Raw genomic sequence first — 70,724 nt, forward strand, 5'->3', positions numbered from 1 at the left:
ATTTCCCAGGAGGGCGCCCCCCCGCATGTAATAGATGCTCAATAAACCTACAATCAACTCCTCACTTCTTCCCACTGCTGTCTCATGCACTGAAGGTATCCCACCTATGGGAAAAGACAGTGGTGACCAGAAGAAAATGGTTATTTCGTAGACTTGCTGGCCGTGTCGGGATGAGTGCCGGAAACACTCAGAGCTGGCTCTTGGGGTGCCTGGTGGCTGGTGTCATCCGTGCCCTCCTTGTCTGGCACTGTCTCCTGTGTGCTCAGAATTAAGTGGCCCTTTGGAAACTGGAGCTTCCAAACTCCGCAAAGCATACAGGTGAGCTTCTCCCAACACCACTCTACTCACCCTGGGTCTTGCCAGGCCATTTGGCCCAGAGGAAGGGCATTATTGTCTCTGACCAGACGTGCTGAGTATCCTGTTAGGTTTTGAAGAAATCCAGCAGTGAGGCAACGGGATGGGGGAAAACCAGCGGGGAAAGCCTAAGTCAGATTCTGAACCTGGCCAGCTCTCTGCTTCTGCTTTTGCTGGTGCCTTCTCAGGGCCTGGGTCTCATCTGCTTTGCAGCAGCCGGGGCAGAAAGGGAGTGGGAGGGAGCTAAGAGGCAAGGACCCTCCAGCAGGATCAGGACAGCAGCCACACAACCCGATCTGTTGCTCCCTGGCTGAACCGCTGTCACCGGGATCCCCGGGATCCCCAGGGGCCTGGACCTCCCTCGAGCAGCTGGGGTGGGACCTCAGCGGCTCTCCAGGGGCAACAGAGGCCAGTGAGCACTCCCAGCCCATTCTCCTTGCTGCTACTTACCTCTCCCTGCCCAGACTGTGCTCCAAGACCAGACCCAGGGGCAAAACATGGGAGGGGGACCAAATCCCCTTCTATTGAGTTACTGCTTCTCTCGCACTTCAAATAGGGGGAAGGGGAGAGAAAGGGAGAGAGGGACATCTAGTCTTCCCTGGGGCAAGTCCACCCCTCCCTTCCTTGGTCTATTTACAAGAACCAGTAAATTCCCCCACCTTGGCCTGAGTTAATTCATTTGGGTTTTAGTCACTTGTGACTCTAAAAATGACTAATACAAAAACCCTTGCAGAAGGTTTGGCATTCTGCTCTAACGAGCTGGTGGAATTTTTACATCCCTGCTGTTTTCTTTTCTTTCTTTCTTTCTTTCTTTCTTTCTTTCTTTCTTTTCTTTTCTTTTCTTTTTTTAAAGTAGGCTTCATGCTTAGCGCAGAGCCCAGCGCAGGGCTTGAACTCAGGACCCTGAGATCAAGACCTGAGCTGAGATCAAGAGTCAGATGCTTAACCTACTGAGCCACCGAATTCCCCCCCTGCTGTTTTCATTATAAAAGTTTCAACTTACATTTCATTGTAAACCCCACCAAACCAATAGCCTGAAAGGTGTCCCATAAAACTCCACTGGTACCCTGAGGTTTCACCGAGGACCTATCTCCCTGGCTGGTCCTAGGTGGCTGCCACCCCCAGGAGCCACCTGTGGGCCTGGATGGATTCCTCCCCCAGCCCCTATCCAGTGACTTAACTGGCTAGGTTCCTCTTCTAACACAAAACTCTTCCTAGACGTGGCTTGGCGAGGCGAAGGGACGGACTATAATAAATGCCGTGATGGGACAGCAGGTCTCCCTTTGGACCTGAAGGACTTGTTTCTCTCAGGTGCTGGGAGTGCCACTGGCTGATGGCCACCTGTCAGCCACCCCATCAGAAGCTGCCCTCTGCTGGAGAAAAGCAGCCTTGCCCAGGGTTCTGCCTCTTCCCATAAGGAGCACTCGCTGCAATGCTGAGTGCCTCTCATCCCCCCTTGGCCGTGATCTGAGCTGAACTTACCATCTGTTAAGTAGTTCCCTTGGTCCTGCAGTGGTCCTCGTAGGGCCAGGCCAGGCCGGAGACGTGGAGGGGACCAACATGGGAGGTCAAGGTTCTTTCCTGGGGCACACTCCATGTTGCTACCCACTGGTGGCGCTCTCCTCTGCGGAGCCCGGGGTGGAGAGCAGGCACCGGGAGGTGTGACTGGTGGACGGCCATCGACTCCAGCTCCTTCTTTTTGCTTATCTGCAAACTAAACACATCTACCATCTGTCAACCTGGGGAGGTGGAGGTCAAACGTTGCACACATGAAGCATTTCAGCCTGAATAAACAAGTTCCTTTTGTGTGTTGGTCCCCTGTCATTCCCAGAATCAATCCGGCTGTTGACAGCCGGGGCTACCTCCCGGCCCCAGGTGTACTCTGGGGCAAGGGCAGGCACACACCTGGGCTGGGTGAGTGAGGCCTTAGAGGGAGGTCCCTGCACTTGCTGGGGGATGGAGGGCAGAACAGGTGGCCGGCCGGCCTCCCCCAGCCTGGCCCTGCCCTCACTGCTCTCCCTGGGATGCTGGGATTGGAAGGAAGATTGTTCCCGGGAGGCTGACTGATGGACACACACACAGGCACCCTCTTCCTCCTACTGTGATGAGGTTCCCAGAAAACGCACTCCCTCCCTGGACCTCAGCGGGGGCTCCATGCCCCTAAGCTTCCTTCTGTCCCCACTACTTCCCCTCCCCCTTCCCTAATGCTCCTGGATAGAGACAATGTACCTTCATTTCCATCTCCCATCACATCCTGGGTGGGCAGACAGGCGGGTTCTCACTAAAACCGCATTTGCCCAAATCCCAGGGGTTGACGCTTACGGGAAAATAAGCTCCCATTGAAAAGCCTGTTAAGGGGCCAAGCTGAGAACAGCAAAGGGTGGAAGTGAGCAGTGTGGGCTCAGAATCTGTTTTCCTTGACATCAGACCTGGGGACGGGGTGTATGCAGTCACCTGTGTAGGGGCGCCTGGGCAGCTCAGTCGGTTAAGCGTCTGACTTCGGCCCAGGTCATGATCTCCCAGGTCGTGAGTTCGAGCCCCACGTCGGGCTCTGCGCTGACAGCTCGGAGCCTGGAGCCTGCTTCGGATTCTGTGTCTCCCTCTCTCTCTGCCCCTCCCCGGCTCATGCTCTCTGTCTCTCTCTCTCAAAAATAAATACACATTAAAAATATTTTTTTTAAAAAAAGCTGCCTGTGTTAAGAGTGACGCGGTAGGCAGTGACTGTTGGGGGTGAATTGTTTTTCCAGTGTCTTGTTAAGGACAAATCTACTGGGGGACCCAGCAAGTGCACCTTCACCTTTGAATGAGCTGCTGTTCCTGACAACACCCCTAGCCCTTTAGAGGTCATGCAGACGACAGAACGACAGCACCCAGGACACCTGAGCAATGTCCCTTGAGTCTTCGTGTCCTGGACTCCTCCATAAAATGAGGAGGAGAGCCCCTGCCTGGCCACAGTTCAGTGGGAGAGACAAATGCACCTGAGCGCTGCTTCGTAAACCAACAAGAGCTATAAACTGGGAACGACGTAAAATAATAATACTAGTAAAGTATTATTAGTGCAGTGCTTTTGAATTATTCTGTTCTAAGAACCTGGCATCTGGGTTCGTGACCTCAGTCATGAGGATTCCAGGTCTGCTAAGGCACGGTCAAGGGAGCCCGTCTTCAGGAGCCCAGAAAGCCATGCCTGGAGCCGCCGGGGAAGGTGCTGGTAAGCATGGAACAGTGGGAGCCTTCCAGGATGCCTGGCCTATGAACCCCACTGTAGCTCCCAGCCAGTCTGAACCTCTGATGCTCTGCAGACCCCAGAGCAGACCGTGGACATAGTTCCAAGGGACCCAGTCCTCATTCTGGTCTTTATAGTCCGCTGTTCTATAGATTGATTAAACTGCCTCCTCTTGGCTCTCCAGAGAGCCAAAGAGAGACTTTACAGACCACTATTGCACACCAGCAGATGCACCCCGCAGAGGGCTAGGGGGTCGGGAGGGAGCAGGCCTTTCTGCATCCAAAGCGAGCAAAGGCCAAGCACTTCCACATCTAGATCGGGGGCGGGGGGGAAGAAGGGGAACATGCAGAAGGGGGAACATGCAGGCCATGTCTTGAGCTCTGGCAAGTCCCTTCACTCTCCAGTTTGGTGCTTCGTCCCTGGGAAAGGATGCCTGTTCTCCTAAATGAGAGCTCTGATTTCCCTTCAGACTTTGAGATCTTTGCCAGGGCTCACGGACTCCATCTACCGAAGTTGCATGAGACAGTCATCCAGCCAAGCCTACCATCACCGCATAGGGGTATATCAAACAGGATGGGTGTCTCGAGAGCTCTGGGAAAAATACAGCTGACAACTGCACAAACCGGTGGCTTTGTTGGACCAGGTACAAACGGAGGCCATCAGTCTCTGCAGACAGTGGCCTGGGTGTGTGGAGACCCTCACCCCATCCGGCCAAGACGGTACAATATGCTTTTCTTGGCGTGCACGGGGCAGGGGTGCCTGACTCCTCCTGAGTTATGAGCGCTCAGGGTTTGGACTTCCTGCTCAAAAGCTCAACTCCAGTCAACTGGTAGACAGAATTATACCCACACTGACCTGCTGAAGAAGCCGCAGAAGTAAATATTGCCTCGGGTCAGAGCCGCTCCTGGAATCTCAGAAGTTTGGTGAAAGCTGCAGAGGCAGGGGTAATACATCACCACCGCCCGCCTCTGTTTACAACCGGGTAATGCCTTTTATGACTGCCTCTCTCTAGCCTGAATATTTGTTTTATTGCCCCTGTAGGGAGATTTTTCCATTTGGCAAAAATCTTCAGATGGTTTTAGTCATGTTAACAACCGCTCATTAAATGCAGAGGAGTAAACAGAGAAGTAAAGGTTCATTTCTTTGCTATTTTGTCTTTCTTTTCCTTTTCTTTCTTTCTTTCATTTTTTTTTTTTTGCAACCTTATGGAAGAAAATTATGAAATGAACGATAGGAGGTAAAGAGTGTTCACATGTTGCTCTCGGCTCCTTCCTGGGTGGGCATTCCCCAGGAAGCCCGCCCTGCCTTTCCGAGAGGTCATGCCTTCAGCGAGGGGAAAGCAAAGGTTTCAATCTGTTTCAAGGTGAGGGCTTGCTGGGTGATCTCTCGATTTGGGGCCCTCGATGCTTGATTATTCTTCCCCTGTGGCCCAGGAAGCAGGAGGCGCATCTGCTTCTGGCAGAAAAGGCATCTCAGGGCTAGAACACCTGGAAAGGATCGGTGGGGAGTGGTTGAAGGGGAGAGCCAGGTGGATGGGGGGGTGGACATTTGGCTGGCTGGCTGGCTGACTGGCTGGCTGGAGAGATGGATGGATGGATTGGTGGGTGGATGGGTGAATGGATGGGTGGGTGGATGTTGGACAGAGGAAGGGATAGATGAGTAGGTGGTGAAAGGGTAGATGATGGATGGATGGATGGATGGATGGATGGATGGAAGGAAAGTTGGATTACAGATTTATGAAGGAAGTATAGTACCCCTTGGTGGCACAGCCTAGGGCTCTGAGGCAAAATTTGGGTACTCTCCAGAGAAAAAGGGAGCATAAGTGATCAGACAACCTGGCTGCAAACATAGAAACTTCAGTCTGGGACCCTAAGAAGAAAAAGATTTCTAGAAGCGGGAAGCCAGTGAGACTTCATGGATGAAGCCAGAGCTCCCAGCGGACATCCTGCATTTGCACTGCCAAAGAAAAAAAGAAACGAATTTACAAATTCTTTGTTGGATAAACTGTCCCCAACAAAACTACCTTTTAACCTCCCCAGTGGGCTTCTGAGCAGTGGGTCTGAAGGACGGGCACCTCTAAGGTGCCGGGCCATTCTCCCCAGCTGAGTCCAGCCCCCACTTGCAACCCCTGGGCCTGGCTGCCAGCGGGGCCTGCCTTCGCACTTGGCCTTGAAAGCCACTCTGAGCAGCCTCCGTGTGCGGTCTTGTCCGGTTCATCTGTGCTGCGAGACTACAGCCTCCCAGCCACGGGGAGGTAAGGTGGAGAAAAAAGTACAAGTCCTTCCAATGGACAGGAGGGCCAGCGAGACTGGAATCCTGGCTTCTCCGACCAGGGGACCAGCTGTGCAGGCAGCAGGCCCAGAGCCTCCTCCATGACCCACAGCGGGGCTCGACCTCTTTCCCCATCTGCATATCCCCCCAGAGCAGGATACTGCTCATGTGATGCTCGCTCCTGAGATGACGGCTCCTCACAGTCCCCCACCCTCTCCCCATGCCACCGAAAACAGAAGGAGCTGGGCTTCACATACCTGTGCCTGGGCCAGTGGAAGAGGAGGGCTGGTGATGCTGGGGAGAAAGCTTGTCTCTTTTCGCCTCAGGCATGACCAGACCGTTTCTGGAAAGTCAGGGTTGGGGCTAATGTGGTATTAAAATACTCATGGCAGGGGCGCCTGGGTGGCTCAGTCAGTTAAAGCGTCCGACTCCTGATTTCCGCTCAGGTCACGATCTCATGTTTGTGAGATCGACCCCCTGCTCGGGATTGTCTCTCTCCCTCTCTCTCTGCCCCGCCCCGCCATTGTGCACACAGAGTACGCTCGCACTCTCTCTCTCAAAATAAATAAAAACAAACTTTAAAAAAATAAAATAAAATTCTCATGGCAGAAAGGAGAGAGATATGGAAAAGAAAGATCATCCCCATACTGCTTTAATGTACCATTTCACACCATAATAAGATTCTGTAGTAATAAAACTCAAGAAATCCCCTCACTGAGAAAGTGGGTGATTCCAGAACTTGCCTTCCCAATACCCACCCCCCTCTGCCCACATGTCTGAAGGCCCAGGGAGAGAGCTCACAAAGAGGGGCTCCATTGTGTCCTGAACAGTATAGACTCTGGAGTAGGGTTACCAGGCTCAGCAAATAAAAATCCTGGACACCTAGTTAAACTTGAACTTCAGATGAACACTGAATGATTCTTTTCGGTATAAGTATGTCCTATGCAATATTTGGAACATATATACCAAAAAAAAAAAAAAAAAAAAAAGGAAAAGACTCGTTGCTTATCTGAAATTTAAAGTGAACTGGGCTTTCTTCCACTCTTCTTCAAACCTACTGTTCTATCCTTCACCAAGAACAGTCCCACTCCAGAGCCAGGCTAAGTGGATTTAAATCCCAGCTCTGCCAAAGACTGGCTGTGATCTTAGCTCCCAAATCTGGGGAATGGGGTTAACACTGAACCCACCTCAAAGGTAGGTGTGAGCATACAGGGAGCGAAAGATGTATAGCACTAACTCACATGTAAGTGTCATTTATCCCAAAGGGCTCACACCTCCCATCACCCAGCGGTTTGTGGCAGAAGCTGGTGCACATTCCCAATTCTAGCCACTGCTGGAGCTCCAGATGCTGGGAGCAGTCTGCCTAGAGGCAAGGGTAACAGGAGAGAGGGGTGGGGCTGGAAACAGCAGGATTAATCTAGACGTGATTAGATTATCCAGTGATTTTTGGTGATGGGTGCAGGCAGAATTGGGTGGGTATATGAGAGCTAGTGTGGCTGCTGAGAGCACAGACATGAACCCTCAGAGCCCTTGGGTCTGGCTTTTTCTAGAACACTAGCTCCACTCGTCCAGTGCTCCTGGAGGATGTCCCAGAAAATATTACCCCTATTTTAGGAGTGTCCATGAGACAGAGTCTTTGGCTTCTGGATGGGCACATCCACTATGGTAAGCCCTGCCTGCGTATGTGGCCCCAAACCAGCCAGGACCCTGCTACAGAGCCCTTCATCCACGAGCCCTGGCTCAGCCTCCCTGGGGTCCTTCCCTCTAGGAGGAAATGAGACTCTGGGAAGAGCCTTTGGGATCCAGCTGAGGAAAACATGGCCAGCCTGACAGAGGCTAAGCCCTGGCCCTGGGTGCAGGACTCCAAGAGGATCCTTAGATGTCTGCCGTGAAAGAGACTCACATCCCTGTGCAGACTCCCATGGCCTTGCTGTTGTTCCAGAATCCAGAAATGCTGGTCCAGAGAGTTGTGCCTTTGCCCCTGACCAGCTGTTTCGTGTTGGTCAAGGCCTTCAACCACTCTGAGCTTTGGGCTTCTTGTCTTCGAAGCTGAGATCAGTAAGGCTTATTCCCCGAGTTCCGTCTTTGTGAGAACAAAATGTAACAAATTCAGAGAAAGTAAGCTGAAGTCCTATCTTCCTGAGGGCCTTCTCACACTTGGTAAATTCCAATCCCAACCTTGAGAATTAGCGTACCTATTCCACAGACGCCAGCACCAGGCTCTGAGAATTTGTCCTTCTCCCTGGGCCTCTTGGTTCCCAGGGTAGGGCACCTACTTGTGAACCCCAATGTGAGGTGTCAAAGGTGGGATAGCCGAGGTGGGGGCGGGGTGTAGCACATGCAGCTGTCTTCTGGTTGTGGCCCTCCAGGTCTACACTAGAAGTTGGGAGAAAGAAGACTCATTGGTTGGGATGGGAAAGCCATGGGTGCCCAGAGCAAGCAGGGGCAGGATCTCAAACATCCCCACACCCTGCCTAGGACCTGAGCACTCCTGGTTGAGCATTCTCTAGCCTCTCCTGGATGGCAAAGGTGAGAGAGATGTCATACCCTCCTTGTGTGGTTTTGTTTTACCACTTTGGGGCCAAATGGTTTGTTTTAAGGGAGAGGGGGGTAGTATTAAATAATACCCCCAAAATGCTCTGTATTTAGGCAGCGTTTTCAAACTTCAGGTCCTTTTGTATCACTGTCTGGATTTGTGCTGTGTCTCCAACCCCCCATACTATTGCATACTACGTTGGTTTAAATTTACTTGCTTTTTTAAAATGAAACCATATCTTTTAAAAAAATGAAATCCATCTTGAACAATATCTGAAATGTCTGCTTTAATGTGCTAGCTATAACTTTTGTCTTGCTACTTTTAAAAGCAAATATATAAATCCGTATGTTTTTACAAATAATGCTTTCAGAGTACCGCCTAAAGTCATCTGATCGTTTACACGCTGGAAACCAATGATTTGGTGCAAACCCTCCACCTTGTACTGAGGTCCTTCCCTGAAAGGCCAACCGTTGAACTCTGAAGGAATGAACAATCCAGGCCTAGGGGCGGAGGGCCGTGGGCAGGCACCTGGACTGGTCACTGGGGTCTAGGGATCGTCACGGCATAATTAGGCCAGGGAGTTGCACCTCAACAGCCGGACCCCTGCCTGCCTCCCACCTTGAACTCCACATGACTGTGGTGTTTCTGAAGAGCAGCGACTCCGAGTGTTGAGTGGGGAGAGATCTGGAAGATCTCACAGGGAGGGGGAGCTGGCTCTGGGCCCTGCTGGAAAATGGAGTTCCCTGGCAGAGAAAGAAAAGTGGAGCCTTATAACTGGAGGCAGTGGCATAAGCAGAGGACACAAGAGAAAAAGTGGTGGGCCCTGCTGTCTTGAATTTGGGAGACGCCCCCCCCCCCCCCCCACCCCACCATGGCTGAACACGGAACTCAGGGGAAAAGGCACAGTCTAGTAGCCCCTGGCCTCCAACAGCATTGGCAGGGAACATTTGAAAATTCAAATAGCTTGCCAACTGAAAACCTGGAGATTTTACCTAAAATGCAGATTCTTGGTGTCTCTATTTAAAATCCTAACTCGCTTCCCTTCCCTCTGCTCCATTTTCCCATAGCATCTAAGTAAGAACCTTCTATAGAATATGTGGTTAATTACTTACGTTTTGTGCAGTTTTCCTCTCCCCTCCATCCCCTCTCCTCCTGGGGATGTACCCGGACTGGAGGTTGGGGTTTTTGTTTTTATTTTGTTTTGCTTCCTTTACTAAAGTACTTCAAACACTTATCCAGTGTCTGGCACATAGTAGGCATTCAAGAAGTATTTTAATAAATCGATAAAGAAAGTGGCCGGTTCTAATGTGTCCCACACTAATGTCTATCCTGGGGTCCGGGGACGGGGGCAGGGCCAGGCAGGAGGCCTCAGTTTTCCTTTGTCCCAGCCCACGGGAGCCCCTCCGGTGACTGGCTTGGCTGCGGGGACAAAACCAGATTTGAGGCAAAAAAAAGAAGCAAACGAGAAACTGGAATTTGCTTTAGCAGGTAGGCTCCACGCGGCTCCCGGCAGGCTCTGAGTTCCAGGCTCCAAGTCATGCCAACTCCCGCCTTCTCGATTTTCCACGCAACACTTTAGTTTCACCTCCCTGCGCAGGGATCAGGGGAGAGCCTGAGCTTTGGTCAACCCGGACCTGGGGGCGGGGTAGGCGTGGGGGTGGGAGGTGCCAGGGTGAAGCGGGGGTGGGATGGAGAGGATGTTGGAGACTTCTCCACCAGAGGGCGCCGGAGCTCAGCCGGCGCGCTCTTTCTCCTCCCGCAGCCAGCCAAGGCTCACCAGTTCCGCGATTACCCGCCCGGCTCTCCTGAAAAGAAGTGGGGTCCCAGGAATGCCTGAGGACTGGCTTGCCCCCTGGAATGTTAGTTCCTTAAGGGCAGGGACCAAGCCACTGCGTTTCCCGGCTCTACGCCCAGTGCCCAGCAGTGGGCTCGGCTTGGAGTGAATGAATGAATAAATGTTAAGTTCACAGTGCATCTAATCGGGCGTGAAAGTAGTTTCGGAAAGACACTCATCCTCACCACCGGAGTCCAGGAGTTCTTGCAACTTCCTGCTGACTGCGGCCCTTGGCTGGAGCTGCTGAGCCCAGGCCCCGCCGGCCCCTGCCCATGCCCCCGTGGCCCTGACTACCTTACTGCCGAGGGAGACAGACCTGTCCCCGCCACAGCTCCTTGGATGCGTGCGAGGATAGAATCCACTCCAAGGTCTAGCCATGCCAGTAAGCGGGAGGTGGCTGGAGCGTCCTGTGGTCACTAATGAAGTCCCAAATCGTGCTCCTCTCGCCCCTGCGCCGCCTGCCTGCACCCCTCCCTGCTAGGCTAGGGCGGTTTCAAGGTTGGGGCGCGGCCTGCCAGGAGTTCAGACACCAACCAGGGGACGACTCTGTGGGTGTCGTTTTCTGGACCAGAAAGGCCCACGCCAGGAGGACTGCCCTGGGGTAGAAGGGAGAGGGGGAAAGGGGGAGTTCTCACAACACTTTGGGTCAACACTTTGGGTCGCGCGCGCAGGGCATTCATTGGGAGAGGGAGAAAATGCAGAAGCTTAAACAATTATTCTAGCTTCCATTTATTGAGTACTATGTGCCAGACTCAAGGGTGAGCACTTCACACCTGAGTGAGGAGTGCCAATCGTTTCCCCCAGTTACACTGTGATCAGCCCATTTCACAGTTGAGAGAACAGAGGACAGAGAGCTAAGTCAATTCACGTTTGCTTAGAATTCACGTTGAATTCACGCAGCCGGCAGAGCAGACTATTTTGCTGCCGCGGCGCATCATTCTATTTTAGAGTCGCAATTTTACAAGTGAGGAAACTGAGGCTTGGCTACCAATGATGGCGTTGGCTTGAGATGGCAGTCGCGCGGACTGCCCGGACGGGTCTCCTTCCCTTAGGCCTAGTTTGCGGGGGACCCAGCGCAACGCGAGCCTGGCCCGGTGGTCACCTCGAGCTTCTAGACTCCGAAAACGGGACGCTCTTGGCTACCTCGGGCCTCGGCACACATCGACTCGTTTGGTTCTCTTTGGTCCCCCTTCAGTTGCCGCCTCTGGGACTCCATCTCTCCACCTGCTCAGTGGGCACAATAACCAACGTTTAGCCGAGCCTCCCTGCGCGGCTGCGTTCCTCGCTGCAGGTCGAGCCCTACGGAGCAGGGCCCAGCGGAGAGAAGGTCAGAGGCCCAGGCACACCGCAGCCCCTGGAGCATCCCGGGCGCGGAGAGGGCGGGAGGGGACGGGACGGGCGGCGGTGTGGGAGGGGGACGCGCGCCGGAGCCCCCCGCGGCCTCCCGGCGGCAGCTCCAGGCCCGCCCCTCGCCGCGCGCCCCGCCCCGCCCCGCCCCTCTCTCGCCTCTAAAGTGCCCGGCGCGCGCCTCCCGCCGCCGCACTTTCACTCTCCGCTGCCGCGTTTGCTCCGAGTCCCGCCTGCGTCCGCCCGCCGTCCGCCGGTGCCATGGATGCCAAGGTCGTCGCCGTGCTGGCCCTCGTGCTGGCTGCGCTCTGCCTCAGCGACGGTGAGTGCGCTCGGCTCCTCTGCCCACGCCCGCCCCGCCCCGCCCCGCGCTAACCTAGCTCGCGCCGCCTGGCACCGGGGAGGTCGAGGCAGGCCCCCTTCGCGGGGCGCGCCGCTCGAAGCCCCGAGCGGAGCAGCCACCACCCGCCCTGAAGCTTCGCACTCCGCATCTGGGCTCGGGGTCCCGAACGGTGGGCGGCCGCCAGACCCGAGCGGCTGCCCGGGGTCGGACCGGACAGGATAACTGGCTGGGAACGCGCCGGGGGGTTGGGGAGTGGAGCGGGGTCGGGAGCCTTCGGCGCCGGGCTCTGTCCCCCCTCATCCCACCCCTCACCCCCACCCAGCCAGTGTCGTCCAGCGCGCGACTCGGTGTCTCCAAGCAGAGGGACTCCGAGGCCCCGCTGCGCCGGGTGCTGGAGAGGCGTGTGCGAGAGAGCGCGTCGCGAAGCGGGTCTCGCATCGCGACGCGCTCGTGGTGGTGGTGCGGTCGGGTGCTGCTGCGCGGCGTCCCCTTTAGGCGAGGCTGGCCCTCTCTCTCTGCACCCACCCTAGCTCGGTTTCGCGGGCGAGCCAAACAGAGCAGCTGTCGGGTTTGCGCCACCCGCGCGGTCGCGCTTCTGCACAGCTCCGCGGTCCGCAACGACGCGGCTAACCCGGGCGCGCGTCCAGCCGCTGCTTCCTTGGCCTCTTCCCGGGGTCACCGAAGAGAGGCCCAGGGGCCGCCGGGGTCGCTCGTGCCCCTCCCCTGTCCCCCAAACACACCTGCAGACAGGCGCCTTTGTCACCGGCCAAGCCATCGCTCTTCCCTCAGAATGAGCGCTGCAACAAAGTTCAATCGCCAAGGCCTTAGGCCACTGGGAAAGGTGGTGTCCTGTTTCACTGGGAGAGGGAGAGAGCTTTTCTTTTTTTTTTTTTTTTCTTCTGAAGCTTAAGAGAAACCTCGCTGTCCTGTCACAGGACACCACTGCTGCAAAACAAAATAAACTGTTGGCTTGAAACACACGAAACAAGCCGTGTTAGTCAGGCCACGCTGTCCTTTCTTGGCTGCGAAGTTGCCAACAAAGCCTGCACAGGCTTGAAGGACACTTGGTGTGTTCCGTGGGGCAGCTGCGGGGCCTGAGCGCCTGCAGCCCTAGGCTGGGCTCCAGCCGCTGACCCTTTGCATCCTCCCAGGCAGTGGCCTGGGAGCCAGCGTGGGTAAGGTGGGCATGACTGCAGCCTCCAGGCAAGAGGGCCGGGGCTAACAGGAGTTCATAGCTGACTGCCTGGAAAGTGTTCTTTAAACGTGTGGCAAGTTGCTGGACAGAGCTGCAGAGGGACTGGATGGAAGGCAATTTAGATTTTACCTCCTAAGCCGAAAGAAAAAGTATGTGAGGCTGAGTCTCCTTGCCGAAGCCCTGGGTCATGGGGGACACTCTGGCTTGAGCATTAACAGTTTGAGTGTCTGGTGAGAGTGGAGGTGTCATTCTGTGCCTCTCAGGGAAATGGTGCTTCCCCAAGCTGTCCCACTCCCCTGGGGAGCTGCAGAAAGGACAGGAATGCAGGGACCCAGGTGTAGCTGGCCTGGAAGGAGCACAGAGGGAGCAGGGGCCCCCACTGACAGACTCATCTTGGCCCTGGGAAGCGTTGGTTGTTTGTCCCTCTGAGTTGCCCTCTTAGCAGCCAAGTGGCCAGATCAGGGTCTCGGGCTCTAGGTCTGTCTGGTTCTCCTTGCATGTATAGGCTTGAATGTACCTCTTGACCTCCTGGAGCCTGTGGACCTATACCGACTTCAGAACTGCACTTGGAGATACCCTTGTTCAGGGTCAGGCTCACTCTCCTGCCCTCCCTCCACCTGACTTCAGCCATGCAGCTGGGCCCCTAGATGCCCTGGACTTCCAGGGGTTATATGCATCCAGGCCAGGCTCCATTGTGAGGCCCGGTTGGAGAGGCTGGCCAGGGCTCCTGTCTCTGCATTGGAGTGGAAGATTCTCTTGGAACTGCTCCTGAACAGAGCCAAGTTCACCGGGTCCCAAACCGTAACATCTAGGCCAATCAGGTGTCAGGCCTATACGCAGAGTCACAGCCAAACCAGTTGGAAAAGTTAGTAATGTTGACAAAAAGCTGGAGGAGAGGACCCCAGGTGAGTTCTCTAGTAAGAGCCCTGGGCGCTCTGTCCCTTTAAAAAACCTATTGAAATTCCCCACTTGATAGACAGGCAACTGGGTCCTGGGAGCAGGAATAAGAATTGCCTTTGAAGGAAATGGATAATCCCAGGGGGTAAAAGAGGGGGAAAGGAGAGAAGAGAAAGCCTGTGTTTTGAGCTCTGATTCAGCTCTGATTTCTGGCCTGATCTCCACTACTTGGTCAGTGGAGCCAGAAAAGCTTCCCAGACATGGGAGAGCAGCAGCCCCCACCAGCAGCCCCCCACCGGCTAAAGCACTCACACTGTGTCCCTTTCAGCCTGCTGCGCTGGGGTTGGGACCCTTCCTGTGTCACCACCCAGCCCCAGTTCCCCAGTCCCTAGCCAGCTCAGGGGGACACATGAGCATTCCAGGGAGACTGGGGACACGACACTCCGAGGGGGAGACTTTGGCTTCTCCTTTACCCAGACCACCTAGCCCCCAGCCCCGGGATGGCTTTCCCAGGCGATCTGGTTACAGGGCAGCATGCGCGGTATGGTAACATGTGCTACACCCGGCATCTACCACAGGGATTGGGTGTAGTTGCTGAAAGCCAGGCCCCAGCAGTGACTTTCTGGAGTCAGTTCGGGTATACATTTGAAGGCTGCTCCGGGGACCCTTCCAGGGCCCTGAGTCACTGAGCACCCTGAAGTCAGGCTTTCTCCTTACTGGAGTTTAAGGATTCGACTTTGATCCTAGGGGGCCGGGTGGTCTGCTTTTCCCCTGACTGGGCTAAATGGGCTGCTGTTTGCAGGCCATGCCATCTCCCAACTGAACACAGCTTCTGGAAAAATTAAGTCCCTTACAAGGTGTCCTGCAGCTTCCCCAGGTCTCTTGCCCCAAAATGCAGAACTTCAGAACCACCGGGAGGCCTCTAGGAGCTCTGTAAACAGGGAAACTTTTTTTTTTTTTTTTAATCTCTGGACTGAATATTCTCAGACATACATTTAATCCCTGATGAAAGGATCCACAAATTCAAATAATTTGGGGTATTAAGTAGGGCTTGGATAAAATCTGCAGAAAAGAAAAAAAAAAACCCACAAAGATCCCAGCCCCCCAGGGCTTGCAATTCTAGACTTAGAGGGTGAGTGGTGGGTTCTGCAGGAGCCCTTTGCTTATTTAAACTAATGAGTGTCAATTATGGCATTTTGCAAATTGGTGAATTGGCAAACAAAGAGGTAATACAACCCAGGAGGCTGGAGCATCCCTGCACAATGAAAGCCACTTTTGACTCCAGTCCTGATAATCTCCCTGCCTTCAGGGGAGTGCCTAGGAGAAGGTGGACCCTTGGCCTGCCCTCTGGGGACTCCCAGGTAGGAAGCCTGCCAGGATTCTTTTGTGGTTGCCTGGGTTTAAGGTGAATGTGAGGAGAGAAGATTGCAGGTGGGGGAGGGCAGCATTCCCAGGGGAACTGCTGCTTCTGGAGCCTTCTGCTTCCCCCTCTTCCTTCTCTGAGGGAGAGGAGGGGGAGGGGGGTGGGGGTGGGGGGAGGCTTTTCTAGTTGGCCCTGAAAGAGTTTATTTTGCAAAGAATAACTGGGAACCCCAGTACCTTGGACTGAAACAGTTGTCTCCTGGGATTAATATATTTTAAGACACCGAGCAGCGGGCTTCTTTTAATTCCCCTGCCCCCTAGGATCCAGCTCTCTGAAGGTCCATTTGCCCTCTGGCCCTATGGAGGCTCTGGCCTTCGCCCACCCAGAGCTCACTGTGCTGCCCAAGAGGTCTTAGCAAGGATGCACCCGTGACCCGTCCCATTGCTCTGGATCCTGACATCATTCCGCCACCTTAACCCTTGGCCTCAGACACATCCACACATATATCCCCAAGGTCTGGCAGGATCATAACAAACTGCGTTGCTTCCATCACCTCTTCTAGGGAAACCGGTCAGCCTGAGCTACAGATGTCCTTGCCGATTCTTCGAGAGCCACGTTGCCAGAGCCAACGTCAAGCATCTCAAAATCCTCAACACTCCCAACTGTGCCCTTCAGATCGTGTAAGTCTCAACATCATCTTCCAGGAGTGTTGCCTCTAATGGGCATAGTAGCACCTAGCTCAAAACTTGTAAACGCTGGAGAGCCGACACCTGCTGAGCCACCAGCCTTGAACTTGGCATAATTAGAGGCAGCTGTGGTCACCACCAGGCCTGTGAGTAAGCTACCAGGCAGGAGTTTCAAAGGCCACTCTTACCCTTGGCACCCCGCTGTGCCCCTTGTTTCTTTTTTTCCAAGTTTCCTCCTTTAGCACAGGAAATGGCAGTACAGTTGGGTGCCTCCAGACTAGAGAAACACGGGCTTCACCAGAGTTTCCTCTGAAGTCCAGTAAATTAGCCAGCCCTTTGCTAGGAACAGCTGTCTGTCCTGCCAGTCTCCAGGCTTTGGTGATCTAAATCCATCCTTTATCACACAGCAAAATCTCACGAGACCCAAATTCAGGCCAAGCCTCTAACCATTGGGTGAAACTCAACATTTTCAGCTCACTTAAATGCGTTTTCTCCCACACAACCCACGAGTTTTTGCTTTGCTGGCGTTGAGGGCAGCTGTTGATATTTGATTTCATTCATGTGCGGAACGAGGCAGACTGAAGTGACACCTATACAACACACAAAAATCGCTCGCCTGGGCTGCAGGAGGCGGGGCGAGGTTCGGGAAGAGAGCCGCCCGCGCCATTCATTGCTCGGCCCTCGGGTGCTCAGACGCACCCATGCTTGCACACAGCGCCTTGTGGTCATGTGGCTAGACGCCGAGGTGCTGAGGCTCAGGGTCTCTCATGGGGAGCTCACCTCCCGGAAAGCCCCAGTGCTGAGAACGAGGCGGGGGCACAGCAGTTGGAATGAAGGCTGCAACTACCAGAAACCTTTTCCACCCGATACCAACGGTTTTTAAGTTTGGTTTTGTTTTTTTTTTTTGCTAGCCTTTGCTGCCTCGGACGTGTTTGTCATTTACAGGATGTTTTAGACCCACTAGAAGATGGATGTTTTTTTCACTTACTTTCTTAAAATCAATACTGCCTCCCCTTTGAGAAGTGTTGTATCAGACATTGAATTTAGCGCCATAGACCTGCTTTGCGGTTCAGATTACACAGGTCCACCTGCTAGGAATGCACCTTGAAGTTGAAGAAGCCAGACATGATTCGCTGGTCTGGGCAAACACAGGATTAATTCATAAGCAGTGGCAGCCAAATTCAAACTCCTTGCTCTGAACCGCACTCTTCCTCCGCGTATGTCTGTCACTTGACAGGCAGGCTGCGTGACGCCCGGCGGTGTCCCCAAGCCACTGTGCTGGCCTTAGTTGTCCACACAGAGCCGTGTGTGGCTGGGCAGGGAGTCCTCAGGCTGCTTGAGATTGCCTGGTACCCAGAGCTTTAGGGAGGGGGACCTGGAGAGGGAAGTGTGAGTGGGGCAGAGACTTGGAAGGAAGATGCCCTTTGAATTTGTAAAAAAACAAATGTGACCATGGAACATTGAGGGAACTTGTAAACCCTCCCTGGAAACCATTTTCTGGCAAACTACCTGCACCGTCCCTCCCTCACTGCCCTGTCACCTCTCTTCCCCAGACTACCGCAATACCTCTTTGCAGGCCTCCTACCTCCAGGCTTACTCTTAAGTCTGTCCACCACGTACTTTCAAGATGATCCATCCAAATAAGAATCTGCCTTTATCACTTTCCAACGTAAGCCCCCACGATCTTACAGAGAAAGTCCCACTCTTTTGCCCTTTACACCTGGCCGCCCGCTTCTTCCTCCACATCCTCTAAGCAGGTGCCCCTTTGGTGCCTTTGCTCTTGCTTTTCTCTCCCCCTTGATTTCACTTGCCCAGCTCCCTCTCCTCCTTCAAAGGGCAACTCAGATGTTCCCTGTGGTGCGTTCTCCCTGGACTCCCCTGGAAAGCCTCTTCTCACCTTCCCCTAGCTCTGCGGCAGGACTTGCCACAATGCTAGGAACATGTGTCCCCGGCACACCCTGAGTTCCTCCCGAACCCGAGCCCGCCGAGTGGGACACGTGGCACCGGGGAGGGCCCTGACGCGGGTGTCAGAGGAGCGGGTGCCCAGATCCCAGCGGCGCCTTCTCCGTTCAGCCACACACTGTCGCCTCTTCTGTTTTGGCAGGGCGAGGCTGAAGAACAACAATAGACAAGTGTGCATTGACCCGAAATTGAAGTGGATTCAGGAATACCTGGAGAAAGCTTTAAACAAGTAAGCACAACAGCCAAAAAGGACTTTCCGGTAGACCCACTTGAGGAAAGCTAAGACCCGTGTGGCAGATGGAAGGGCAAGGTTGGGGGAGGAAGGCCTGCATGGGGGGGACCAGGCGTGCCTTGGGGGTAGCGCACTGACCTGGGAACAGGCTTGAGGTCGGCCCGGCACGTAGACACCCGCATTTATAGCCTATGGTACGATACCGCAGCTTATGTCCACCCGAGCCCCATACCCTTGCGCACTGGCTGTTCTATAACTGGGGTTTTTCTAAGAAATTCTATTGTACCAGCAGCATTTCCCGCTGTCGGTTCTCTCGTAATCCTCATAATCACATCATTCCCATTATCTTTTTTTTAATCAATGATGACTTCACGATCTGTATTTGGTTTGTTGTGGAGCTTTTCTTCCTTTGCCCCTGGGGCATCTGGGCACAGTCAGGTGACAGGCCAAGCATGGAGCTCAGAAAAGCGTCCTTCCTCCAGACTCAGAGGAAGACCGTGGGCGGCTCCCGCAGTGGGTGCCCGCCCTAGCATGACAGCCCAAGGTGACCCTCTGATACTGACCGGTGCTAGGCCACGGCCACCACCTCCACCCTCTCCTTCCAGCTCAGTGATCGGATCTGTAGGCTCCATGTAGAGGCTACTGTCGCTGGGGACTGTGCTCAGAAACCCTGTCCCGGTCATTCCCAGGCCTCTCCCTGCCTCCAGCAGCATGCTTTTATCTTGCTCTGCTTCCCATTTCTGTACATGCTCAGTGGGAGGAGAGGGATTGCTGGGGCCCCTGCCCTGCAGCCCTCTCCTCTCTTCACCCTCCCCTCCTGCTCAGGCCCTCTGTGAGAATCTTCTTTGGCCTCTGCCTCCAGAACGGGGCTGGCCCTCTCCGGGGGTGGGTGGGAGATCCTGTCTCCACCTTCCCTGAAAGGCAGGTCTTTGCAGAGTCCGATGCAATTTTCAATCTGAACTTGTTTCGAGGAATTTGGTTCTGTGATTGCCTCCGAAGCTTATATATGCCACGGAGGCTCTGTACACCCTGAGGTGTCTGAAATCCGAAGTGGAAAAACAAATGAATAAATGAGCCTCTTGCCGCTAACCCCTCCTCCTGAAACCACAGCATGGTTTCAGGCTCCAATCAGAAATGTTGGCAAGGTGACATTTCCATGGTAAATGTGATCCACAGATGGGCCTAGTGGTATTTGTAACTTTCTGCAAGGCATTTTTTATATATTTTTTGTGCACATTTTTTTATGTTTCTTTAGAAAACAATTGTATTTCAGAATATATTTATAGTCGAACAATTCATATATTTGAAAGTGGAGCCATATGAACGTCAGTAGGTTACCTTTCTCTATTATCTTAAACTACTGGCAATTTGTAAAGAAATATATATGATCTATAAATGTGATTGCAGCTTTTTAATGTTTAGCCACAGTGTATTTTTTCACTTGTACTAAAATTGTATCCAATGTGACATTATATGCACTAGCAATAAAAATGCTAATTGTTTCATGGCATCAGCCTCCTACTGGATGTGGGAATTTCTTTACCTGAAATAAAATCCATTAGCGGTTAGACACGGGGCTCTGATACCTTTCTGGAGTTTATGAAGATAAGGTGGCCTGCTGGTCAGGTGCCTTGAATCCCTCTTGCCGAGTTCACATGTGAGCACGGGCCTGGCTCAGGAGCAAATGAGAGCTGCAACTTAAGTTTTTGAGCCTTTTGGTTTTTTTCTTTCTTTCTTTCTTTCTTTTTTTTTAAACCCAATGGAAACAACAGTGCTAGTTTTCTGAAGAATAATATTTGACTCACTAATTCCTCTTCCCCTTCCTCCTCTTCCTCGGTTCTCCTAACACCCCCACGTAATCTCCAGAGACTCAACTCTCATAATATCCAGCTTTCACATTCTCCCATGTAAAAATCCCATAATTCCAGGCCATGGTTAATAGAAAGCCTGCCCAGGAGCAGGTGGCCTTACCCCATAAATCATTAAATACCATTCAGCTTGAATCATTTTAATGTGACAGTCATGAGCCAGTTGTTCTAATCAAATTCTGCTAACCAGCTCTCTCCCTTGCTCTCCAGAACAATCCCAGTCATTCCCTGGGGGGAGTCCCCCAAGCATCCAGAAAGGAGAAAGTGGCACCAGGCTGCCTTCTTTCTCCTCTCCTGGATGGCCATCTGAATGTTGGGTCTCTAACCTCCAAAGCATGATTCAGTTTGAAGCGCAGGGTTTTTTTAGCTCGAGCAGAGAGTTCAGCTCTGCACTGAGAAGGAAGGAAGACTGAGTAGATGGGATTGAGGTGAGTTAGAAGGCCAAGTCCAGCCTGGCCCTGGACTTCACACCCTTCACAACCTATCAGATGGGAGTGCCTTTCCGGGTTGGAAACCTCAGGCCATAGCTGGAACCAGGGCCAGGTTGGCAGGTTGGCCATGGCGATAGCCAGGTCACAGATGTTCTGGAAGGCTGGCCAATATTTCTCTTGGAGTCAGGGGGAAAATGTCTGCTTTATTTTAAGGAAGTACTGGTGGGCCGTGCTTTGCCCGGGGGCCTCCAGGCCTAAGACAGAAGACAGGGTTGAGACTGATCCCCAGGCCAGCGTGAAATAGTGTGCAGACTGAGACAGACCCCAGTCCCTTTCAACGTCATTAATGGTTCTACTGATTTTATCTAAGGGGGCGCAGAGAAGAAAAAATGGGGAAAAGAGAAAAGATAGGAAAAAAGAAGCGACAGAAGAAGAGAAAGGCTGCCCAGAAAAGGAAAAACTAGTTCTCTGCCACTTCGAGATGGACCGCAGTGCGCGCTGCTCTTGTCTCTCCGGCGCTTTGTAAATTTGCTCTAACCCTCCTCCAGGGCACACGCCTTGCCTTCCGTGCAGGTGCTCAGACCTTCCTCGGGGGAGCGGCGCTCCTCTGGCCACACTGGCTCCCGTGTTTAGGCGCTTTTTAAGGCCCTTCCTGGTCTGCTAAGTTATGAAGAAAGTAGTTGTGCCGAGACTGGGGTTGTGGTCTGGGATGAGGACACTATGCTCAGGACTGTCTCGAGCGGCCCGGGGTCTCCGGCCTTGCCCTGGGCTGCTGAACCCCCACCCGGCCCTCCACTCCCTCTCCCAGAAGGGCCGGCTCACCGGCACACCGGCTCACACACTCACAGCGTGACTTCCTGCTGAGGCCAGAGTGCGGGCCTGGCCCGCACAGGGCCATCTGCTAGCACAGCAGCGGTGCCTCGGCCGGCGAGGGCCTTCTGCCCTCCCCTTGACCACAGCGGGTGCTGCCCAGCACAGCCTTCGTGGGGCCCAGCTAGCTATGGCCGTGCCTTTTACAGGCGGTAACTGACTCTTTCCCAAGGGGCCCTCCACCCCTCTGCCACCTGGGGTGGGACTTCTCCAGCACCCCCATCCTAGCCCTGGGGCTGTGAGAGCGGCTTTACCTCCGAGCAGAGCTGGTTTCCGGACACCGAGGGGGTAGCAGCTCCGCATTCCCGGGGAACAGCTGTGGAAAATACTTCTCAGGGAGCCTCTTGTCCGGGCAGTTCACTTTATAGATTCTTTAAACGGGTCCCCGATGTGGAGGAACTGTGTGAAGGGCCTGTCCCCACCCACCTGCTGGGACAGTCTCTGTGACCTTGTGCGATTAGGTTCCGGGACACAGCTGCCTCAGTCCTCACTCATGGGAAATATGTGCTTAAAGTGAACATGGTGCTCTAGAAAGCTCTAGAACCTTCCTCATACCACCCACAGATTTATGTCTAAGATTTTTTGCCAAGTCTCTCTAATCTGGACTGGAAGGAGGGGGATCACATGGGAGAGCAAAACCCAGATTTCAGTAGTACTTCGAAAAAGGACACCTCGAATGTCTGGGCTGTGCTCCCCATCCTCCTGTCCCACATAAACACTCCCCCTGCACCCCAGGCCCCTGGTCATGATTCAGTCTGTGGATCCAGAAAGATGAAGTGGTTGGAGCACTGGACAGATGGAATCAGGAGAAGAAAACCCAAGGCGCCCGCCTGTTAGACTCACCTGGAACACTGTGTCCCCTCAGGCTTTAGCGTCCTCCTCTGGGATGGCAGCACAGAACCTTGTGGCCATTCCTTTTCCCCATCAGGGAAGTGTCCTGCTAGGGCGCTGCGGCCCAAGTCCTTTCATTCCCCATCCCTCTCCCTTTTATGTGGCTGACTCTCCAGCCTGCACCCCTCTTGCCAGCCCTGGGGATGGCAGGCCTGCTCCGGGGTGTACAGGATGCCCTCCCGCTCCCCACCTGCCCTGCCTCCTAAGGCATCAGGATGTTTGCTGGTCTGCCCAGGGCAGCACAGGCCTGGGCTGGGGCACCTGTGCTGGGGCAGTCCTACCTTTCCTAATCCGCTCAGGAGCCGGTCAGGCCCGTGCCCCATGCTCTCTGTTCCTCATACAGCGGGAAGGGCACGTCTCTGTGCCTCGAGAGGGGCAGTGGGTCCCTTCTGAAGACCACAGGGGGCTGTTTGCCATCTAGCAATGGTGGGTTAAGCTGTTGCTGCCCTGAGGCGACAGACTGCTCTCTGCAGTGCTCAGCGAGACAGCGCCTTCCACTCCTGCTGGGGGAGCTGGGACCGTGGGGACTAAGACGGTTGGCCCCACATTCCGAAAAGCAAACACGCTCCGTTTCTGTCCTCCTATGACCTCACTGGCCCTGGGCCCTCGCTGTATCTGACAAGCTGATGTAGCGCCAGCCCCACTGAAGACGGGCGGCGGGCGGGGGGGGGGGGGGATGCTGTGGAAGAGTAGAGCTGGACTCCGTTCTGTTTTGGGTTGAAGCAAGTGAACGGTGCCAGCACCGTCCCGGGGCCAGTCGGGGTGGGGTGGGGGTGAAGGGGTAGATGGAGGTGATCGGTGGTACCCCAGACGGCCAGGCAGCCTGCTCCAGGCCTGGTGCAGGACCGGGCCACACTGAGGTAAGGGGTTGCCAGCCCTCCATCCGCACTGGGGCTAAGGCAGTGCGCCCTGTCCTGTCGCGTGACCACTGTGCCTCGCCGTCCGTCTGCGTGCCCTTGTTCGTCCGCCGTACCCCGTGCTGGCTGCGCCCGACTTTCCTCTCTGCTTCCCATCTTCCATCCATCCCTCCGCTTCAGCCCTGGCTGCCTCTCTCGCCACCCTCCCCCTTCCCAGGACCTCGGAAAGGAGGCACACGGCCGCGATTTGGAAGTCAGGAGTGGGGGCCCTGCTGCAGCAGGGCTCGGCGTCTTAGGCTTGCGGCCTGGCCTCCGCCTTAACGGTGTCTCCCTCTGTTCTTGTTAACAGGAGGTTCAAGATGTGAGAGGCGCAGGTTGGGTCAGACGCCTGAGGAAACCTTACAGTAGGAGCCCAGGTCTGAAACCAGTGTTAGGAAGAGCCCGCGGCGGCTCCGCTGCACCCAGGCAGGGCCCGGTACATTTCCGAGGGCTTTGTTTTGCACAGTTTGCCTTTACTATCACCATTTGATTATGTAACAAAATATATGGTGTTTATTCTTCATTTAGTTTGATTATCCAGTGTCGCTGGTGACAGATAGGAACTTAGACTGAGGCCATTATTTTACTTGCTTTGTTATAATATCTTTCCCGTGGAGCCCCTCACCCAGCTGGAGGTTCCTGAGTTTTGTATCTCTCTGAGCTGTGCAGGCTGAGACCCCAGATCATCCTGTTGTGGGACGGAGAGCCCCTGGGACGTATCAGAACCAGGGCAGACCCTAGTGAAGGCTGCCCCATGCATGGGGGGAGGGGGGGCTGCAGGGTCAAGTTTAGAGAGTCAGACGGGAGCTTCACCCTTCCTCAGAGTGAGAGCTGGGGCCTTCCCCATTGGTGAGCATCACAGGGCTTCCCCAAGTTGAGGCAGGCAGGGAGAGACGCACCCCTCATCCTGAGCTCTTCCCTACATCCCATCATGCTGTTGTCATTCTCTCTCTCATCCATCATCATGTATCTCCAAGACTGTCTCCATCGCCCTGGAAAAAGACTGTCTCAAGACCAAAGCTTTCATTTAAACTGGGCACCAAGAAGCAAATCAAAATGTCTCTCGTGTCACCCGGTGCTGCAAACACTGTGCACATCTGTGTCTCGTTTGGAATATTGTCCGTTGTCCAATCCTGTGTCCTTGTTCAAAGCCAACGTCCTCGGGGCACGCACTGTCCACCCCTTGGATGCAAAGGCTCAGGGTAAGGAGAGGTCTTTTGACCAGGTTTCTGATTAGGGGTGTGATCCTCTTGGGTGGACAGCCTGGGTTTTTCCACTGATCACAAACCCAAGATGGATCCACAGAGCCCAAGGGAATTCGGTGCGCAGCAGAGTTGACCCATGAGGAGGCCAGGCCTTTATGCTCCTACAGTTGGTATCTGAGAGCCACGGGGAGTTTTTGCTCCATTGCATCAAGCGCGTGATTGTTTTGGCGAGAACGTGAAAAGAATCCTCAACCCTTTTTTTTGGTTTTTGAAAAGCTGATCCATGAAATAATGAGTCCTGGACGTGAAGATTCCTTCCCAACTAAAATCTAACCTCCCCTTTTTCCCCACCTGGCAAGCCCATCATCCACCACCTTGTACAGTGGCGTCTGGACTTCTCCACTGCTGTTACCTTGTGCTTCCAGAACGTCCATCTTGGCTTTCACTCTTAGAAAAGGGGATATTTGGGAAAGTAGGCTAAAACCTTGACGTGTAGGGTGTTTTCCTTTACCGAGACCAGTTTGTAGAGTTGCATTAAACAGTTTAAGTGCAGCAGGTGGGCACTTGAGGGGCTTTTTGCTTGTTGTGTCGTTTCACATTTCATCTTACTAATACTTTGCTTTTGGTTCAGTGTCCCAGCAAACATTTTAAATTAAGAAAATGGAAGAAAAGCAGGGCAAAACAAGGAAATGTATCAGTTGAGAGGACACTGTAAACAACATGCAGAAAGTATATTCTAACAAAATAATCTGGAATTGTAGGTGTTTTTAGATTTAATAATCTTTGTGTTATCGGTAACATGTTAATATTTGCGTAAATATTCCTTTATATTGGGTCTTCGTGGTAGAAAGCCAACCCCTCTGCCAAACGAAAATTGGTATCTTCAAATCAGCAATATTATATTGAATAAAATAGAGCACAGGGACCTTTATTAGTTAGAAGGAGTACCGAACTGGTTTCAAAACTGTCTTTTGAAATTAACCTGACACTACAGGGCTCCTGAATTACATGTGAAATGATTGCTTTTCAGTGGGATAGGCTTTTTCTAAGTCATCCAAGATATTTAAAACTCTCATGGAAAATGTGGAGCCATCTTCTCCTGGAATCCCTGAACCAGAGCCATTAAATCTCTTACTCCAAGAAAATAAACGTGGCCCTGAATCTTGACTACAGTTAAAGAATTGTTTGTTTCTCCCCAACAGGGGGGAAAATAGGTAAGAGTAGAAACTTCTAGGAAAATTATCTGCCTAACAATTACTCTACTTGCAATCTGCTTCTAAGTGGAGGCTGCCCAACTAAAGCAAATGTGCATTTAAATAGTCTATTTGCAAAGGAAAAGGCTCGCCCATCCCCTTTTGCTTTAAAAACAAGTCTAGAGCATCAGTTGATTAGGGGTCACCCAGCTGTTCCTCCTCGTCCAATGCTGCTCTACCTGACCTTCCCTTGGGCTCTGTGTAACCTCTAAGGCCGTGCTCCCTTGCCAGCCTTTGCATCAGGACCTGGGCAGCTGTGGGGCCGGGGTGGGGACCGGGACCCCTAGAAGTGCTGTGTGTTTATATCTGAATCTGCGCCCTGTGTTGTTTGCACTGTTCTTTGTCCAGCCCCGCCAGGTGCTGAGACCCCAGCGAGGTGGCTCAGGAGTAGGGGAGCGGTGGGGGGGAGCCCTCTGCCGGTGGGCCTGTCCTCCAGAGAAAGGAGGTTCAGCTTTGAGCAGAGGGCCTGAATAGCCAAAAGTTGCAGTTCCCCTCTGTGTGAAGACCAGAGAACTTCTAAGCTTTTTCACTGGATCCGATTTGACCTTCCTTTTCTGACTGCTGCCTGATGTTATGGCATGGGCTCCCCACTGGGAGCTCATCACCACCCCCGCCCCCCGACCCCCGGGCAGGCAGTGTACCCTTCTGCAACTGGATGGGAATTGTGGGGTCCCTGTACACATCTTCCCTGTACCTATCTTCCCTGACCCATTCCCAGGGAGCCCTGTCCCCGGGAAATGCTCCCTGGAAACCTTCAAATCCCCTCAGCAGACCATTGACATTGATTGCCAAGTTGAAAAAAATATCACCCGGAAAACTTGTTAGTCTGCAACCTCGCTGGATTCTCAGTCTCTGAGCAGTGATGGGTTCAGTGTTAAATGTGATAAATACTGTATTTTGTGTTGTTTAAATTACATCTCCCAGATAATGTGAAAATGGTCCAGGAGAAGGCAGCTTCCTGTATGCAGTGTGCTTTTTTTTTTTTTTTTTAATAACAAATAACAACTCCTTCTGAGAAACAACAATTTCTACTTTGAAGTCATATCAATGAAAAGATGTATATGCACTTACAATTTTTCTAATAAAGACATGTATTCAAACGTAGCGGCCAACAGTTTGGAATTAGTGTTGCCATTTGGAGTTTTCCAGACTTGGTTTTCGTCCTCAAACCCAACACAGAGGGGTTGTGTAATCCTAGCTGCACTGGTTAGTGGAAAACAGGCCATCGTAATCACGCTAATCATAAGTAAGAATTCTGCGGGCATGCCGGCCTCCGCTGGTCAACTGATCCTTAGTGGGGGGATGGGGAAAGACACTCCGTTTTCTCTGAATGCCCTTGGTTTTGCTGGAATCCCTTCCCACAGGCAAACCAGTCCTCTACTCCAGAAGAGATGGTTTCCTGCAAGGGCCCTCATATTTGCCTGTCAGCTGGGGGAAGGAAGCCTCCACTTTGTACTTCCCGCGTCTAGTGGAAGACAAGAGCAGCCCATCCCTAAAGGCGCTGCCAAGGACCCAGAATATAACCTGCGTTATTTTCTGTCCTGCCCTGGGGCCCTTCCTGGAAGCTTACTGAATCTCTCCATGGCTGCCTGCCAGCACTGTCCACGATACTGTGACTAGACGGTGAGCCGGATAGGGTTCTGTCCCCACAGAGGTCAGCCTTGCACACTTTCTCTTATGTTCTTTCTCGTCTACGGCCAACCACACTGGCGAAGAAGAGCCAGCGCAAAAGCCCCAAATGTCCTCTAGGTCCTCTTGCCCATCGGCCCAGACGTGACCACGTTATCTCTGTGCTCGGAACCGCCCGGTTATTTATAGGGTGAACGTGATACGGTTGCTCAGTTGCAGATGGACTGGAGGAAGAAAGAAGGATTCGAGGAGCCCACGGCAAGAGGCAGCATGGCGTCCTGGGCCGAGCGTGGGTTTGCAGATTTGCAGAGCAGCGCTGGAACCCTGGGCTCTCTGCTCACTCTGTGACTTGAGACACATCACATGTCCCTGAGTCCCAGCCCCGCAGCTGTAACCCCAGAAGCTTAGTATCCCCAGGAGCTGTGCAGGGGTAGTGTATGTTTCCTTCCCTCTCTCCATGTGCTGTTTCCTGGGGGCCACCTGCCTCTACTTAGACCTCCCCAAAGCTCAGATACTGGAAGCGATCTTGAAAGGGGAGCTTCTTCCTCTTAGCTGACAGATGGGGAGAAGCCTCTTGGTTGGGTCTTGTAGGTTCCCTGAATGCCTGTGAGTGCTGCTTCCAGCACACTCCACGACTCTTCTCCACTGGGAACTAACACCCTCTGGGGTTAAGTATTAAGTATTCGGAATGATGGAGTGTAAAAAAAGGAAAAAGTCCACTGTCTACCGTGTTTCACAGGGCTGACGGCCCCCCGACGGCACCTGCCCTAAGCCCCGTATTAGGTGGTGTGGATGCCGTGCTCCCTGACTTCATGGAACCTGCATTTTGAGGGATTGACTCGCAATTACATGAGCATCTTCAGAATACACGGTAAACGTGTATTACGGGACACGTATACCAAGGGCAGGTAACATGGGACAAGGTGCGTCTGTGCTTCAAGGAAGCTCAGAGCACCATCAAAGTCTCTGAACAGAAGTGCTGGTGAAGCCAAGACCTCGAAGATTCTTTTGGGGTGATCTACTGGCCCCTGAGGACTGCCGCTGAGAGCCCATGCGGTGGATGGGAGCTTATTCTCCCACAGGTGCAGCTCCCCTAGGGGAACCGGCATGCATGCAGGGGGAGCTGGATTTCAGCCCCCTCACTCCCTTCGCTGCATCCTTGCGTGGAGCACAAGCCACTCAGTGCAGCTGAGAAGAGCTGGGCCCCCCACAGAGGTTGGGACCCGGCAGCTGGGAAGCCTCCTGAGTGGGGACCTCGCCACAACTGATGGATGACCGATCCAATGTTCTGTCCCAGGGGTGCAGAGCTGTGACTCAGAGCTCATCGGGTTCTCGGGGTTTCTCTGTGCCTGGGACTGAGAGCCTTGCACTTGGGAGGGAGAGTGTGGCTAGCCGGGAGTTAGTGAAGCAGAGGGAAGCCACGATGGGTGAAACAGACTCAGAGACAGAAGTGGGGATGAGAACCAGGTAGTCGTACACGGAGGTGAGATGCGGCCATCCACAGAGGGGCGGAAGTGGCTGTGAAGTTCCCTCGTGAGGTCCAGCCACACACCCTGCCCCCCTTGGGTTCCATCACCCAAATCCCCCTGGAGACCTAGAAAGGATTTCTGCTAATTACGCCCATCACTGGGGGCAGTTAGGCTGGCATAGTGGGCAAGGCAGGCTGGGAACAAGGAGGATCGGGACATGGACGGGTGCTTGCACAGGAGCTACGTTGGAGATCGCCTCGCCAGGTGTCTTCCCTGAACCCTCTCCCTGGCCTCAGCTGGCACTCCAAGGAAGGACCATTTAAGCTTGTGCGTGCTGCCATATTGGGATTGGTAAATGACCCAGAGGCATCCCCTAAGCCCCACCCCCATCCAAAAGGTGCACAGATTCTGTTTAGAGCCTATACTCTTCCACCCAGAAGGCACCCACCAGCGCCAATCCAACTAACCAGGAGCGGGTCCTCTGTGCTGCCGGGACCCTACCTCACTTCCCGGTCCCATCAGCCCCCCCTCTTCTTGGGTGTTCATTCCACACTTTCTTCTCTCCCTTTAACTATTCATCCTCTCCCACCCTCCGCACTCGGCTGATGGTCTGGCTTCTAGATCAGAGGGAAAGACAACAATGAGGGAATCCATGAGCTCCGCCTCTCGTCCACCGCCTGCCCAATCTGTTTCCACAGCCACCGCTCTCACCTCGCAGGAAGCCCCCTGCTCCCCGGCCACCACGCACCTGGCCGTGGAGCCCAGCGCTTCTCACCTGGCCAAGGACACCGATCCCAACCCCCCCAACACACACGCTCCTACACCATGAATCTTTCATTCTACGTCGGCACACCAACATGCTGTAAGATCTCCCATCGAGGCAAAACAAAACAAAAATAAAACCAACCCTTACGTGGTATTTTTTCGACCCCTTAGTCTCTTACAGCTTCTGTAATAATTCTCTGCTTCTCCTCCCACGGAAGTTCTCAGAAAAGTCGTCTATATTTCCTGGGTCCGCTTTCTCTCCTCTCTTTCTTACCTTTCTTGGACTCACTCCCAACTAGAATTCGGACGCCGCCATTCATTCCACTACAACTGCTCTTTGTCAAGGTTGTCACCGGGCTTCTGGGAAACCCACAGGTCAGTTATCGGTTCTCAGCTTCCACGGTCTCGGCAACCTTGACGGCACTGATCACCCTCCCTGAAACACACTTTCTGGTTGGCTCTCAGGAGACCATTCCTGACTATTTCTTCAGCTTCATACCTTCTCTCTCTCTTTTTTTTTTTTTCTGTTTCTTCCTCATCCTTTGGCCACCTAAACACAAGAACACCCCTCGGCTCAGTCCTCAGATGCTCTGTTTTCACACCAGATGACCTCATTCACTCTCCTGGCCTTGAACTCCATGCAACAGCTAAGGAATTCAGACGGATCTCTCTCCAGGTTTGTACACCTGCTCCTCCTCTGAAAATAATCATATGAGAAGTGAAACTCCTGATATCCACGTTTACCCCAACCGGCTCACCTCCATTTCTGCAAAGGACCATTCTATTCCTTCCAGTTGCTCAGGCCAAAACCCTAGAGCCATCTTTGATTCATTCTATTCTCTTACAACCCTGAACTAAACCATCAACAAACCCAGTTAGTGACCCTTCAAAACACATCCAACATCCGGTCACTTCTCACTGCTACCATCTTGGTCCAAGGCCCCGCTGCCCCACCCTTGTGGCCTGCAGTGTCCCCTCGAAGCAGCAAGAAGGGCCTGCCATGTTGCCTGTCCATGGTGCCCCTAGACCAACCCTCCAGTATTTTTGTGTTTTCTTTCAAGTTTGTTTATTTTGAAAGAGAGAGAGAGAGAGCATGAGCATGGGGAGGGGCAGAGAAAGAGACAGAAAGAGAATCCCAACCAGGCTCCACACTATCAGCACAGAGCCTAAGGCAGGGCCCACAAACAGTGAGATCGTGACCTGAGCCGAAATCAAGAGTCAGACGCTTAACCGACTGAGCCACCCAGGTGCCCCCCAAACCTCCAGTTTTTAACCAACAGAGGTTTACACCCACTGGCCCCTGTCACCTCTCTGACCACACCCCCTCTCTGCTCCAGCCACACTGGGTCCCTCTCCCTTGAACAGGCCAGGACTGCCCCCCCGGCAGGAGACTTTTGTGCTAGATGGCCCCTGCCCAGGTACCCCATGGCTTACCCTTCCCTTCATTCAGTCTCTGTTCACCATCCCCTTGTCAAAAAGCCTTCCCAGACTGCCCCAGCCTGCACAGCGGCCTCTCCCTGAGCGAGGCCCCTGTATCCTGCTCAGCCTCCTCGCAGCCCGGTACCTTCCGCCATGGTTACCTGGGCACTGCCTGCCTCTCCACACGAGAAGGTTAATACCACGCGGGAAGAGAGGCACTTGGTCTGTTTTGCTTTGTGGCTGGCACACGGAAGATGCTAAAGACATAGTTTGGGGATGACTGCCTGATAAATCAACAGGATGTTAACACATTGGAGTCTTTCTTTGTGTGTCTCTGAAATGAAGATAGCCGTACTCACCTTACAAGGTTGTGCGTTCGTTCGCACACTCAAGGGCACACGGTGAAGGCATTCTTTAGACCCAAATTCACCTCACTCCAATGTGCGTATATCAGTGATCACACACACACGTTACCTGTGCCTGTCCCTTCCACCTGGAGTCGTGAAAAACTATAATGGTTCATTTCCTGTGACCCAGGTTAAAGAATCATCCCTGTCCCCAGGGGCACCTCCTTCTGGGTGCTCCTCCCTCCTGTGGCGACCTGCACACACTTCCTGTGGAGACTGTAGGGATGTCAGTGCTGCCTGGGGTCCACTGAGCCTGCACTTTGCAGCCAGGGGCCCAGGAGGAGGACAGCTACAGCTGGTGTGGTTCCCGGGAACAGAATCTCTCTGTTAGTGCTTTATCCCAGGCCTGGCTTGGGGCAACGGATGGATGGCCAGACCTCGGGACACAGCCAGGGCCCTAGAGGAGCTTGAATCCAGAGACACCACCAAGTGGGAAAGAACAATCAATAGGCCTCAACTACCGGAAGCCGAGGCTGTGTCTTTCCACAAAACGACCCAGCTTGGAAATGACAGAATGGGGATTCTGACCTAGGTCTGTTCAGTTCCAGGAGTGAGCCCTTAGCCATTGGGGTTCCATGCTTCTCTTCTAGGCTTCTCCATGCCTTTCCCACTGGTCTGCCCAAGGGGAGGCTTCAGTCCAACCTGGGCATGGCTGGTTTGGCCTAAAGGCAGATGCTCACAGAAGAATGGCCGGCCCTCTGGGGAGGAGGTCAGGGGAGAACTCAGGAAAGGCTGGGGCAGCAGAGGCAGTGTTCCTCTTTCCCAAGCACCATCCAGGCTCTGCCACGCAGCTGGGGAAGTTGCTCCGGAGGAGAAATGACCGGTCTTGGTCAGTCTGGAAGGCCCCAGAGGCAGCCACAGACTCACCTTGTCCTGGCCTCTTCCCAGGCATTTCCTTGAGCATCAGCCCAGGTCACATGGGCTTGTAGGCCGTGAGGAAACAATCATTTGGGGCATTCCTGAGCTCCGGGGGAGGCGGCTCTCCTTCCGGCCGCTCTGGGAACGCTCGCACGCCATGTCCAAACGTTGGCTCTTGGGAATGAGGCCTGCCAGGGACCAGCTCTTTCCAGTTCTTCCTCCCTGTGGGCCTGGCCCCCGTGCCCAGGCGGCCAAGGGGAACTGGAGGCTAATGCATTCACGGCGCTCCTCCTCAAGTAGGTAGGACAGAGTTCCCAGTGAAGACAAACAAACACCTTGGTCAGGTGCTTTCCATCCAGCTGACATTTCTGGAGCCCACAGAGGTGCTTTTCAGATACCTTCTTCTTCAGTGCTCCCCACGATCACAAGACAACAGCCCTCTCCCGTGTGATGGACACAGAGACAGAAGTCCAAAGCAGCCATGGAGTCACCACATCTCAAAGCTGGGACATGACAGGCTGGATCCGATCCTCGGCTGTTTGGCTCCAGGGTCCCTGACAACCCCTTCTTACAGTTTGCAGAGCCCCCCCAGGGAGAAGTGGTGGGCAGGGGTTGCTGGGCTCAGGTTGGGGTCTGCTCTGTAAGGCCCAAGGGTACGTCTGGGGTTTAAATGACAGGAAAAGCTTGGTCATCTCAGGCTGCGAAATCGGCATAGACTGTCAGACGCAGCGATTTTTTAAAGAGTGGAATAGCATCAAATAGCAAAAAAAAAAAAAAAAAAGAAGAGAATAGTATGGAAAACATCAGCATAGGTCATACCTACTAGAAAAATTTGCACACATGTATGTGTGTACATGTGTGTGTTTTATAACGTCAAATCCAATTTTTCTGTGGGTTATGCTCAAAGAAGCGCACTGCCCTTGTGCACATAAAACTCAATAAAGAATGTGGCCTTGCCTCCCTGAGTGGTAGGAAAGAAGTTGGAAGAGGACACCAGATTTCTTTGATTCAATAAACATTTTTTGAAAGCGTGAATGTTTCTAAAATCAGCGTATATTTTACAACCACCGTGTATACACCTAACGGCATTTTTTTCTTCCTTAGCTTTAGGCTTTCCAGGTAAATGATGGTATTTCAGAACCAAAGCCCCATGACCATAATTGCTACCCTGTACTGAGCCTCCCGCTCTGTGCTTCTAAGTGGATACGGAAGGTAGTCCTTCACAAGTAAAGCACCTGACTGATACGCGTTACAAAGATGTCGCCGTTCCCAGACGCGGACAAGGGCAGGGAGGCCCCCACGGGGCAGGGGAGCACCTGCCGTCTACGTGCACGTGCTGGGCTGCAGCCCTGGAGTCCAGGAACAGGTGTGCCTGACCCCAAAGCTCATTCTGTGTGCCCTCTGGAAATGGCTGGGTATGACCCATCCCAGGAAAGGCATCCTCGCTCTGTGCTTTTCTAGAACAATAAAGCAAGATTTCACCCACAATGCACTTTCCCTGTAGCTGCCAAGGCCCATGTTCTCAAGTGGCCTCATGAGAGAGCCCGGTTCCAGTGTGGCGGGGCTCACAAGGCCCCTGCTGACCTCCTCAGGCCTGGCCCCTGTGGACCTGCGTGCTGGGTCTGCACCCGGGCCACAAGGAGCAAGGGCCGGGAGCCTGGAGTCCTACGAATGAAGGACTTGAACCCCAAAATTCTCAGACAGGAGCCTGAGCGGGTCATTCCTTGGACAATCAGGATACTGATTGTCTGATACAGATACTGATCTGATACTCTTCAGATGCCCTTTCAAAATCCTTAAAGAGTGGAGTGACCATGCAGCCGGATGTGCCTGGACAGCCCCAGAGGGTGCCTGTCATCCCAGCAAAATGACCAACAGTGCCTTTTCCCTCTCCGAATGAACTAGTTTGAAGGATAAATTCTATAGCCACCCGTATCTAATAAAGAATCAGCGTGTGGAGTCCGCTTGCTAGGCTCGTGCCAGAATGGGAATGTGTCCTGCTCCTCCCAGCCCTCTTCCTCCTCTGTCTCCTCCTGTCCCTCCAGGAAAGCCTGCACCAGCCTTGGGTCCATGTCGCCACCAACCGCCCAGCCGTCCCCTCTTCGCCTGAACCTGAAGCTGCTTTCTGGGGCATGCGAATCCCCAGCCTGGCCCGGTGGGGGGGGGGGGCCTCATCCTCTCTGGAGGCCAAGCATGAGACAGAGAGGCCAGCCCAGGAGAAGAAGGATCACTGGGCCAACAGTCCGTGCCCCCGCCCCCATCGCAGACCACGCAGGAGATGGGGGGACGTCACCGCGCAGGGAGAAGGGACAGCTCTGGACTCTCCCGGAGGTGGGCGGGGCTGCTGCCTGAGGGCAGGGAAGGGTGGCATCACCAGCCTGGCATCCCTTGCATCCCTCCGTGTGCCAGGCATGCACACACTGAATGGGGTGAGGTACGTATATAAAAGCAGACGACACTTGAGTCTCTACATTTTTGACTGAACCCTCCCTCCTACTGCTTCTCCTTCCTTCCTGTGGGTCTCAGACTTACCACAGAAGGGTAGACAGGAGGTGTCAGGGGAGGGAGTCACCTCCCCAGGGGAGGGGCCGGGGGCTGCCCCGGGGCCCCCGGGTGACGTGACCCAGCCTGGGGTCCGGCACACAAGGCATGCAGAAGTGACCCTTGGCTGTGACAGTGCTGGCTGACAGGCCTCCGTCAGGAGCAGCCGGGGAGGGTGTAAAAACAGCATTCCTGAGCTGCGGAAAGAGAGTTAGACTCGGCCCTGACCAGCCGGCCTCAAGGAGAGTGCCAGAGGCTGATAGAAAGTGATGGGAATAACAACCACGAAGATGGTGCCAGGTAATGCTCCCCAAGTGCCAGACTCAGGGCTGGCCGCTCCAGATCCATGACATCATTCAACCCGACCTACTCGGGAGAAAGCGAGTGACTTCTTAAGGCCCCCCAGGACCAATATCACAGGGGTACAGACCCCGTCCTCTCCATCTGTCTGGCTTCTTGGGTTTGAAGGCTGGCAACCGGGACTTTGCGGCTAGGTCAGCTGGGTGGCCAGGGAGGACAGCACTGACTTGGGCTTTGCGGTCAAAGCACGCAAGCGCGCAGGACTTCCCCTCCTTTCTCAGGGCTGCCGCCCAAGCTCTCCATTTGCAATCAGACCCGTGTCTTGGTGAGGTGGCTGTTGCTCCCGGGGATGTCCGTCCCTTCAGCTGTCTGTGCGGAGGATGCTTCTTTGCTGGAGGCCAGGCTGGGATCGAGGATCTCCTCTCCATTCCTGGCTTCAGCTTTCCCCCAGGCCCATCTCCCATGGCGCTCCTGCCCCATGTGGCCGGAATTGCTTGAAGCGCCCAAACGTAGGACATTGTCATGAAGTCAGAGCTCAGGAGTCATTCCGAGTTCAGGTGCTTAGGGACAGTCTATGCCCAGACTGTGGGCATAGTCTGTCATACCTGTGAACTGAAAACCTTACGTCTGGATCTCACCATGTCCTGATTTTGCTGATGGCTCACAAACCACAGACCTCCACAGCCCTGAACGTATGTGTCCTTGGGAGTTCAGATCCCCAGTCGTCCTCCCTTCCCAATTTCTCCAGCTTCAGCAAATCCGTTCCACCAGCTGTCCTGCCAGGGGGGCCCCGGCACCGGCAATGCCAGCGCGGCGAAGAGGGACCCCTTCTCAGAGCAGCCAGATGGCCTCCTATCCAAAAATAAATTAATAAATAAATAAGGTTTCCAAGTAAAATAAGGCGGACAAGCGCCCATCCGCTAGGGTCCCTGCACACCCACCCCTCAACCTGGTCCCCCCGCCGGAGGGTGTTTAGAAGGATGTCCAGAAATGTCCAGCGTGGCTTGGAAATGATTTCCATTTCCTCTTCTCCCCCCACACACCGTGGGCTGTTTTACAGAAATCAGATCAAGGTGGAACAAATTTGTGAGGTTCCCAGCACTACTACAAGGCACCTTCCTCATAGGTTTTGTTCACATGTTCACGCCCTTCAGCATCAAAGTAAAGCAAAACAAGACCGAAAAAGGCATCTTCGGCGGGTTTGGGTGTGGAATTATGGCGGGAACGAAAGACATTGATGAGAAATCTCACCTTAGGGACTTGGCCCAACCCAAACACTCGATTAGCCAGGAGGCCGTTGCCAGCCATTGGGAACGGCGTCAGCCTCGATTTGTGACTCTTTGGGTGTGCCCCCCATGCTTAGTGCAGTGGGGGCAGGTTCACGGACCCTTGCATTTCCCAGAACCCAGAAATGGAAACACAGAGACTGACCCTCTGGACACAGCGAGTGGAGGTCATCCATGGGGAGAAAAGCAACGCAGTTTTCATGAGAGTCTGGAAGTAACAAACAAACAAGCAAACAAAAGAAATGAATGGGAAACAGAATGCGTAAAATAATATCACACAAGTAAATGTAAACCGTGTGCGAAGGGCCTTGATAATGGCCTTCCATTATTTAGGATTTTAGAGTCAACCCACTGTTTTCCTCACAGAAGATTGGAAAGTACCTCAAAGAGAGCAACGTGTTAGATTCTGGAGCAAAACATCAGTCTCACCTTGCTTTGGGGGTTCCGCTCCTGTGCCCGGTAAACAGTGAGGTTTCTGTAGGCACTAAATAAAAATGTTCTGCACGCATCGCACCCCTCTTTTATTTGAAGCCTTCCAAGAACTTCCCAGGGCACCCCTCTCCGCCCCTGAGTCCCCTCCCCACCCTCCATCACATGGGCTCCTTCCTGCCTCCCCCAGGGGCCTGGGGCCTCTTTCCTTTGTCCAAGACCTCTTCCCAGACCTTCTTTCCACCCCACGATGCCACCTAGCCTTCAGCTGGAACCTCCCCCCCCCACCAGGATGCCTCCCTCATAACTACTTTTTTCCACCCAGTTTCCTTCACAACCCACAGACTTCTGCGCCCCCCGTGAGGCTCCCGCTTCCCTCTCAGCCGTCCCTGCTAGGACACCCCCTGAGAGCAGCTGGCCATTCGACAGTCTCTGAAAGCCTTTGCCCATCGTGCAGCCCGTTTTAAGTTTGTTTACCTTCTCTTTGGCCAAAACCTAACTCGCTATACCAAGAGGGAAGACAGCAAAACTGTCACATGTTAGCTGTTTATGTTAGCGCCCTGTTTCGGTTACTGTTACCCACATGCCCTGAGGAGTTTTCACTGGTCCAATTAGCATGAATAGGGTGGCAAGCTCATATTTCTCTAAACACTTTCATGTGGGTTACATTTGCAGTATATGTTAATATATGACATAAGGCATAGCACTCATTGTATTAAAAAATGAAACCGTTTAGTGTAGCAAGTTTAATAGAGAACACTGTAACTCCCCAGGACTACAGACTGAAGCGTGAGGAGAAGTGGAATACAGCGTTTTTAGCACGCTTGTGCAAAACCCCCACGGGACTTGCTCACAAGTATCTATCTTGTTTAGCACTTCCTTCCCCATAAATGTTTGGAGAGGAGATCATTCCCTTAGCACGTTTTCAGCGATTATATGAAAGAAAAGAGAAGGCAAATCCAAGAAGGGGATTTAGCAAAAGAAACAGAGAAGCACGCGTGAAAAGCAAGCGTAGAGGCAGCAGAGGACGACTCCTGGGGGACAGCCTGGGCCAGGGGCCCTCAGCCCAAGCTGCACATCCCAGGCTGTGACCAGAGAAACCAGTCTTGGCGATGAGACGTAGGCAGCAGCCATTTTTCATTCTGTAGGTAATCTCATGCTGGGAGATCACTGCTCTGGACCAGTGGTTCTCAAACTGAAGAGATTAAGAGAATTGCCCCCAAAGCTTCTCAGGACACGGATTTCTTGACTGTACCCCCAGAGCTTCAGATTCAGCTGGTCCGGGTGGTGCCGACGCAGGTGCGTCTCTAACAGGTCCCAGGGGACATGATGCTGTGTGGGTCCAGGACCACAGGGTGAAGGACAGCCGGTGCTCTGGAGCTTGGGGCATTCAGCCTTAAACGTTAAAAGTACCAGATGATACGCAGGCAGTGACCACGTACTGTCCTGGGGGTGGTTGGGCAAGAGAACCGTGAGATTTCAAGATTGAAAGACACTCCTCCTCTGGAGTGTTAACCCTGCCTCTCGTCCTCCCCCTCCACACGCACCCTTCCCCTCCAGTGCAGGGAGCTCCCTGTCTCCCAGGGGAGTCCAGGATATTTCTTCCAGATTGGGTTGTTGTGAAATTCTCCCTTAGGTGGAACTGAGTTTTGTGTGCCGTGTCTTTTATTCATCGGTCTCAGCACGTCTGAGAGTGAAGGCTACATCATCCAGGTGATGGGAAGCCCAGGGGAGTTATCGTCTTGATTTCTCATTCAAGTGTCTGCCCAGTGTCTTTTTGGATGGGGTGCAGTGCCCTTCCTGGTTCACGGCCCATGCCAACCCATGTCGTGCACGCTTTAAGGCTTCCAGAGCCCGGCTCCCCTCCAGTGCCTCTTCTCCTTGAACTCTGTTTTTGTCCCCAAGGAGGGAAGTCCCTGGGACACCTTCACTTCTAACTAGCCCTCCACAAAACCAAACAGGATGGGCAAGAAGGGGAGGGAGGGTCATGAATTTGGGCACCAGAGAACATGTAAAATTTGGCCCCATTTCTGTCACTAGCTGTGAGGCCCTAAAAAAAGCCCCTCCATGCCCCTGAACTCCAGTGACTACCAAAAGCCTTTGTGGCCGAATCTGAGGTAGGGGCTGTACCACCAAAGGAAATCTCTCTCGATTTTGGACTCACTGGCTCCGTGAAGCATTTTTTTTGTTGTTTTTCGTTTTTTTTCCTCACCATGTATAAAAAAAGGCTTTGTGGGGCTGGGTGGGGTTGACCCTGTGTTTTTCTCGAGGCCGGCCTGAGAGGCCCTGGTGAGGGGCCCTGGTCAGACTGCCCTTCCTGGGGCCAGGCAGTGAGCACTGACTCCAAATGCCCAAAAGCAAGGCATCCTGGACCCATCTGGTGTGTTTTCCCCTCCCAGGCTTCCCATTCCACCTGCCTTGGGACCTTGAGAATAAGATAGATAGATAGATAGATAGATAGATAAGGAATGATTCCACTCGATGAGGCAGAAGGTGAATCTACCCAAGCCCCGGGCACTAAAATCCTCAGGGTTGGGCAGTACTGAGATCCCAATGCTGACATCAAGATGCTAAGAGGGGCACCTGGGTGGCTCAGTCGGTTAAGCATCTGACTCTTGTTTTGGGCTCAGGTCATGATCCCAAGGTCATGGACTTGAGCCCCAAGCCGGGCTGCACAATGAGCGTGGAGCCTGCTTGAGATTCTCTCTCTCTCTCTCTCTCTCTCTCTCTCTCTGCCCCTCTCGTCCACTCACACTCTCTCTTCCTCAATCAAAAAAGAAAAGAAAAGAAAAACAAGATGCTGAGAATCCCATATGCATGCACACCCTCTATGCTGATTTCTCAGCTAAGCTGCAAACTCATTCAATTGCTTTCATGCCTGTCAAAGGCATCTCAAAGTTGGCAGAGACAAAAGTGAAGTCTTGATTTTCACATCTACCTTACCCTGGTCAAGTAATTCCCCTTCCAGTTTTCCTAGCTCAATAAACCACGAGGCGTCACCCCCAAACCCAGAAACACCAGCGATTCCTCAGCAGCAACCCCACCCACCCACCTCCACTCCCATCTAATGCATCAGCAAAGCCAGAGGGATGGTTTAAAAGCCAACTCAGGGGCGCCTGGGTGGCTCAGTCGGTTAAACGTCCGACTTCAGCTCAGGTCACAATCTCGAGGCTGATGGCTCAGAGCCTGGAGCCTGCTTCCGATTCTGTGTCTCCCTCTCTCTCTGCCCCTCCCCCGTTCATGCTCTGTCTCTCTCTGTCTCAAAAATAAATAAACGTTAAAAAAAAAATTTAAAAAAAAAAAAGCCAACTCAAACTCAAATTCTCGAAGTGTTTCCCATAGCTCTCGGCCTCCACACCTGATCACACCTGCCCTTGCCTGTCGCCTCACCTGGCTGCCCAGAGAGTTCTCAGTGCATGGGCAAAGAGAGCAAGGAGCAACCTGGGAGGGTCAGGAGGGGCATCCAAAGGTGGAGTTCTGGAATCAGTGCTGGAGCCTCGATGGAACCAGCCTCCTGTCCATTCCACTTCCAGGCTGTGGATCCAGCCTCCGTGTTCCTGCCTCCTCTTACCCCTCATTAATGTCTCCATTGCTCTCCTTCCATTAATGGGACCCCCCAAGTGTATCCAGAACATTTCATTCTACTCAGTTCCCCATAGAACCAAGGGCAGCCAGCTGCAGGGGCTTCGGTCCAAAGGAACAGTCTGGCTTTAGTGAGTGTCCCGGAGACTCAATCCCTAAGCCTGTGTCTAGAGACATTGCCACCAAAGGAGGTTACTTTTTGGGAGGGGGTTCAGGGGGACTGTGTGGAATATCTTCTGTCACCACCAGCCCCCCCAGACCCAATCCCACTCTCTTGCACCTGATCTCTGCCCTGGGGTCCCACGTGACCAGCACGGCCACCTGCATCACCAGCAGGAGATGAGGACGGTGGGAGAGGCGAAGTCAGGATATTTATTCCCTAGAACCTTCCCACCAGGTCACCCCCGTTTCTGCAGTTGGAGTTCTGTCCAGGGCTACATCTAGTGAATCTAGTAACTGCTCCCCTTCCCTTCTCTTGGAGCGCGGCGGCGGGGGGGGGGGGGCACGTGGGGGAGGAGGTGACACTGTGTCCTGTCACACCTTTGTAAGGAGTCTCCTTATTAAACTCTTCTGAAGTGACCCTAACTTGACCATGCCATCTGTTTTCGGCCGGGACCCTGACCGCTACACTCACTTTCACATTGTATTTTCCCATGATGCCTGCATTTCGTATAATAAGCCCGTGTTACTTTTATAGTAAAAGCAAAAGAAGCAAAAAAGACAAAGAAGAAGGAAAGACGGCACTCAGCGCGCTGCACGGTCAGGGGGCTGCTCCCTGACCTGGCTGACTCTGGCCCCAAGTGTCAGCCCCCACGGGGACACGGGGCTGACGCAGCCCCTGCATCCGTGCCTAAAAACACCCAGCGGGGATTCTAACTCAGTACTTACGATGCCACCAAAAGGGTTTGTTGAGCACAGCTCACTGCCCGCCCTGGAGTGAGATTCTTATGACTTTAGTCTGCGTTAGTTGCACAGTTAGACCTGGGCAGACCTGGGCTCTGGTCCCAGCTTAGCCTGTGTGACCCCAGACACGTCCCCTAAACTGTCCATGTCCCAACCTTGTCATTGGCAGTGTACTGCCTGTGGGGAGAAATAAATGAGATAACATATTTAAAACGTTTCGTATGATAAGCACCCAAGGAGTGCTCAATGACGTGGGGATGTCATTATAATTATAAATGCTGCTCCATATATAGAGCGATCAATGAGCCCAGGAGAGTGGGTTATGATGTACCTACTTCCAGTCTCTTTTTCACAGGGCGACTGGGGCAAGGAGGCATTTTTGTCCCAGTCTGCCCTGGGCCCTTCCTTGCTCTGCCTTGGTGTGGCAAAGCCCTCCTACCCGGGCCTCTGTCACTGTTGGCAGAAAATCTGCAGTCTGTGTATCTGCCATCAATGCTCACTCCATGTACAGAGACACTGCCTCTTGACATCTGAGGAAGAAAGATCCCTTATTGGGTCAAACTGGGACCAGCATCTTGCCGTAGGTCGCCTGAGGGTTCTGTGACTGGCTCAGGGGGGGGTATGGGGACCCTTTTCAACGTTTGCTATTCAGGAAGAGTCTTTTCCTGAGTGAGATTCAAGCTGAGTCCCCCCACTGGGCCCCTACAAGGACCAGTCCCCTATTCCAGTCCCTGTCCTTGCTGGCAACCTGACCCTCCGTTAGAGGCGCCACGGGAGTCAGCACGGTGAGTTGGATGCCCGCTGGGAGGGCATCACCCAGATGTGAAGTTAGGAAAGTTGACCTGAAGCTGTATGCGTCCCCACCGGAAAGGCGGAAGGCACTTCCTCGTCCGTCCCAGGTGGGCCGGGAGCAAATGCCCGCAAGGGAAGTTTTCAGGATGGCGCTCAAGGGACAGCTGGGACTCTGCAGCCTTTGTGTGTCGCTCTCACATCGGTCCTCTCCCTTCTGCTTGTCTGCGGGAACATCAAGATCACGTTTGCAACATCTGCGTAGCTCGGGGGAACGGCGGGTTCCCTGTGGCACCAGACCCTCTACCCCCTCTGATGGGTGTTCAACTGCTCCTGCCAGCCAGTTTGATCTTTAAAACATAAATGAGTTCAAACTCTTCTCCTTGAGTGAAGTTCTTGATGGTTGTGTGTGTGTGTGTGTGTGTGTGCGCGCGCCTTTAGAATAAAATCCAAACACCTCTCCAGAGCCCACAGGCAGAAGGACTTCTGCCTCTGGTTACCTTCCAATGTTCACCCAAACCACCCCTCTAGCCACTTCCTGCCATCCAATCTCCCCAGCTGCTTCTCTGTCCTTTGACCAAGCCCAGCTTGCGCCCTCCTCAGGACATTTGCACTGTTCTCTTTGCCTGAGGCACCGGCCCCTCCGTCTTCCCACAGCTGCCCCCTCCTTACCCTCAACTTAAGGAAACTCCCTCAGAGAGGCCTCCCCAGATCACCGCAGGCAGACCACCCCTCCACATAAGCCTCTGCCCCCATGCCATTTAGGCAATTAGGGGCCAGAGGCATTTCCTTGGTAATTTGTTTTTGTATTCGTTGTCTGGGAACATAAGTACATGAGGCAGAGCCTTACCATTTTCCACAGGGGTCACCAGGGCCCTACAGGGACAGAGCACATAGTAGGTGTGTAATGAATATGAGAGGACCGGCTGGATGAACGATCCCCAGGTGCCTTTCCAGTTTAGAGACACGGAGGGTCCTAGTTCCAGGACAGAGGGGCCAGGAGCAGCCTAGGCTGCTGCACAACAGGGCTAAGGGAGGCAGAAATGCCGACATCCTCGTGCTGAGTGCAGGCCCGGGGCACCCCTGACCAAGGAGCCTGGGGTTTGAAAGTAGCACACGCTCAGAGGCAGACATCCAGGTGTGGGGAGCGTGGGGGATGCACGGGCCCTGGGGACTCCAGCAGGCCCGGGACGGGACCGGGGCTAAGAGGCCGGGCTTGACACCAGCCGGTGGGATCCTGGGCTTTGCGGCTAGGCGGCTTGCCCAAGCCACAGCTGGCCGGCTCGGCTCGGCTGGGCCTCCCCCGGGATGGAGAACTGTGTAAACAGGAAGTCCACTGCCTTTGATAAGCCCTAAGTCCTTGTAGGTCTCTTTGTCCTGAAGGTTTTCTCTACTAGGTTGAGGTCTCATCTCTGGTACAGGAAAATGGATTTCACACTTTTCCTCCTTCCTGACATAATCACCATGCAGGAATGGGGTGGGGAGAGACAGAGGGAGAGAGAGAGAGAGAGAGAGAGAGGAGGAGGGGACGGAGGAGGGAGGGCACATGAATACAAGAGAGAAAAAGGCAAGAAACAGAAAGAAGGCGAGGGAAGGGAAGTAGAAGGTGAGACATGGAGGAAGAAGCGAAGAAAGAACTGAGTGGTTATACAATTGCTCTAAACTAAACCAACTGAACAGAAGGGAACTTTTGAAGGCACTAAACTACACAGTCTCAGAGGCTGGAACTTCTGTCCGCCGCTTGTTTGCAAAACGCCCAAGTCAGAAACACTCCGCTTCCAGAAACGGGTCTCATCAGAAATCCCCTCTTCTAGCACGTGTTCTCCTCCCCCAGGAAGGCGGCCAGAGCCGGAGGCAGTGAGGGGTAGGGGAGGTGGGTCTCACGTCCCTCGTCCCCGAGGAACCAGCGCGTGGTCCTCCGGGCACCCGCAGCGGGCCGCCCGTTGTTCCCTAGCGCACTGGGGCCTCAGAACACAGAGACCCGGTAGGGAGTTCAGTTGCTGCCGTGCTGGGCCGCTCATGCTGGAAAGAAACACTTTTTGGCAGGGAGACCCCATCGCTAGCAGCTAGTTGCACGGCCTTCAGTATTTTGAACCTCAGTTTTGCATCTGTGAAATGGGCGAGAATGAGAGTGCCAACCTCTCCGGGTCACTGACAAAGCTCAAGAGGAACGAGGCAAGGGCAAGTTATCTGTTAGCAGCATGGACGCGCCCACAGGGAAATGGGGCAGCAAAGCTGTCTGCTGGTCACGCTCCTCTACTTTATGGGCACCTCCGAGCAGGCGGGTGGGTGAGGTCACATGCCCAGGAGGCCCAAGAAAACCTGGGTGCTCCCTGCCCAGGCTTTCCACCTGTTCCAAGCACCCCACGTGGGCAAAGATGTATCTTCCGGCTCTACAGGACGAGCTTGTTGCACACGAAACAAGGCATTTGCTGGCGCGTGCTGGGCCCTGTGCCGCGTGCGGGGGCTGTCATGATGAGTGACAACAGCCCCTGATTATTGGCCACTTACTTTACACATCTGTCTCCTTTATTCTTCCCACGGTTCCGTATGGAGGGTGTCATGCCCATTTTACAGACGGAGGGCCCGAGGCTCAGTGAAGTTGAGCCAAGTCCGAAGGCCATTTCGTCATCAAGTGGCGGAGCCTGTTAGCATCTGCTGACTCCCCAGTCTTTGCCCATAACCGCCACGCGAAGCTGCCTCACGATAAGGACACGTCCTCAAGCTGGAGGACCTTGGGGAGTGGGTAGAAAACAGGCGTGAAAATGAGCCAGATTGTGTGCAACGACCCTGCGGGAGGGGGACGAGAGTACAGCGCCCAGCTGGCACAGCCCCACGGGGCAGGGGACATTTGGCCCTTTGGGGAGAGAGGCTCCAGGAACAAGGGAGGGGAAACCCTGGCTCCTTGGAGAAGAGACAGGGAATTTGAAGGCGCAGAGGCAGGGTTCATAAAAGGTGGTGCCGGGAAAACAGGCCAAGATGGGCACCGAAGTGTCGTCCCCCACCTGACCTCAGGGGCCACGCCGATGACCCCGCGTCCGTGTGTGCACAGCCTAAATCGAGGGTGTTGGAGGCTTCCCTGGCATCTCCTCTAGGATGATGGTCACAGGCAAAGCCGGCTCGTGCTTACCCGGCACGGACGTGTGCGGACCTTGGCCGCAGCACTTTATGAGCAGCCTTTTCCATTCTCCAGACAACCATAGGAAGGAGAGGCTATTCGTCGCTTTCACAGATAAAGAGATGGGAGCTGTCACGGTTCATTGTATGTGTTAACTTAAAACACATGGCCATGGCGCCCAGTTGTTTGGTCAAACGCTAATGTAGAAGTTGCCGTGAAGGTATTTTTTTGGATGTGATTAACATTTAAATCAGTAGACTGAATAGAACAAGTTATCCGCCATTGTGTGGGTGGGCCTCGTGTAATCAGTTGAAGGACTTAAGAGAAAACATTGAAGTTCTCTGAAGAGGCAGGATCTGTCTTTAGGCTGCCTTTGGACTCAAGACTGCAACGTCCACTCCTGTGGGAATTTCCAGCCTGCTGGCCTGTCTTGCAAATTTTGGACCTGCCTGTCCCAACAATCATGTGTCTTGCCAAAGCAAACTTCCCTTTCCACCCGGCCCTCTCAAGAAAGCTGGTGACACTAGCCATGAATCAGGAAAATAGCCCAGAAGCTTCTTCCTCGGGTGAGCTGAGAGCTGGCACTCGCTCAGAAGTGATGCACAGCCCCTCAGCTGAGGCTTCCAGGTGGTGAGGTATCAGCCACCCGGCCAGTCTCCCTAGGAAGACCACAGAAGCCCCTCCTCCACTCAGTTTCAGAGGCTGCAGGGCCTGTGTCCCAGGTCTGGGACTCTCTTCCCCTCACCCTAGGTCACGGAGTTCCTGGAGTGCCCACGTGATGTCCCAGATCCTAGCAGCACACTCGGAGCCACTATTCTCGGGGGAGGGCAACAGTGATCTCTCTACACTGCATTTCCATCACTGACTCAGAGATTGGCAAGGATTGGGGGTTCTACAAGAAAGGTATTAGAAAGAGGCCCCGTGAATGAGGCCATGGAATTTGTCCATTCATCTCTCAACGAATTTAGAAGATCTGCTCTAAAGTGACTGCCTCCCAGGAGCACAGGCTTTCCTTGTGGGTTCTCTGGGAGGCTCACGTCCTGCTTCCCAAAACTTCTGACTCCTTCAGTTCTTCCTGGGGGCCTCTGTTCCTGGACCAATGAGAGCCTTTAGTCCTTGGCTCTGCCCAGGGTCCGGAGTGCCTGTAAAGAGCTCCTTGGATCTCTGCAGTGAATATTGCTGTTTTCAGATCGCCCGGCATCCATTCCCCCTTCGTCACGGCACAGGGACTCGGTCTTCCAGAATCTTCTCTCTCCTTCCCTGATCCCACCCACAGCACCTTTGCTGGGGCAGGGGGTCTGGGAATTGAGGGCTACCTTTCCAAGATGGGCGGAGGGATGCCCTGTGGGAGATGTGAGCTTTCAGGGCAGAGAGGCAAGGACAGAAAATGTAGCAGGATGCGGCTCCGTCTGGCACTGGTATCTGAAAGAGAAAGCTGGGGGCTGCTGAACCCCCAAGACAACTCTGGTCCTTGTTCTGCCCTTTTTTTTTTTGTCCTGAGCTGATTCTCCATTGTTTTTCCATCTGCACGTCGGATACATACCCTCCAGTAAATGGCCCTGTTGCCTGAGTGGGGTGGGGAGAGGTGGGGACAGGGGATACCCGTTTCTAGTGGGCATCTCAGTCCTGAATGACTTTCGAACATGCTAACAGAAACTTCTAAGTCAACCAATATATAGGCCGGGGATTATATGCGCTTAAACATACAGGTATGTTTTGTTTAAAAATTAAGAAAATTACTTAATTAAAATCATTAAGAAAATTACTTCTAGTGGCTGCCCAGCAGGGAAATGTGTGTGGGCCATGGTGGGAAGGGTAGCTTAGAGCTCCCGAGACTGAGGGTGTTTGCAAAGGAGAGCCCCCCAAGAGGTCCTACCCAGCCCCCTGGGGCAACTGAGCCACAGGGCAGTAAGCTGTCCCCTCCCCCTCCCCCTCGGGGAGCCTTCTGGGAGGCTGCAAAAGAGAATAAGGGGTTCTTAACTGTCTTAACTGCCTCCCCAGCCCCTTCTCCCTCCTCCCTCCACGCTCCACCTTGCAGAGCTCTGCTGCGCTCATCGGTCCATGTGAATGGCTCTTTCATCTCCACTCTGGCCCCATTTCATGTCCAACATTCAGTCTCACGTTTCCTATTGCCACCTCCAGCCTGATGCCCCACTGACCCCTGAGACTTACAGAAATCTGGTCTTTGTGCATCAAGTGATGTACAGAGATAGGGAGGGACACATCAAAGGCAAGAACCAAGAGGAAAACGGCTTTGGAGAAGCAGTGTTTTGTTTCTGTTCTACTCCCTATCTCCAGACGCATCACCTGGTTCTTTGGGGGGGGGGGGAGGGGGAGGGGGGCGGTGCCCAAGGGGGGCGGTGCCCAGCGGCTGCGCCCTGAGGGAAGCAATTGACACCCCCATCCACCCGCTGGAAATCACACCCTGGAAATCGCACCATTGTGAAACCAGGGAGCCCCAGTCCTCCAGCCGCCCTGCTCCTTCTCCTTCTCTGAACCGCATCTGCAGCAGTATCTTCGCTGTCCCCCTCTTCAGTTTTTCCCTTCAGCTCCCCTCTGCCTGTTACATCCTCCCGACGCCAAGGTTTTATGGGATGTAACATGTGCTCACGTGTCTTGCTGCGTGTGCCCGGCCGTGTGCTAATCGCCTCACATACTCTTGATCTCAGCTCAAGTCATGGTCTCATAGTTCGTGGGTTCAAGCCTCCCGTCGGGCTCTGTGCCGACAGTGTGGAGCCCGCGTGGGATTCTCTCTCCCTGTCTCTCTCTGCCCCTCCCCTGCTCATGCTCTTTTTCTCTCTCTCTCAAAATAAATAAATATTGAGAGAAAGAGAGAGAGAGAGAGAGATTGAGAGGGAGAGAAAAGCATCCCTAGGGAGGAGAGCCCCACCTTACCAGCCCCTGCTGGAGGTCAGTGCTCCCAAGACCTTTCATAAGAAATCCAGAACAGAAATCAATAACTGCCCTTCAAATTTGCACTATGACTTTATTCAGTCATAGTTAAGCAGTCAAGCAATTTTGGTATTTTAAAATCTTGGATCCATTACCCCAGCTCATTAAAAATAATCGTGAGCTTCAACATTCAATACAATAATTAAGGGTTCACAGGCAGGTTCCTGCCATTTCCTTTAAGCCCTGAAATCCAAGTTCCCTCCTTCCCAGTTTATTGAAATTTGAAAGCAGGATCTATTCTGTTAAGTTCCAGATGATCCTGTGTTTAATCGCCACTTTTTCAACCCAGAGGGTAGTTGGTATGCATCTGACCATAATGGATATTTTCATTTTATTTTATTTTATTTTATTTTTAATTTATTATTTTTTTTTCAACGTTTATTTATTTTTGAGACAGAGAGAGACAGAGCATGAACGGGGGAGGGGCAGAGAGACAGGGAGACACAGAATCGGAAACAGGCTCCAGGCTCTGAGCCATCAGCCCAGAGCCTGACGCGGGGCTCGAACTCACGGACCGCGAGATCGTGACCTGGCCGAAGTCGGACGCTTAACCGACTGCGCCACCCAGGCGCCCCTATTTTTAATTTATTTTTGAGAGAGGGAAAGAAAGGGGGGGGCATAGGAGGAGCGGAGAGAGAGAGGGAGAGAGAGAGAGAGAGAGAGAGAGAATCCCAAGCTTGGGACTGTGGGGCTTGAACTCACAACCTGAGCCAAATTCAAGAGTCAGATGCTTAACAGACTGAGCCACCCAGGTGCCCCCTGAACAATTGATTAATTTTAAAAAGTGTAAGGTATGTATTTTGTAACCACTGAGAATGCCTACCTCCCCCTCCAAGAAAAGAACCTTGGGTTTCTTCCCCCAAAGAGCCCCTGGGACGTCTTAACAATGTGTAGGAAGTTCAGAGGAATCTGTGTTAGTTTGATGCTTCTGAGCCCTACTACCTTGAAGGAAAGAAAGTGAAGAAACTTAAATGCAAAAAAAAAAAAAAGTTATGTCTAGAAGCTATGCCCTGAGGCTTAGGAACTAGGACAGGAGGTTAGGTCTAAGACAGTAGGTCTGGCTGGGAAGCTGGGGCTGGGTGGCTGCTACACTTGGGTGCACCCATGGTTGCCACCCTATGCAGAGGGACTCTTGACTGCCTGTGGGCTCAGGGCCGCCCCATCTTCTGCCACTGGGACCTACAGTCGCTGCAATGTGGGCGTGAAAATGCTGGACCCTGAGCAGTGCAGAGAAGTCACATGCCTTCTAAGGACTGCAGATGGTCTACGTGCCCCAGGATCTCAGGAATCTTCCAGGAAACCCTCAGATGCATGGTTGCTGGATGCCTAAGGCTTTCAAGTTCTCTCTTGTCCTTCCTTCTGCAAGGATGGTCTGAGAGACACGATTAACGCCAAGATAGCCTCTTTGCATTTTTGTTTAGCTACATTTTTCCCATTTTTCTGGGTTGGCCAAGTTAATTTTGGGATCTTGGTTCTGTGAACCAAAGCATTTGAAATCCCTTCCAGCTCCGTGCAAAGTCTTGAGCCGAATGCTTACGGTTGGCGAGTGTCTCAAATGCCCTTTCAGCAGTTTACTGTTCTTCCTGTCTTAATAAATGGCACCGAGGAACTGAGTCTGGACCAGAACTTAGGGCTCTGAGATCCGCCCAGAGAAAAAGGTGGAATCAGGATTCCCCTTCACGCAATCCATTTCACGGTCTTCCTTGCCTCTCTCAGCTGAATTGTGATCCGTTTATGCCCAAGTAGAAAGGAACACGACTTTGCCTACTGCATTCTTTCTGTCTCCCAGTTTTATCGATGTTTCATATGTTAAAGATACACCAAGTCGGTAATGACAGCTTTCCAAGCATAGTTCCCAGAAGAACTTAAAAGAGGAAGCGCCCGGATGAACACTTCTGCGTCAGAATGTGGAGAGCTGGGTTTTCCATCCCTACCCTCCCTTTCCTTCCAGAGTGGGCATGGCTCTTTACACCAGCCTGGGCAGTGGGAGCTGGGAAACAAACAGCCTGTTGCATTCCCTTTCCTTCTGAAAGAAATGCATTTTCCTCCAAAGCGATCTTATTATTTTTATATGTTCCCAGTGCCCTTCATTACAGGTGGCTCTGGGCCAGTGCAGGATTAACCATGAAATTCACAAGAGATCCTTCATAGATGGAAAGAATCCCTCACTAACTCCAGTAATTATGACATTTCTTTCTTTTTCTTAACAGAGTAACCCCCAATGTATTCTCGGTGAAGTTATTTATCAAATAAAGACTCCATAGCCTGCACATAATTGGATTTTTTAAGCTTTAAACTGATCCACGCTATAGACCTGGTTTGTTGAGGGTTCAGTGGCACATGAGAAGATGAAATAGAGAGGACTGGGGAGTTAACGCTTGACAATTGAGATCTCTTGGGGTGGTTCGGAGAAGGCTAGATTTCTGGGGAAGAAAAACAAAGATGAGACAGGAAGAGATGCGAAGCCTTATGATTTGGCTTAATGAGAGCTGTTTTGGGAGCTGTGGCTTTTGGCCATACCAACAAAATCTTCCCCTAGCTAATCCGAGGACTGCATTGGAATATCTCTCCTAAAGATTTTAGTACTCCAGTTCTGTATTGTTATTCTCTATCAAACCATCCCCCCAAATGCAGAGACATAATAGCAGCCCCATTACACTGTGCTCACAGATTATGTAGGTCATGAGTTCGAACAGGGCAGAAGGGGGTGGTTCATCTGCCCTGCATGTTCTCTGGGCCACAGTTGGGAGGACTCGAATGGTCAGGAGTGATGTTAACAGCTGGGGGCTGGAATGGACTCATCCGGAGGTGCTTGAACTCAATGTCTGACACCTGAGCCGGATGGCTGACACGCTAGGCTCTGTTGTGACTGCTGACCACCGTGCTTCCCCCTTGCCATGCTTGCTGCATGGTAGCTGGATTCTAGGAGAGAGCACCTGTGATGGTTAATTTTATGTGGCAAGGTGACTGAGCCACGGTACACAGATAATTGGTCAAACGCCAATCCAGACATCACCGAGAGGTGTTTTCTTTCTTAAGAGGAGATTGACGTTTAAATCAGTAAACTGGATAAAGCAAGCACCCTCCATAATGTGGGTGGGTCGCATCTAATCAGTTGAAGGACTCAAGAGAAAAAAGACCAACCTCCCCTCAAAAAGAAGGGATTCTGCCTCCAAACTGCCCTGAAACTCAAGAGTGTGATATCAACTCTTCCCTGGGTCTTCAGTCTGCCAGTCTACACTGATTTTGGATTTGCCAGCCTCTGCAATCATGTGAGCCAATTCCTTAAAATACATCCCTTCTCTCTCTCTCTTTCCTATATCTGTCTATGTATCTAGTTCTCTTTCTCTAGAAAATCCTAATACTAGGGGCCTGAGAGGGACAATCTCAAGGGACTTATGGGAAGAGATGAAGGCTAAAGTATCCAAGCCTTCTCTGGCTGAGCCCAGAGGCCACAGGGCATCCCTTCCTGTGCTCTATTAGTCAAACCCAGATTCATGGGTGGTGGTGGGGGGGGTGTATCCCACCTTTTGCCAGGGGGAGTATCAAGGAATATGGGTCCATGTCTTACAGCTGCACACTATAAAATCTACAATGGCCCTTTGAGAACTAAGATCATAGGTGGGGAAAGTTTCCTGAAAATTGCCTAGGAAGCCGGGTGAACAACAGTTTGAAGAGTACATCTGTGCCAAGAGCCCTGAAACCATGGCACGGCCTCTGCCTGCATTTCCCTACTAGAGGCAAGACAGGGACAGTCAGGGTCACATTTGTCCCAGGTCTCAGGTAGGAACAACTGCCAGGTGAGCCACTGCCTTGCCCTGAGCTTTGGGAGGAGCCTGTAGCCCATGGACCCTGGATCTGGATGTCTGGTCGACCTGGGCAGTTTGGAACAGCACATACGGGCAAAACCTGAAATTCGAATGTGGGTTAGATTGGTAGGATGATTGAACGATGAGCCGTAAGATGGCTCCTCTCCGTGTGTTTACTGCATGCCAGGCTGTACCCAAAATTCTTCCACTGTCTCCGTTAGCTTTGCAAATCAGCGCAAATCACCCCAACACCTAATGGCTTGAAGCAACACCAATCATTTCATTATCCATTCCTGTGGTTCTGGGCGGCCAGGCTTGCCGACGAGGGTAGGAGTCACTCCTGAGTCTGGCTGCTGCTGTGGGACTGGACGGAACCTCAGCCAGGGCTGTCAGCTGGAACATCTGTAGTGGCTTGCTTCTGAAGGGCAGCAAGCAAGGAAAGAAAATGAACATGTCCCGCTAAGCGGGGTCAGAAAAGGCTTTCTGAAGCAGGTGGATTGGAGCAGAATGGGGGAGGGTGTGTGTAAGACAAGGATGCACAGAGAAGCTGGGACGTGAGCAGGGACAGGTGAAAGGACACAGGCTTTCCTGGCAGACACAGGATGAGTGGATAGGCAGAGGCAGGTGCACACCTGGAAGCCCTGACTAACACGCCTGACTGTGCAGAAGATTCGTGGAAGAAACGCAGGGGACGGGACCGGCCACCCGATTATGAATGCGCTTGAATGCCAGGTCGAGGCCTTTCGCTTTCATTTCAAGCCGCGCTTCTCAAAGTGCAGTCCCCGGACCGGCTGCAGGGGCAGCAACAGCATCACCTGGGAACCTGCAAGAAATGCACATCCTTCACACCACGCCAGACTTACTGAGTCAGAAACTCTGGGCCTGGGAGCCAGCAAGCTGTGTTTTAACAAGCCCTGTAGGTGATTCTGATGCAGGCTTGGGTTTGAGACCCTCCCAGGTATCTGGGAGTCTCTCGGCAGTTTTGGGCAGAGCGTGCTCTGATCTGTGCTGCTCTTAAAGCAGATCTCCCAGTTGTGGTGTGTCGGGCAGGCTGAAATGAGAGAGCAGAGGCTCGTCTCCAGGAGAGAGGTAACGCACAATTGGATTAGTGTAGGGGGAGAGCCTTCCCTGATGGCTTCCCCTCCAGGCCTCACAGGCACAGTTGACTATTTAGATTTCTCTAAATATTTGAACCACGTGGCCCAGGAATCTGAGTATAAACTGAGGACCCAGGGGTCAAGTTACAGACGCGGTTTCCTGTTACGAAATCAAGCTACTCTCTGCAGTTTGCCTGGGGAGGGTGGGGGGTGGGGGGGTGGGGGGGGGAAGGGCGGGAAGCATTGCTTGGTCAAGCATTTTCTCTTGACTTCCCAGGCTTCATTACAAGGTCTCCTGGCTCTGCCTGAGGCCCACTGATATTTCTAAATCACCTCTGCAGAAGAGATTTAATAATATGATGTATGAGATAGGGTTGAAAATTAAGTATGATAACTCCTGCACGCTCAATATGCATTAGTTATGTTTATTATTATCATCTCCGCTAGCACCATCATCACTCTGCATTCATTAATTTATTCACGACACATTTGCTGTGTACCTACTGTGTGTAAGGCACTGAGAACACAGTGGTGAAATAGACAACCCTTGGCTATCTCTCCTCCACTGTCCGTTTGATCTCCGAAACAGACCAGAACATAGATCTTAGGGTTTAAAGATTCGGGTTTGAGCTCTAAGTTTTATCAAGCATTCACTTTATAATCTTGGAAAACCACATCTCTGGGCCTGTTTATTCATCTGCAAATGGAATGAAAAGACTTGCCTTGCTTCACAAGATTGTGTGAGGATCAAATGAGGAAAAGGAACGAAAGACTGTTCTTTACTCCTTGTGAATAGTATGTTCTAGGCACCCTCAGGTGCCAAGAAACTAATGCTTCTCCCCCTTCCTCTCCCAGCCCCTCCACGTCGAGGCCACACGCATTCTGGGTGCCTCTGTCTCCCATCTCTAGGTCCGATTCCCCACCGCGGTGTTGCAGATTTCATGGTCTCTTTTTTCTGGGACTGTGACTAGCTGCTCCTCCAAGAAAGGAAAAGCCAATTATGTAATGAATCAATTTGCCTAATGACTAATTAGTGAACATATCAAACACACAGAGTTGTCAACAACTTGTTTCTTTTGGCTCTTTATGGAGTGTTTGGCTGTTCTTACTGGATGTGACGATTTTATCAGCTTATGGATATTTTAAGGGATGTTCCATTTGTGCTGCTGCAGGGATCCTGGAGAGTACTGAGGCAGAGAGGAATTCTCTGATGGAGGAGAAGCAAAGGACGGTCAGCACATGGTCCCGCTTGGACTGCTTGACTCAGAGATGGAGGGACTGGAGGGAGCAGGAAGATATGGAGGCAGAGACCCTGGGTTTCTGGAGCCCCGGAGACCAGGAGCCCCAGCTCCCAGCCCCCTTAGGCTCTGCCAATCCATCCAATATAAATCACTGGATACTTCAATAAATAATTTTTAAAATGCTTTTGGGAAATCTACAAGCTGGTCATTGAACAAAGTAGCCATCCAGTACCCAATGATCCAGGCACTGATTCACATGTAGTCAACTGGCCTTTAAGGACTTGTTAAGGCCCGGACAGACCCTCCCAAGTGGATTTCCAATCACTTCCAAGCACAAGTGGCAGACCCTGGTCTCTGATGCACTGCGATCAGAGTCATCTCTGACAATCACATGCCCTCTTACTTTAACTGGAAGCCCAGCACATTTACCAGTGTCCTAGCACAGGCCATCAAGTGAAAGGGACAGGGGCTGCTTTCCAGAATCCCAGGTGTGGTACTCAGCGCTATCGGAGAGGGTCAGACCTGAAAATGTCTTAGGTAACCTATTTCCCCTCTAACCTTCCTCGAAGTTACCACATTCCCTACCTGTTTCAGCCACTTTTCTTTTCCGAGCCAAAAAAGAAGGTCAAAGAACTTTCCCCATTAGCAGATGTCTTCTCCATATGCTCAGCTTCCAGGTGGGGCCCAGAGTGGCTGGATGGCAGACCTTCACCTTCTTTTTTTTTTTTTTTAATTTTTCTGTAATGTTTATTTATTATTAAAAGACAGAGAGAAACAGAGTGTGAGCAGGGGAGGGGCAGAGAGAGAGGGCGACACAGAATCCGAAGCAGGCTCCAGGCTCTGAGCCATCAGCACAGAGCCTGACGTGGGGCTCGAACTCACAAACTGCGAGATCATGACCTGAGCTGAAGTCGGACGCTCAACCGACTGAGCCACCCAGACGCCCCAGACCTTCACCTTCCTCTGCTGCTCACCATCTGTGGTTGCGTTAGCTGTCCCCGGGGGCCTGCACCTGTGCGATGCATCAGCTGCGGTCCCACTGAGCATGTGCCCTGATGCCATAACGTCCTTTCACCAGGAAGAAGGTGGGCTTCCCAGATTGGAAGTGACCACCAGGTCCCAGTGGGCTCAACATGGGTAAGACTGAAATTGTCCCACTCTCCCTCTGCACTTCCTTAGGGAGGGGAGAAGAGAGAGGAGGACCGAGGTCTGGGAGAGAAGTTCACTGCTGGGGTTCCGTCCTCACTTGTGACGTGTGAACTGCGTGGGAGGACCCAACCCCCGACCAGAGTAGCGGGCAGTGAAGGTGACACCTCACGGTTTTGTTCACCAGGAGGAACTTGCCTCAGGCCTATGCCCGAAAGAGACAAAGCTGGATTCTCCCTGCAGGATTCTGAGCCGCTCCATTAGTGGCTGCTGGGTCTCTCTGTTGGGTCTCTCTAGGCCCATTGCCCCAGCAGGAGAGTCGGCTGAAATGCAAACCAGATCAGATGTCTCAGGCCCCACATCCCATTCCAGAAACCCCTTGTCCTGAAGACAGTTCCCAAAGTCCCCAGTTTGGCACATATGGCCCTCATTATCCGAGTTCTGTCTTTGTGTAAAACCTCACCACCCACTCTGGTATTTCACTAAACCACAATGCCACTTGCACGTTTTCTCACATGCTGGGCCCCTTGGACAAATGACTCTCTTCTTGTCTCAAGGCTACTTCTTTCCAAGCGTCTGACTTGGCTAGGGCTGCCGTGGCTCACGGTCTGGGTGGCTTAAACAACACATACATGTATTCCCTCGCAGCCCTGAAGGCCGGAAAGATGGAGATCAAGGTGTGAGCAGGGCTGGGTCCTCCGAGGGCCGTGAGGAAAGTGTCGGTCCCGGGCCCCCGGGCCTGGCTTGCAGACGGCCGCCTTCTCCCTGTGCGGTCACACGGTCTCTCCTCTGTTCGTGTCTGTCTCCCAACCTCCTTATCTTATGAGGACACCAGTCATTTTGGCGTGGGGACTTCCCTAACAACTTTGCTTCAATTACTTCTTTAAAGACCTTATCTCCAAATACAACCACATTCGAAGGTTCTAGGAGTTAGAAGGTCAACGTAGGAATTTGGGGGGACACAATTCAGCCCGTAACACCAAGTCAGAGTAGGGGGAGTAATTGCTTTGGTTTGAAGGGGTCAGAGGGGGGTGCTCAAACTGGGACAATGCTGAGCAAGCCCAGTTGGTCCCCTGGCCCTCAGTCCCTGAAGGCCTCAGCGTGCACAGGGTGTGGCTTCTATCACATACTCTGTTCCTTGTTCTCCCGAGTCTCTAACTGCTTAGTAGGATCTCCTTGGGTGAAGGGGCCATTGCTTACTTATCTCTGCAGGTACCTAGCATATATTTGGTGCTCAAATATGCAGAGGAATTAACAAATGTTCCCTATGTTCTGGATCCTTCCTTTCCTCGTGTCTCTTCCTGGAATCCCTTTCCCCCTTCCTTTTACTTGCAGTTTTTCTGTTTTGTTTTGTTTTTACGTTCAGCCCTCAACAAAAGCCCAGCTAGAATGCAGAAAACCGTTCCAGATTCTTCCACTAGAGCTCACAGGGAAGGTTTCTCCATCTTTCGTGCCTAGCCCTCCCGACCCTTTGTCCTCTGCCTGGGGCTTAGTTTTGTGGAAGGAGGCTTGGCTATGACAGTGTCTCATCTTTTCCAAAGGCTTGAGTGCAAGAAGCTCGCTCAGCCCCTCCCTAAGGAGACATGCTCACCTCGGTTAAAGCAATGGCTCCTGCAAAGCTCATCCTTATGAGCTTGGTTTACCTCAGTCTACTCAGAGCCTGAGGAGTGAGGCCCAGAGAAGGTCAACACAGGGGGCCGGGCTGTGGTCAACACAGGCTGCTTTCCGGGTTGCAAATCTGCTGGGGTGGCTGAACTTCGAGTCAGGTGGTATCTGATCCACCTCGTTCTCCTGCCTTGCATCCTGCTTCCCCATGGGCGTTGATTGAAGCCCCCACTGGCCGGGGGCTCCTGAGAGGGGGGCTACCAACTCCACTATGCCTTTTTCATGGTCCAGGCAGTGCCTGCAAGATCCCCCTACTGTCTCCTGGCTGACTTGTGATCACCTGCTCTGTGCCCATCTGGGACTGGAAGGCGACTGCACCTGTTTTAGGAACTGGAGAACTGAAGGCTCTTGAACTATAGCTGAAGACCATAGACGGCTCTAAATTAAATTCTGTGCATCACCATAACCACGATAGTTAATCTTCCTTCTGTGCCAGATCCTACGCGAGGGGGGGGCTTCTGTGTATTAATCCATTTGCAACAGAGTACAATCCAACCAGGCTGGTTCTCTTGTTACATTGCAGGTGAGGAAACTGAGTCACAGGGAGGTTAGACTACCTCCTCAAAGACACAGACCAGGCGTGGTACACTGCAAGTTACACCCACTTCACCTCTCCAGCAGTCTCATAACAGATCTTAAAGTTTGTGTGCCCCTCTAAGCCAGTGTTGAGAGAGAAATGCTCAAACCGAGAGTTTACAAACACACACACTGGCAGGATGGGGCCACCCAAGCCCATCCAGTGCGAGTGCTGTGCGTGCGCCGGGCCAGGGGCTCACCCAGATGGGATGCGTCGCGCAGGTCAGGCACACCCGCGCACTGCCGCCTCCATGCCTCCCCTTGGCCTTCGCCCTGCCCTGTCCTCCCTCCCCTTCCCCTGCACTGTCCCTCTATTCCGTGGTCATGCTGGCCACATTGTGGCCTGTTTTCATCACAGCTGTGGTCAGGGCCATGGGATTTAGCAGGGAATTAGTCTCTAATTGTATCCTGTGAGTCATGAACATCTCGCAGCTAATAATAACTCCGGTTAACCCCTGCACAAGAACTTGGAAATCTCAGAGCTCTTTTATCCAAGAAAACCCAATTGATCCTTCTCATCACCTCATCGGGAAAGCAGGTGGTTTTGCTGATTCTCGTCTTCTTGGCCAACTAAGGGCCAGGCAAAAAGACAGAGGGCGGTGGCTCCTTTGCCGGGTGACTGGAAACCCAAAGCCGGCTTCAGTTGGGGCAGAGCCAGTGGGATCTGACCAAGGCAGCTGCCTCTGTTTGGACCTTCAGAGAGAATATAGATGGGACAGATGCTTCCCCCCACAGTGTGGGTTATTGCAAAAGGGACAGGACGTAGTCCCGGCAAAAGAATCTGTAAAGAGACAGAGAGGAAAGAGTCGAAACAAAGTACAGAAAGGAGGCACTGAACAGTGGGCACATGGAAGTGATTGGAGCCTTAAGAGATCGCCTTACACCCCAGGGAAATCAAGCAGGTGGTGGTGCCTGGGGCTCGAGGTGGGGGGGGGGGTTTGAAAGTAATTATCCTCGGTTTATTCTTCAGAATGGCGTCATTTATAGCTGAGCCAGAAGAAAGCAAATCCACCCTTTCTGATCTTTGGCCTCCTTGATGGCACCAACATTGGGACCTGGACGGTGAACTGGGCAGCGAAGACAACTAGATTAGACAGTTGGGTCCCGGAGAAAGGCATGCGTGTTCTCAGGAAGGCTGCAAATCTCTTATCGATGAGAATCTCACAGCTGCGAGACAGAGCAAGATCTTGTTTTAGTGTCTCAATTTGCCGTGTGTGGAATGGACCTCTGAGACTCCAAGGGTTAGGGACTGGCTCTGGATCATCATGCAGATGCAGGGGCAGGGCTGGGCTTGGAATCCATGGTCTGCCTCCCAGCCAGGTGTCAGGCAAGACCCCTGCAGATCAGGAAGAGCTCCTCATCTTGAAATGCCCTTGGGGTGGGGGCCAACTGGACCTCGAGCATCTGAGTTCAGCCTCTTTTGGGCAACTGTATACACATCTTTCCCTCCAGCCCGGCCTGTGAGCCGCATGCATAACGTAAGGCGTACGTAAGAAAGCGATGTTTTCCCCTTTTTCTGAGGAACATCAGGCTTTGTTTCTCTATTTTCCTTTTTCTCCCTCTTGTTTCTTTCTCTGTTTCTTCACTTACAACAGATCAGCGCCAGGCACATCATAAGCATTCAACAAACAGCTGCGAAGCGGGTTACTTTCTTCTTCGGTGTTTGATTATGGAATTAATATAAGATCGACTGCAGGAAATCTCATAGAAGTGTAAAGAGGAAAAATAAAATGCCTTAAAATTTCCACAATTTAGATAAATACACGCTAACATTTAAGCGTATCTTCTCCCAGTCTTTTGTAGATGCATACCTTTACGCATATGGTTAACAAAGTTGGGTCATAATCTAAACACAATTTTTATGTATTTATCGTTTTATTTATATATACTTGATTTTTACTTATTATTTCAACAGGATTATCTTCCTCACATTATTCAAGTTTCTTAGGAAAAAATGCACCTTACAATTGCTCATAATGCCATCATATGGTGGGTCGTAATTTTCTAACCCATCCCTTCTGTAAACAACACTGCGATAAATAGCACCATGCACAAACTGCCGTGTGTCCCTGGGGCTCTCTTTAGAGTCATCCCTAGAAAGCAAGAGAGTAGGGCAAAGGGCACGAGCAGCTCGGGAAGCTCTGGGCACACCGCCCCCCCGATTGTCCCGAGGACATCGCAGGTGGGTTTCTATGACTTGCGCATAGCTGTGTAGCTTGAGGACACTTCAGGCATGCGAAGTTCCATGAGTGCTTACCAATCTGTGCCTCCGGGTCGTTAAAAATGTCATAAAATAAGAAAATAACAAAAACATGGAATGCAAGAGAGGACAAAGGCAAAAAGCACACATCAAGAGTCTGGCTTAAGGACAATGGACACTTTGTCAGCACTGTGGCCCTCCCAGGGCATAGACAAGCAGATGTACCCGTGGTGAGTGCATGGCCACGTTCGTACTGAATGCCTATCAGGCAGTACAAGGGTGCCTGTCTTTCTTGTAGCCTGGATAGCTCAGTCAGCACGAATATTAAAATCAATCCCAGGGGCGCCTGGGTGGCACAGTCGGTTAAGCGTCCGACTTCAGCCAGGTCACGATCTCATGGTCCGTGAGTTCGAGCCCCGCGTCAGGCTCTGGGCTGATGGCTCAGAGCCTGGAGCCTGTTTCCGATTCTGTGTCTCCCTCTCTCTCTGCCCCTCCCCCGTTCATGCTCTGTCTCTCTCTGTCCCAAAAATAAATAAACGTTGAAAAAAAAATTAAAAAAAAAAAAATCAATCCAAGTGGCTCTCCTTTGCTTGGAAAATGGCCATGGTTTTCCCTCTCACCAGATGGAAGTGCCAATTTCTCAGACTTCCAATCTGAGTTGATCTTTCAGGCTTTATTTCCCACTTCTCCACTTGTGCAGGTTTGAGACCCCAGCTGAGATGATCCGACCATCTCCCCCAGTTCTTCCTTTCTGACCTTTGCGGAGCCCAATCCCTGCCCCTAGGAGGCCACATCCTTCCATAGCTCCACTCGGCTCCTGTAGAAGTTAAAATTGCTCCCAATCTGGGAGTTGCTCAGGAGGCTGGTTTTAAAGATCTCACGTGGGGTCTCTGCCATGTCAAGGATCAATGGATCAGATGAGCACCAAAATGTCACCCATCTAACATGTCATCTAGTACCAGAAGAAAGGCACAACTAGAAAGCACGCTCCGTCCCGGTTTAATTGAGAAGGAAACAGGGGGCAACCATCCCTAATGGTGCCTAACACTGGAGGGCAGAGGGGGATGTATTAGCCTGACTTCACCTTGGCTTTGTTGCCCCAGGCTGAAGCAAGGCACACAGACAGTTCTGTCTTCTGATGAAGACGTTCCTCAACACAGCCGAGACTTTCTATGGAGTGAAATTCAGCATTTGGATCTAGGTAGTGCCCAACTGAGGTTTTGGTCAATCTGATCCAGTCCCAAATGGAAACAGCTGCACCCAAGTGTAAGTGGGCCATCACACCCTCAGACTTCCTATGAGCAAAGCGTAGAGAGGGAGGAGGCTGCTTGGTTGACCCAGTTTCTTTCCTGTGGGGGAGGAGCCCTGGGAACCTGGACCTGACTAGGGGTGACAGGCCGCAAAAGCTCAGGCCAGGCTGGATAGTAGAGACTATCTGACCAACGCGTTTCACCAGAGCTGGGTCAAGAAGGGAAACGTCCAGCTATATGCAGAAGAACAGATATCAGGGAGAAAAGATCAGAGCAGAGGTTTCAAATGGGGAGGAAGATAGTTAGCGGGGGGGGGGGGGGGGGGGACGGTGTGTGGAACAGCACATCCCGGAAATGTCAAGGAGACTGGAGCTCGTTCATCTTCTTCATTTACGTTTTTCGAGAAAAAAATTCAAAGTTCTAAAAATCCAAAAGGAAACATACTCCTATGATCCAAGATTAACAGTTGTTTTCAATATTGTTTTGTTTGTAAGGAGAGCAGACGGTCTCAGATGAACTAAAGTATTTTTGAACCTCTGTCTTGTTTCTTGCCTTTTCGTCTGTGGCAACCACTGCCATAAGCGTGGTGTGTGTTTTCCAGTCATTGCTTTTTATATTTGTACAAACATGTATCTTCATGTATATAGTATTGGGGGGGGGCTCAGTGTATGGGTGAGTAATTTAAACAGTATCGTTCCACATGCTTTATTCATCATTTTGCCTGTGGTCTCAACAATATTGTGGAGATCTATCCACATTGACACATATGAGGTAGTTCATTTCACTTACCATCGGTGTCCGGGTTCTGTCATACGAATGCCACACAGATTTATAAAGCAATTTACGTGAATTTATACTCCTACCGGTGGTGAAAGAGATGTCAAGTTGCTCCACATTCTATCCAACCCTCTGTCTTTCTCATTGGAGCCATCCTGGTATGTGTATCTCACTGCGGTTTTCATTTGCGCTTGTCCGATGGCTCATGCTGCTGACAATTTTTGTACGTTTGTCATACGGGCGTCCTCTTTTGTGCAGTATCTGTTCAAGTCTTTTGCCCATTTCTTTTTGGGATGTGTGCCTTAATTCTTACTAATTTGTAGGACTTTGTATATTCTGGACACGAGCTCTTTTTTGTTTGTTTGTTTTCTTTTATGTGTGGCAACTATCGTGTCCTGCTCCAGGTATAAATTTGGGAAACTGATTAATGGTCACATTGGTAAGAAGTGAATGCATGGGAGGCCAGTCTAGATGTTTCCTGATATACGACTACCAGTAACAGCTGCCTTTTCATTTCCTTAATTGTAGATTGCCATGAGCAGGCATTTTTTTTTTTCAACGTTTATTTATTTTTGGGACAGAGAGAGACAGAGCATGAACGGGGGAGGGGCAGAGAGAGAGGGAGACACAGAATCGGAAACAGGCTCCAGGCTCTGGGCCATCAGCCCAGAGCCCGACGCGGGGCTCGAACTCACAGACCGTGAGATCGTGACCTGAGCTGAAGTCGGACGCTTAACCGACTGCGCCACCCAGGCCCCCGATGAGCAGGCATTTTTAAGTTGAATGAGGTCCTATTTATTGTATCAGCCTTTATATTATGATTGGTGCTTTTAGCTCCCATTTAAGGAATATTTGCATTTCCCAAATCATGTCATATTATCTTTTATTATCTTATGGAACCTTTGTTTTATTTTTTATATTCATAGTCATAATTCACTTGGGAAGTATCTGTGTGTGTCTCTTATGTGAGTAAGGGTCAAGGTTTATTTTCCCCTGAAAGGAACTTCCAGTAGATCTGGCACCATTACGTAAAAGGGCATTCTTTACCATTGCTCTGTGCCTCTACTTGATCATAAATTAAGTACCCATAGTTAATTGAATCTATTTGTGAGCTATTTTTTCATATATCTATTTGTATATTCGTTCCTAATGCCACACTCTTAATTATTCATTTTGTAACATTTGATACATAGCAGAGCGATTCCTCCTACCTGGTTCTATTAAAAATTACCTTGGCTGCTCTTGACCTTCTTGCATTTTTCATGTGAGTTTTCTTCTACCTTATGGATTTTTATCAAAAATCCTACCTGATTTTTGTAGAGATTGCCTTAATCTATAGGTCAATTCAAACGAGAATTAAAATCTTCACAAGGCTGAGACTTCTAATCCATGAACATGGTAGACCTTTCCATTTATCTACATTTTATATACATTTCTATCCATAATGTTTTAGAGATTTTTGTGTCGTGGTTTTGTATATCTTTTATTAACTCTATTACAAGATCTGTGGCATATATTGGTATTAATGGCACATTTTTTGTATTTAATTCTCTAACTTTTTGTTATATATAGAGATATAATTTTTTTCATCTCATACATTTATCTTTTATCGTATCAACACCACTGTATTAGTTTCCTAGGGCTGCCATAACAAAATATCACCGACTGGGTCACTTAAACTACTGACATTTATTTTCTCACAGTTCTGGAGGCTACAAATCCAAGATCAAGGTGTAAGCAGGTTTGGTTTTTCCTGACTCCTCTCTCCTTGGCTTGTTAGACGGCCATCTACTTCCTGTGTCCTCACATGGCATCTCCTCTGGGTGCACGCATTCCTAGTGTCTCTTTGTGTGTGTCCAAATTTCCTCTTCTTGTAACAAAGCCAGTCAGATTGTAAGGTCGATAATCAGATCATTCTTCTTGTAAGGAGACCATTCCAACAGTCTCATCTTATTCACCCCTTTAAAGGTCTATCTGCAAATACAGTTCAAGCACTGAGAGTTTATGGCTTCAACTTATGAATTTGAGGGGACACAATTCATTCCATAACAACCACACTGTTATAATTATTATAGCTTTATGATATGAATTTTACATGTTTTAATGCATTGCTTCGTTTCCTCCTTCCATTTCAGAATTACTTAAACTAGTCATTTAGTTTTGCTCTTCCAATAGAAGGGGAGGCAGGTAGGAAGAAAGGAATTTGTGGGTAGATGAAAGAAAACTCTGGAGAAATTCCATAAAGTGCCAGAGAAGCAGTACTCATGGCCAAAGACAGAGCTGTTAAGCATTCTGAGCTCCTCAGATTTCTCTCTTTCAACCTCTTATTGCAGGTAAAATAGGGCAATGAGTCACTCGGGTCCAGTGGATTGAAGACTCTACCTTTTTCTGGAACAATCTCAATGTGGGAGGGGATTCCTTTTTTCTTTCATCCAAGTCATACTCTCCCCAGTGGACCAAATAGTAGAGTTTCCTGTAGCTTCCCCATGGGCCTTGTGGCGTCTTTCACTTTACTACTACTAATAACAGCTACCATTTAATAACATTAAATTAGGACCTAATTTAATTCTCTCAATAACCCTGTGAATTATACATTTCTCATTCTACAGATCAGCTACCTGAAGTTTATGGAAACTAAATACTGTCCCAAGATGTCATCAGTCATTAATTTTCAAATTAATCTTGGGCTAGTCTGACTCCAGATCTCATCGTGCCCCCTGGCTTAGGTCCTCTCCTGGCTTAAATAAGAATCTCACAGCACTGGGTCCATTGTCCTGAGTTCCAGGTCTGAAGAAAGAAGACTTGCCAAGGGGGTTGATTCACGAGGCATGAGAGCGATTCCAAGGATTTTCTTTTTAATTTTTTTTAATGGTTTATTTATTTTTTTGAGAGAGACAGACAGAGTGTGAGCAGGGGAGGGGCAGAGAGAGAGAGAGAGAGAGGGAGACACGGAATCTGAAGCAGGCTCCAGGCTCCGAGCTGTCAGCACAGAACCCGACGCGGGGCTCGAACTCACAAGCTGTGAGATCATGACCTGAGCCGAAGTCAGACGCTTAACTGACTGAGCCACCCAAGCGCCCCCCTCCAGGATTTTCTAATTAAGATTTTTGTTAGGCCAAGAGGTACAGTATGAGAAAAGTGGATATTCAGGCATAACCTTGGGAAACTAATTAATAATCATACTGGTAAGAAGTGAATCCATGGGAGGCCAATCTAGACGCTCTCTGATCTCTTTCCTACTGTAGTGTCCCTCCAACATTCATGTTTGCCCGGAACCTCAGAATGTGACCTTATTTGGAGATGCAGATGTAATTAGTTACGATGAGGTCATAATGAATTCGGGTGGGTCCCGGATCCAAAATGACTGGTATTCTTATAAGAAGAGGAGAGCACGTTGGGGCGCCTGGGTGGCGCAGTCGGTTAAGCGTCCGACTTCAGCCAGGTCACGATCTCGCGGTCCGTGAGTTCGAGCCCCGCGTCGGGCTCTGGGCTGATGGCTCAGAGCCTGGAGCCTGTTTCCGATTCTGTGTCTCCCTCTCTCTCTGCCCCTCCCCCGTTCATGCTCTGTCTCTCTCTGTCCCAAAAATAAATAAAAAACGTTGAAAAAAAATTAAATAAATAAATAAATAAAATAAAATAAAAAAAAGAAGAGGAGAGTGCACACAGAGGTACCCGTAGAGCAGAAGGCCATGTGAAGACAGAGGCAGACACTATGCTGCCACAAGCCAAGGACTGATGGCAACAGCCAGAAGCTGGAAGAGGTAGAGACAGATCCTCCCGTAGAGGCTTTGGAGGTGGTGTGGCTCTGCTGATTCTTTGCTTTCTGACCTCTGGCCTCCTGAACAATGAGAAAATACATGTCTGTCACTTCAAGCTACACTTTGTTATAACAGCCCTAGGAACCTAGTATAGATACTTAGAAGTGGGAAGGGATATCCCTGACAAAGAATTGAGGTCACATCACAATACCTCTACTTTCTCATTCTTTTGACTACCTGACTTGTGGGGTCATTTCTGCTTCTTGGCAGGTGAGATGTCAATGAAACAAAAACTTGGAGCCGGGGCCGTTCCTGATATCTTTGTTTTAGGCTGTGATGGGCTTCTCAAAATGAACATTGTCTGGCATACAGGAAGGAGTGGAGGAGGTACAGATGTGTAACAGCCCTCTGCAAATAGGAAGCTTCTTGCACACGTGTGTGTGTGTGTAGATCTACGTGATGTGTATATTCTTAGGTATAGGGAATATACAGAGTAGTATGTATGCACATCAAACATCTGTCCTGGGATAAACCTAAAAACCTGTGAATTCAGCTCCAGAAAAATCAACGTTTTCTTTTTTTTTCAACGTTTTTTATTTATTTTTGGGACAGAGAGAGACAGAGCATGAACGGGGGAGGGGCAGAGAGAGAGAGGGAGACACAGAATTGGAAACAGGCTCCAGGCTCCGAGCCATCAGCCCAGAGCCCGACGCGGGGCTCGAACTCCCAGACCGCGAGATCGTGACCTGGCTGAAGTCGGACGCTTAACCGACTGCGCCACCCAGGCGCCCCAAAATCAATGTTTTCTTAAGAGCCCTCCTCTGAGAGTGGAGCACCAAAGAATTGTCACTAAGTCACACATTTTAAATCTCTGTGCCATTTTCTCATTTATCCCAGGACTGTCAACACAGCTGTTACTCGGCTTAGGTGTAGACAGCTTTCTAAACGGAGTGGCAAGCCCACTGGCTCTGGTTTAACAGACACAGTATTAGATGTGTTCCAATTGTGGCTACTGTATTCAATAAGTCATCTTCCCTGGAAGAAATGAAAAAGGAATTTTACAAAAAGAGGGAGGAGAGAAAGATATCAATCTTTGATATCTCGATAGTGATCCCAGGTGCTTCTCTCCCGGGGAAGAGTTTAGGAAGAGTGGGTGGATGCCGGTCTATCGGTGGGCACAATGAACCTGTTCCCGGATCGATATGCCAGCATTCCTCACGCTGAGCTGTGACCCTGGGGAACGTGATCCCAAGATGTTTGTGAGGAAGCAGTGGGAAGTCTAACTGCTGGAGGCAGAGGCTCCAGGTACGTTGGAAGGAGATGTTGGCAAACAATTACTCTGCATGGCCGGGTCTCCAGCCAATTTCTTAAACTTCACCAGATCCTATAACCAGAGCAAAGCGTCATCAAGTCCCCACTGACTGATGTTAAATCCAGATATATATCCAGACTATTAGAGGACATCGCATCAGTGCTTTTATGGCTTTGCAAATCCATTCTTTGTCTAATGCAGTAGACACCTTGGACAACTGTTCGGGTGGCTGGGAGGAGGGAAAAGCAAGACATCCCATAAACAAGCAGCACTGGCATCGAGGCTAAGTCTGACTCCAGCGCACTGCTCTCAGAGTCCCTCATAATCTGGCCTCAGCTCCTCAGCCTGGTCTAACTTCCCATAAATCTACGTTGGCCTTCCTGGTCTCCAGCCACACTGAATTCCTCGCCTTTCATGGATGCACACTAGCGCTCAAGTCCACGTCTTTGATCTGGAACACTCTCTGCTTGGAATAGCTTTTGCCCTCTCGGCTGCTTGCCAAATTTCTAAATAAGGGCAGCCACTTCTGAAAGGTTTTCTCCAGCCCACTTTTCCTCTGCCCTACTTTTTCATAGCTCCTTTTTCAATAACTCATATCCCCGCGTCTCTAATTGTGTTCGCCTGGGTGCCTTCCTCACCAAACTGTCACGTTCACCTTTGCAGCTCCTGATTTGGGAGCACTTCTGAGCTCTGGTGGCATCTGACAGGGATAGTTTAATGAATGAATGAACTAATGAATGGGCAAATCCGGCGGCATATCTCTGCGAGATTCCTAAGATCCTTGGAAAGAGGTGAGCTATTATCATTCCACAGCACGCGCATCGTTACGTAGCATGCTAAATAAACCATGACTGAGCTAGGTCTCTCTAGAGCGGAATCCATGCTTCTTTCTGAGAGCACAGAAGTCCCAGTTTGCTTATAAATTAAGCATCAGAAATAATTAGCATTGTGGTCAGTTTGCCGGTGTAGCCAATTATCTCATATATCCAAGGAGGGGGTTTAACCACTAATTCATGTAGTGGCTTAGCATGTGACTTTGAGCAAGTATCTGTTGTTCTTTAATCTTCTCACTCATACAGGAGAGATAAAGACTTTGATCTTTAATTCAAGGACTAATGAGGTTGAGTTTGTGAAGGCTCTGAGCATCCTGGGGAAAACGCTTGCCGCAGGACTGTGACCATGCACTCTCCTCTCGTGTGGAGCAGAGGGTGATGGAAGCTGTCATCATTCTTCTCCCCCAACTAAGGCAGATAATCTGGCTTCAAAACATCACTATGGGGAAGGTTGCAGTTAAGATATTTCTGGCTAAGAAAGAGAAGAATTAGCATTTCAGGAGTTTTCACCAGCTTGGGGTACAAAATGAAGCCAACACAGCTTCCTAGGGCTTCATTTGGAGCACCCATTTGGCAAACTGTGGGCAATTCTATCTTCCCTCTTGGTTATCTCCCTCTCATGATAAATTTGGGAAATTCTTTCTTGGTCCCTACAGGTTGGTCCTGGTGATTATGGTCATCCAGAGAATCCACTGCTGCAGGCACTGAGTTCTGTCAAAGGTTCCTCATGCTGAAGGGTGAAAAGAGCCACACACCCAATTACAGGTGCTCTACTCCAAAGAAACCTGGGGCTTGGATGCTGTGCTTTTGCCTTAATCATATGAGATGCTAGGAATGAGCTTTTCCCACAGAAAAAGCTCATGTTATTTAGATGGTTGTGTCTCTCAATTAAAAAAAAAACACAACTATAAATAAATCAAGATGGAATCCTAAAATATTGTTCAAGTAATGCAAAGAAAGGCAAGTAGAGATAAAGAAAGGAACAGAAAATAGATGAAAACAACAAAATGACAGATTCAAGTCCTGTCATATCAACGATTGCCTTAAATGCAAATGATCTAAATACCAACCAAAAGATAGAAATTGACAGAGTGGATTTAACAATATGGTCAAAAGTACATTGTCTGTAAGAAATATACAAATACAGTGATGTGCACACATCAAATACAATGACCTAGGTAGGTTGAAAGTAAAAAGATGGATAAAGATCTATCATGAAAACATCAATTAAAAAAGAAAACAGGGGTGGCTATATTAATACCAGATAAAGCAGACTTCAGAGGAAAGCAAACAATAGCGACAAAAGGGACACTGCCTATTGGTAAAAACATTAACCCACTGGGAGGACATAATGATCCTAAATGTGCATGTAATCAACAACAGAGCCTCAAAATATATGAAGCAAAAACCGTTGGAGCTGAAAGGAGAAACAGACAAGTCCACAATTATGGCTGGAGACTTCACACCTCACTTTCAGAAACTGATACACCCACTAGACAGAAAATCAGAACAGAACACCATGATCAGCAGATAGGATCTGCCTGACATTTAGAGAGCAGTCTATTCAAGAACAGCAGAATACACATTCTTTTCAAGTGTCCATGGAATATTAACCAAGATAGACCATAACCTGAGTCATAAACAAACCTCAACAAATTTGAAAGAATTCAAATCGTACCGGGTACATTCTCTGAGGAGAATGAAAATCCAACTAGAAATCAATACAAAGACAACAGGAAAATTTCCAACAACCTGGATATTAAACAACACTCTTGTAAATAATCTATGGGACAAAGAGTATGTCTCAGAAGACATTTTAAAAAAATACATAGAGGGGCGCCTGGGTGGCGCAGTCGGTTAAGCGTCCCACTTCAGCCAGGTCACGATCTCGCGGTCCGTGAGTTCGAGCCCTGCATCAGGCTCTGGGCTGATGGCTCAGAGCCTGGAGCCTGTTTCCGATTCTGTGTCTCCCTCTCTCTCTGCCCCTCCCCAGTTCATGCTCTGTCTCTCTCTGTCCCAAAAATAAATAAAAACGTTTAAAAAAAATTTAAAAAAATACATAGAACTGAATCAAAATAAAAGTACAACATACAAAGTATGTGAGATGTAGTTAATGCAGTGCTCAGAGGGAAAATTATAGTCTGAAATTTTGAGGTTGGAAAAGAGGAAATGTCTCCAGTACACAATAACTTGGGGGAAAAAAAGCAAAATAAACACAAAGCAAGCAGAAGAAAAATAAGAACAGAAATTCATAAAATCTAAGACAGTGAAACAATAGAGAAAAATCAGTGACACAACAAAAAAAGTTCTTCAAAAAAATCAATAAAAGTGATAAACCTCTAGCAAGGCCGACAAAGAAAAAAGACACAAATCACCAATATCGGTAACGAAACAGAGGTGGTCCTGACGGATTTTGAAGCCGTTAAAGGATAAGAATGAAATACCATGAACAGCTTCACTCTCATAAACTCAATCACTTAGTAGAAATGGACCAATCCCTCAACAACTAGAGGCTAGCAAAGTCAATGACGATAAAACAGACAATTTGAATAGTCCTATAACCACAGAAAAAAATTGAATTTGTAACTTAAAAACTCCCAAAATAGAATCTCTAGACTCAGATGGGTTCCTTGGAGAATTCTACCAAACATTTAAAGAGGAATTAACATCAACTTTACACAATCTCTTCCAGAACATAGAGGAGGAGAGAACACATCCCAGCTGATTTTAATGAAGCCAGTGTTACACTGATACAAAACCAAAACAGGACCAGGAAAGGAAAGGAAGAAAAAAAAAAAAGAGAGAAAACTAGAGACAAATATCTCTCATGAATTTTGATGCAAAAAAAAAAATCCTCAACAAAATATTAGCAGAGCAAATCCAGTAATGTATAAAATGAATTATAAACCATGACTAAGTGGGATTTATTTCAGGTATGCAAGGCTGGTTTAACATT

At 51.2% G+C, this 70,724-nt stretch overlaps 1 protein-coding gene across 2 annotated transcripts; it reads left to right on the plus strand.

Annotated features, from left to right (window-relative positions):
• The first annotated feature begins 11,731 nt into the window (after positions 1-11,731).
• On the plus strand, positions 11,732-26,761 carry CXCL12 (C-X-C motif chemokine ligand 12). Of its 2 annotated transcripts, none has more exons than XM_047825525.1 (4): positions 11,732-11,887; positions 15,926-16,043; positions 18,154-18,240; positions 23,510-26,761. In XM_047825525.1, the coding sequence occupies exons 1-4, from the start codon at positions 11,827-11,829 to the stop codon at positions 23,523-23,525; spliced, it is 282 nt and encodes a 93-aa protein (XP_047681481.1). In that variant the 5' UTR covers positions 11,732-11,826; the 3' UTR covers positions 23,526-26,761. The 2 variants fall into 2 exon arrangements, with proteins under 2 accessions (XP_047681481.1, XP_047681480.1); XM_047825524.1 differs by lacking the exon at positions 23,510-26,761 and adding an exon at positions 20,913-22,982.
• The last annotated feature ends 43,963 nt before the right edge of the window (positions 26,762-70,724 follow it).

Source organism: Prionailurus viverrinus, chromosome D2 (genome assembly GCF_022837055.1).
Source record: "Prionailurus viverrinus isolate Anna chromosome D2, UM_Priviv_1.0, whole genome shotgun sequence".
NCBI lineage: Eukaryota > Metazoa > Chordata > Mammalia > Carnivora > Felidae > Prionailurus > Prionailurus viverrinus.

Excerpts from the sequence above, each read along its gene's own strand:
- CXCL12 (XM_047825524.1), top strand. The coding sequence starts at position 11,827 with ATGGATGCCAAGGTCGTCGCCGTGCTGGCCCTCGTGCTGGCTGCGCTC. Across the intron at positions 11,888-15,925 it reads TGCGCTCTGCCTCAGCGACG|GGAAACCGGTCAGCCTGAGC; the intron begins GTGAGTGCGCTC and ends CACCTCTTCTAG. Across the intron at positions 18,241-20,912 it reads CTGGAGAAAGCTTTAAACAA|GGGGCGCAGAGAAGAAAAAA; the intron begins GTAAGCACAACA and ends ATTTTATCTAAG.